General features: G+C 35.7%; 8 protein-coding genes across 13 annotated transcripts; 5 read left to right on the plus strand and 3 right to left on the minus strand.

Annotated features, from left to right (window-relative positions):
• Positions 1–3,963: 3,963 nt before the first annotated feature.
• LOC126773124 (regulator of nonsense transcripts 1) lies at positions 3,964–11,552 on the plus strand. Its single transcript, XM_050493746.1, has 10 exons — positions 3,964–4,314; positions 4,405–4,592; positions 4,782–4,982; positions 5,963–6,033; positions 6,109–6,176; positions 6,341–6,456; positions 6,855–7,064; positions 7,151–7,321; positions 8,385–8,544; positions 8,793–11,552. The coding sequence occupies exons 1-10, from the start codon at positions 4,135–4,137 to the stop codon at positions 10,527–10,529; spliced, it is 3,102 nt and encodes a 1,033-aa protein (XP_050349703.1). The 5' UTR covers positions 3,964–4,134; the 3' UTR covers positions 10,530–11,552.
• A 752-nt stretch (positions 11,553–12,304) lies between these two features.
• On the minus strand, positions 12,305–19,884 carry LOC126773129 (arrestin domain-containing protein 17). 2 transcript variants are annotated; one of them, XM_050493753.1, is made up of 9 exons: positions 19,684–19,884; positions 19,362–19,517; positions 19,066–19,277; positions 18,703–18,885; positions 18,243–18,431; positions 17,532–17,732; positions 17,338–17,404; positions 17,089–17,240; positions 12,305–16,357 (listed from the first exon to the last, which is right to left on the minus strand). In XM_050493753.1, the coding sequence occupies exons 1-8, from the start codon at positions 19,796–19,798 to the stop codon at positions 17,092–17,094; spliced, it is 1,272 nt and encodes a 423-aa protein (XP_050349710.1). In that variant the 5' UTR covers positions 19,799–19,884; the 3' UTR covers positions 12,305–16,357; positions 17,089–17,091. The 2 variants fall into 2 exon arrangements, with proteins under 2 accessions (XP_050349710.1, XP_050349709.1); XM_050493752.1 differs by lacking the exon at positions 12,305–16,357 and having other exon boundaries at positions 16,616–17,240.
• A 386-nt stretch (positions 19,885–20,270) lies between these two features.
• Positions 20,271–22,206, plus strand: LOC126773136 (uncharacterized). 2 transcript variants are annotated; one of them, XM_050493762.1, is made up of 6 exons: positions 20,271–20,454; positions 20,640–20,681; positions 20,755–20,908; positions 20,986–21,086; positions 21,218–21,341; positions 21,832–22,206. In XM_050493762.1, exons 1-6 carry the CDS (start codon positions 20,440–20,442, stop codon positions 21,927–21,929), a joined length of 534 nt encoding a protein of 177 aa, XP_050349719.1. In that variant the 5' UTR covers positions 20,271–20,439; the 3' UTR covers positions 21,930–22,206. The 2 variants fall into 2 exon arrangements, with proteins under 2 accessions (XP_050349719.1, XP_050349718.1); XM_050493761.1 differs by having other exon boundaries at positions 20,271–20,681.
• A 445-nt stretch (positions 22,207–22,651) lies between these two features.
• On the minus strand, positions 22,652–26,993 carry LOC126773125 (integrator complex subunit 3 homolog). Its single transcript, XM_050493747.1, has 5 exons — positions 26,786–26,993; positions 24,016–26,616; positions 23,798–23,923; positions 23,435–23,563; positions 22,652–23,341 (listed from the first exon to the last, which is right to left on the minus strand). Exons 1-5 carry the CDS (start codon positions 26,858–26,860, stop codon positions 23,276–23,278), a joined length of 2,997 nt encoding a protein of 998 aa, XP_050349704.1. The 5' UTR covers positions 26,861–26,993; the 3' UTR covers positions 22,652–23,275.
• Positions 26,994–28,258: 1,265 nt separating this feature from the next.
• Positions 28,259–39,936, plus strand: LOC126773127 (heterogeneous nuclear ribonucleoprotein M-like). 4 transcript variants are annotated; one of them, XR_007669718.1, is made up of 13 exons: positions 28,259–28,410; positions 28,565–28,768; positions 28,846–29,008; positions 29,257–29,386; positions 29,784–29,901; positions 30,004–30,150; positions 30,235–30,576; positions 30,712–31,102; positions 31,188–31,261; positions 38,453–38,570; positions 38,931–39,077; positions 39,401–39,466; positions 39,835–39,936. XR_007669718.1 is itself a non-coding variant. In XM_050493749.1 (10 exons), the coding sequence occupies exons 2-9, from the start codon at positions 28,586–28,588 to the stop codon at positions 31,241–31,243; spliced, it is 1,530 nt and encodes a 509-aa protein (XP_050349706.1). In that variant the 5' UTR covers positions 28,259–28,410; positions 28,565–28,585; the 3' UTR covers positions 31,244–31,261; positions 36,726–37,142. The 4 variants fall into 4 exon arrangements, 3 of the variants coding, with proteins under 3 accessions (XP_050349706.1, XP_050349707.1, XP_050349708.1); XM_050493749.1 differs by lacking the exons at positions 38,453–38,570; positions 38,931–39,077; positions 39,401–39,466; positions 39,835–39,936 and adding an exon at positions 36,726–37,142; XM_050493750.1 differs by lacking the exons at positions 38,453–38,570; positions 38,931–39,077; positions 39,401–39,466; positions 39,835–39,936 and adding an exon at positions 36,726–37,142 and having other exon boundaries at positions 28,263–28,410; positions 28,576–28,768.
• LOC126773465 (sodium channel protein Nach-like) lies at positions 39,501–51,780 on the minus strand. The gene is made up of 11 exons (XM_050494416.1): positions 51,707–51,780; positions 49,844–49,957; positions 46,423–46,501; positions 45,398–45,516; positions 45,217–45,331; positions 44,816–44,985; positions 44,386–44,491; positions 41,836–41,987; positions 41,119–41,243; positions 39,739–40,032; positions 39,501–39,665 (listed from the first exon to the last, which is right to left on the minus strand). Exons 1-11 carry the CDS (start codon positions 51,778–51,780, stop codon positions 39,508–39,510), a joined length of 1,506 nt encoding a protein of 501 aa, XP_050350373.1. The 3' UTR covers positions 39,501–39,507.
• Positions 51,781–57,203: 5,423 nt separating this feature from the next.
• Positions 57,204–57,773, plus strand: LOC126773466 (uncharacterized). The gene has a single exon (XM_050494417.1). The coding sequence runs from the start codon at positions 57,204–57,206 to the stop codon at positions 57,771–57,773; it is 570 nt and encodes a 189-aa protein (XP_050350374.1).
• Positions 57,774–67,754: 9,981 nt separating this feature from the next.
• LOC126773132 (uncharacterized) lies at positions 67,755–70,147 on the plus strand. The gene is made up of 6 exons (XM_050493757.1): positions 67,755–68,208; positions 68,659–68,965; positions 69,087–69,183; positions 69,258–69,368; positions 69,452–69,625; positions 70,056–70,147. Exons 1-6 carry the CDS (start codon positions 67,755–67,757, stop codon positions 70,107–70,109), a joined length of 1,197 nt encoding a protein of 398 aa, XP_050349714.1. The 3' UTR covers positions 70,110–70,147.
• Positions 70,148–70,783: the final 636 nt, after the last annotated feature.

Below are 70,783 nucleotides of genomic sequence, written 5' to 3' on the forward strand. Positions count from 1 at the left end.
GAAATTATTCTATTTTGTTATTTTTGCCGTTGTCCATACCTGATACGACATTGAATACACTGTTTCTTAAAATACTATTTATTATCCAACCAGCGAAGTCAAACAACGTCGGGTGCGCGCCTACTTAGATGGGTAGAAATTTGTTAAACAATAATTACGACCGTTTTAATATTTAAAACTTAAACCTGTTAATTAAAAAAAACTTTTGTCAGTAGGTTATTGTACAATATATTAAATTAAAAATTTATTATGTACTCTTTATTTATATTATATTTACGTCTCTCTTTATCTTTATTTTATAGAAATATGCAATTTTATTTATTTGTTGTACATCATTGTTTATTCGTCCAAAAAAATAAACAAATTTAAAAATCCTCCATGAGAACATTAATTTATACAATTTCATTAAAATCGTTTCGCCACGCACCGTTTTACGTATTTTTTTTATTTGGCTGCAACGGAATAACATGGGATGGGCAGCATTTGGCAATCTTCGTCAAGTCCTCACGTCTTCTATACCGCAATGTTTGAAGACGAAAGTCTTCAACCAATGCGTCTTACCTGCCATGACATACTGTGCCGAAACGTGGACACTAACTGCGGGACTAGTCCACAAATTCAAAGTCGCTCAGCGTGCTATGGAGCGAGCTATGCTCGGAGTATCTTTGAAGGATAAGATCAGAAGTGAGATTATCCGGAAAATAACCGGAGTCACCGACGTAGCTTGCAAAATTAGCAGGCTGAAGTGGCAGTGGGCTGGTCACGTATGTTGTAGGACCGATGGCCGTTGGAGCAGACGAGTCCTAGAGTAGAGACCGCGGATCGGCAAACGCAGCGTAGGCGCCCTCCAGCCAGGTGGACCGATGACCTTAAGAAGGTGGCGGGCACCAACTGGATGCGGAAGGCGGAGGATCGGGATCTTTGGCGCACCTTGGGTGAAGCCTAGTTCCAGCAGTGGATTACGAAAGGCTGTGGATTGATTTTTGATTGGAATAACATGTACGTTACTTGAATATCTAAGAAATAAATACGGTAAAATGGTATAATTTATAGTTTTTATGTTATGGTTATATCTGACAAACCTTGACTGTGTTATCAATATTTATTAATTGTACAAAATTTGTTGCATTTAAGAACATGAGAAACATTAATAAAACATAACTAATAACAGTTTTTTTATATTACATTAATACAAAAATATTAAAAGAGAGAATATACAAAACATAAGTGAAATTATTAAAAAAAACTAGCAAATTCAATAAGACAGAGACAAGAGAGACTATAACATTATACTTTATAACATTACAATTCCGCTGTATTTTCGCGTCTTTTCTTGATTTTATTTATATTTCGGTTAGTATAAAAAAAAACTTTCATACATTTATTACACATTACCATAGCAAACTAATTCAAAGCTTTTTATACATATACATATATTATCAACAGTCCAGAGGGTGGATCTACCAGTTATCTGTCCGATAGCTGGTTGGAATCACTACGGGTACGCGACCCCGGACTGCTCTAGCTACTAGTGGCACATTCCTGTATCTTCCGTGATCACAGTATCCTCCCCCCTCTCCTTGATACGCTGTTTCCCAAAATTATCCCAGCGTCACGCCAAAGAAGAAGGAAAACTAATATTAAACCCGGAGCGGTGCCTCCGTTTAGGCGTAAGCCAGTCACCTGCGGCCAAACCAGCACCACACGTATTGACTCGTCATTCCTGCGGATCCTGCTGGGGAGGAGGAGAGGGTGGCATGGGTACTGGGCAAGCCCGTGTTGCCATAAAGTCGCCTGCCTAGGCGTAGCAGCATCCACGGAGAGGACACTTCGCTCACCTGTCTTGCAGGTGGAAAACAACACGGAGAGTGGCTTGCTTAAATCATCTGACAAAGATGCAGAGGCCTATATATATATATTATCAACAAAAACAAGTAGATATTCACGTGATGAGCATTTTAATGTAAGTACCTTAGTAGTAAAATTTGTCGTTTTTGTAAGTTTTTAGTTTGAGGATCAAACAATTAATTTTTACAGGCTAGTTATAGGTATTCGTTTAATATAAACGTAATTCAGAATGTTCGTAATACGGCCTTGATACGTTGAATACCGATAGTGTTGTCATAAAAGTTTGTATCGATGAAAAAATACATTTCAGTGTTAATCTTAAGTTTATTGTTAATCTTGAAGATAATTTGTGGACAACGCCGTATCGCCAATGGTATACGTTGAAAAAATCCTTAACGACTGTGACAGACGACAGCACTGTAGACGCCTTATACACCAGCCGCGCTAATGTCTCTGAAATCACAAGTGCTTATTAACCAAAGTCAGATTGAGGCCAACCAAATTTAGTAAAACTCAACCCCAATACGCCACAAGTTTGCGCTGTGACTTCTAAAATGTCACCTTTTGTCATATCCTTTTGAGAATACCACCTCGCTGCCAATCCAGTATCGGTACGTTAGGTTCCGCGGTCTATTGAAAGGTAAAGCCAAATTAGCCTCTAGAAGCTTTGTTTGCTCAACAAGGTAAGATAGTACTTCATGTCAGCTCCTCGCCTAAAATTCTACAAGGTGAAAATTCAGCCCCACATAGAGGCTTGCTCTTATCTCTGGGCGAGAGAGATGGCACTTTGCATCTTCTATCGCATCTTTTATGCTCTGAGGAACTGTTTTAATTAATCCCAGGCGCTGAATTTCTTCATCGGACATCGCGTCGAAATTCTAAATTCTATTCATACCATCTCGATGTCTAGAAATCCACTACTACAACGCTATTTTTAAAGCATTTCCTGTTTCGCACAGCCACTCTACGAAACTATATTTCACGGCGACTTTTTCGAACCGTTATGACATAGAAACCTTCAAGAAAAGAACCTACTCATTGCTTAAAGGCCGGCAACGCTGTTGGCCGCACCTGCAAGTACTTCGGTGTTGCAGGTGTCCTTGGACAGTGGTAATCACTTTCCATCAGGTGAGCCTCCTGCTTGTTTGCCTACCTTTTATATAAAAAAAAATTTCCTCCAGTAACATTTATTTCATTACAAGTAGGCTCCTCACATCGCTATGTGACCAATCCCTTAGTATGTTTGCATCCTTCACATTTGAGATTGTTAATTTTATTTGCACTTTCATCACAAGCAAGCTTACAATAATAGCCGCGGCTCTGTATCGTAACTATCGCGCCCCGAATTGTGTATGTAAAATTAAAATATAGGAAATGTATATTATGTTCTATATCGATATCATCTTCTATCGAAAGCGGAAATCACTAGTATCTGTACGTGAAGAGTACGAAGTTATTGCCGATCACAGTTATGATCAATCTGCATTAACAAATATTAAAATAAACTATAATAATAAGCTCACTAATATATTTCGCATGATTTGTGAAAGAATCCGCAACCATAAGATCGACTTTCGATAGATTATTTGTTAGTCTACGTGAAAATAAAGCTCTTATTTTAGCATAAAATAATATATTAATAATTGTTCTAATATTATTATAAGTGAAAGAACGTATTTTATATTAACATCAAATCATAAAGAGGGATAAAATAAATACAAAATTATCAACATGCGTATCGCAAAAGAGTCGCCCGCAATAACAAATGGGCGACGTGACGTCACAAGCAAAACTAGGACGGAGCGGAAATTATACGAGAGCGCCCAAATTGATCTGTTCATAAAAAAAGAGTTTACATGATATAATCATAATTTTTTCACACATGTTATACTAATCATTTAAAGATTATTTTAGTATATAAAATAACATTTTTTTAAATTTCATCTTCCTAATTATAAATAAATTCCCTCGAAGTGAGATCAAAAAAGAAAACTTGTCTATGGATTGTGTTTTCCTTGCAGGTTATTGGTAGCAACAGTTAATACCGAATTTTAATTGGTTCTTCTACACTTTATGTTTTGATTTGCCAATGACTAAAGAGATTGTAAACGGAAACAAACCATGTGCTAAGTGCTAACATGGCGATTTTTCTTGCTCATCAACATCATTCATAGCAAATCGTTCTAATAATGTTCGGTTGTTATGGGATTGGCATTTGATGTCCAGTATTTTATACTTTTTGACCTATTTTCATCGTTTTATACATCATAAAATTGACGTGTAAGCATGAGTGTCGACGCGTATGGTCCAAGTTCTCAAACGTTGACATTTTTAGACACAGAGGAAGCAGATCTTATCGGTGCTGATACCCAAGGATCGGAATTTGAATTTACTGATTTCACTCTTCCGTCGCAAAGCCAAACACAAGCATCCCAACACGATCATGGACTAACATCATCCAACCAAGTGAGTGAACTTTTACTCTTAGCATTTGCATAACCTAATTTAAACAACTCGTATGCATATTGTTAATATAATTGCTGCTTCGATTTGTAGGTGAATGGCCTTGGACGGACAGATCTTAACTCGAAACTTTCAAGTGTAGGGAATACTATAGCGGAATTGCAATTTGAGGAAGAGGATGAAGCACTGTACAGTAGCAAGGAACTACCAGATCATGCATGCAAATATTGTGGTATTCACGACCCTGCAACCGTTGTTATGTGCAATATATGTAACAAATGGTAAGACCGACTGATATTTAACTTGTTTAAGTGAAATGGGTTTTACCAATAACAATACATTTTAGAGAAAAATACTGTTCAATCATTGTTTTAATTGTATCTGTTTTTCGGCGGATTATTCCGTATTCGTCTACGATAAATAATAGTACTTAATTAATTAACTTTGCTTCGTAATAAATCTTATTCTAGGTTTTGTAATGGACGAGGTAATACCTCTGGATCACACATAATTAACCATCTAGTAAGAGCGAAACACAAGGAAGCAGCGTTGCACCGTGATGGACCTCTCGGAGAAACATTACTGGAATGCTATTCATGTGGTGCTCGGAATGTTTTTGTTCTTGGCTTTATACCTGCCAAGGCTGATTCAGTTGTCGTACTTCTGTGTCGGTAAGTGAATTATCAATTAAATGTAACCAATTTATAATAAATAAACATATTAATACTACAATAAAGAAAAATATTATATATAATATATACATAAAAACAACATAACATTATAATTAAAAAAGTGATGTAACTTTTATTATATCATAGAAATAATACAAAATATGCATTTATGATAAGTGAACTGAATATGACAAATATTATTACACATTACAGTTGCGGTTATTATTTCCTTTTGTTTTTTTTAATTATTTATGAATGGTGAAATAATGCACTTTAACTAGTTACTCAATTTTCTTCAGTTTCTTGCAGGTTCTTAGTAGAATCTTAATTCAGAATTGGTTGTATTTATACATTTCATATAATCCTGTAAAATGATGATTTTAAAGTGTTAGCCTTCTTGAATAAAGTGTATTTTGATTCCATTCCATTCCATTGAATATGAAATCATACAATTCCCAGCCAATAAACCCATTCATGATCTGTCAATAAAACCATTATTTACAAATAAGCTATTTTCCCCGATCTCTTTCCCTTAAATTCAGACAGGTAAATAAATAAATTATATATATTTTTTATCTTATAGGCAAAGGCATATTCCAGCAAATGTTTTTAAACCTAAATTTAAAAAGTGTTGTTAAAGTTGAACCGAAGTTAGTTTCATAAGGCATTAGATGTATTATTTACTTGTAATAATTAGACAGCAATAAATGCATTCAATTTAGGCTTAAGTGTTCACTCACAGTCAAATTTACTTTGGGTTTGGCATAAAAACAATTAGATTTAATTTTCTTTTTGTTATAATGAATATGATTTAATTATTTTTACTACTTACATTTAATATGTATTAAAATAAAATGACTAAATTTATAACCAAATTTTTAGTCACTGGTATTTCTTTATTTTGTTCTTAGATTAAAAATATACTTTAAACATATTTCTCTTTATAGTATTATAATATTCATTATTCTGTGTGATTTCAGTCAACCCTGTGCCGCGCAAAGTTCTCTTAAAGATATGAATTGGGATCAAGAACAATGGAAACCATTAATTTGTAAGTTTTAATATTATAGATAATGCTTACATAAGTCATGCATATATATTAACCTGTATTAATCATTTTTTTCAGCTGATCGTGCATTTCTATCGTGGCTTGTGAAAGTACCATCAGAAGCAGAACAAATGAGAGCCCGTCAAGTGAGTATACACATATATTTTAGTAAATTTAAACCTACTTTGTGATCATAATAATAGATTGAGTATTTAGCATTTGATTATTACATGATATTTTACACTCGTCTGATTAAAGGGGACATACTTATATTGAAGAGAAACATATTGTATGATATTTATTTGTACAGGTAACACCTCAGCAAATAGGACGCCTCGAAGAACTTTGGCGTGACAATGTCGATGCTACTTTCCAAGATTTAGAAAAGCCTGGAGTAGATGAGGAACCGCATCAGGTTCTGTTAAGGTATAACATTTTTTGAATATAATAAAACTATAAATACTAAGCTGAGATGGCCCAGTGGTAAGAACGCGTGAATCTTAACCGATGATCGTGGGTACAAACCCGGGCAAGCACCACCGAATTTTCATGTGCTTAATTTGTGATTATAATTCATCTCGTGCTATATGGTGAAGAAAAACATCGTAAGGAAACCTGCATGTGTCTAATTTCATTGAAATTCTGCCACATGTGTATTCCACCAACCCGCATTGGAGCAGCGTGATGGAATAAGCTCCCATGGAGGCCTTAGCCCAGCAGTGGAATATTCACAGGCTGTTACTTTACTTTACTATAAATGCTTCTTGTGTTGGGTGTTGTGTCGTTTCAAGATAATTATTACCTTGATGTGGCTGTGTTCTCAGATATGAAGATGGATATCAATATCAGAATATCTTCGGTCCACTTGTAAAATTAGAAGCTGATTATGATAAGAGACTCAAGGAATCACAAACACAAGAAGGAATAGAGGTTCGTTGGGATGTTGGTCTCAATAAAAAAACAATTGCATACTTTACGCTAGCCAAGACCGATAGCGACATGAAGCTCATGCATGGAGACGAACTGAGACTGAGGTACTACCATAATAAAATATACATTTTTAAAACTAATTTTGTTAATAAAATGAGTTGAGCATATTTTAGTTACATTTTATTTATAGATATGTTGGTGAGCTCCACAAAGCCTGGTCAGGTGTTGGTCATGTGATCAAAGTGCCTGATAATTATGGAGACGATGTTGGTCTGGAGCTGAAAAGTGGAGCTGGAGCTCCTCTTGACTGTACTTCGAATTTTGTAGTTGATTTTATCTGGAAAAGTACATCTTTTGACAGGTACTTAACCTTTCAATTTTTATTTCATATATATCAGCCATAATTAATATTTTTATTGTATCCGGTGTTATTGTACTGAGTGACATGACTTTACAACAATGAACCAATTTTTTTTAAAATGATACTAATTTTAAAGAACATTTTAAACCATTGCACATGACAAAAAACCAGTCGAAAAAAATTACAACTAGTAATAAGCAAGTATCAATTGTATGTGTGTAGCGATAACTACTACGCCAACTAGAATTACGACTTCATGACCTCCGCAACCCGAGTTTGCACTCAAAACATACTGTACCGGCTCAAGATAAAATTAATTACGAAATAATGTCATAATTCAAAAAGAGATCAACCCCATAAATTCTCTATATCGCCTCGCGTTCCCGGGTAAATATGTCTACGAATAAAACAGAACTGGATAAAAAAGAAAAAATATAATTATTTGTTATCAATGGGTGCCCTATGCCCCGATGATCGATTGACTAGTTAATCGTGAAAGCGTAACAAACAAACAAAACTCACTTGTGCTTTTATAATATTAGTTAGATTATGATAGGTTTTAAAGGATTTTTTTAGATTCAATAGTTATATATTTCTCTGTGAAAAGTCGTGTTTTTTCAAGAAAGACATTTTTTTTTTTTTTTTATAGAATAGGAAGGCGGACGAGCATATGGGCCACCTGATGGTAAGTGGTCACCAACGCTCTTAGACATTAGCATTGTAAGAAATGTCAACCATCACTTACATATCCAATGCGCCACCAACCTTGGGAACTAAGATTTTATGTCCCTTGTGCCTGTAATTACACTGGCTCACTCACCCTTCAAACCGGAACACAACAATATCAAGTATTGCTGTTTTGCGGTAGAATATCTGATGAGTGGGTGGTACCTACCCAGACGAGCTTGCACAAAGCCCTACCACCACTAAGACATAATTAAACTTAAAAAGCAAAATATTATCTATATACAAATATTGAGAAAAATAGTTAGAGATACACAAAATATATCTATAAGTAACTAAAAGTAATGAAAAGTATTGACTTAACCATAAATTTTTCCAGGATGCAGTTGGCTCTCCGCAAGTTTGCAGTGGACGATTCGTCGGTTTCCGGCTACATATACCGCCGCCTGTTAGGGCACGAAGTGGAGGAAGTCCTGTTTCGCGTTCATCTGCCGAAACACTTTAGTGCGCCGAACCTACCTGACCTGAACAGGTCTCAGGTATGATAATCATTTTACTTTCTTGTAGTATGCACATATAGAACTGGTCCCTCCTATTATCTCCCATTGCCTCGGTAGTCTAGTCGTTAATTTATAAGGCTGCAGAACCCCAGGTTCTGGGTTAGAACCTTGGGTAGGGTGGGAAACTTCTCAGTAGCATATTATACCTATTATTATATTACATAAGCGGCATTGCAAAGAGCTACTTATACATTTTAATGTTTTCATTATTATTATTTTCTTTTCAGGTATATGCTGTCAAACATGCTCTTCAACGTCCTCTTTCCTTGATCCAAGGCCCTCCGGGAACAGGCAAAACCGTCACTTCGGCGACCATTGTGTATCAACTCGTTCGGCAAAACGGCGGCCCAGTACTGGTTTGTGCGCCGTCTAATACTGCTGTAGACCAACTCACTGAGAAAATACATAGAACTGGACTTAAAGTAGTCCGTCTTTGCGCAAAATCTAGAGAAGCAATGGAGTCTTCTGTGTCCTTCTTGGCACTGCACGAACAGGCACGTGCCTTGGGTTCGGCCGACAGCGAGTTACGCAAGTTGACGAGGTTGAAAGAAGAAGCTGGCGAGTTATCTGCCGCCGATGAGAGACGCTATCGAGCCCTTCGTCGAGCTGCAGAGAGACGACTCTTGGATGCTGCTGACGTGGTTTGCACCACATGTGTCGGGGCAGGCGATCCGAGAGTAGCTCGAATGCGTTTCCAATCAATCCTCATAGACGAAGGCATGCAGTCTACTGAGCCCGAATGTATGGTACCGGTGGTGCTGGGAGCGAGGCAACTGATTCTTGTCGGCGATCATTGTCAGTTGGGGCCCGTCGTAATGTGCAAGAAAGCCGCCAAGGCGGGCCTGAGCCAGAGTCTGTTCGAGCGACTTGTGGTCCTTGGCATTCGTCCTTTTAGGTTAGAGGTACAGTATCGTATGCATCCTGAACTGTCACGGTTTCCGTCGGATTTCTTTTACGAAGGTTCTCTTCAGAATGGAGTGAGTGCAGAAGAAAGACGTTTACACAAAATCGATTTTCCTTGGCCGCGACCAGATAGACCGATGTTCTTTTATGTCACTCAAGGACAGGAGGAGATAGCCGGCTCGGGAACGTCTTACTTAAATCGGACGGAAGCGGCCAACGTAGAAAAGCTTACGACCCGCTTTTTAAAAGCCGGCGTCCGGCCCGAACAGATCGGTATCATAACGCCGTACGAGGGACAGCGATCGTATCTCGTGCAACATATGCAGTACCAGGGCAGCTTGCACGCCAAACTCTACCAGGAGATCGAAGTGGCCAGCGTGGACGCCTTTCAGGGCCGAGAAAAAGACATCATCATCATGTCCTGCGTCCGCTCGAACGAACACCAGGGCATAGGGTTCCTGAGCGACCCGCGTCGACTGAACGTCGCCCTGACGCGGGCCAAGTACGGCCTCATCGTAGTCGGCAACCCGAAGGTCCTCAGCAAGCAGCCCCTTTGGAACCACCTGCTCGCCTTCTACAAGGAGCGCCGCGTGCTCACCGAGGGCCCGCTGTCGAACCTCAAGGAGTCCGCCATCCAGTTCGCCAAGCCCAAGAAGCTGGTGAACGCGCACAACCCCGGCTCGCACTTCATGTCCACGTCGATGTTCGACGCGCGCGAGGCCATGGTGCCGGGCTCGGTGTACGACCGCGCGCGGCCGCCGCGCGACCCGCTGGCCGCCGTGCGCCCCGAGCGCGCCGAGCGCGCGCCCGTGCCGAGCGCCGCCTTCCCCGCGCCGCGCCTGCGCCCGCCCGCCGAGCCGCCGCGCGCGCGCCGCCGCCCGCCGCGCCTGTCGCAGGAGCCGCTGTCGCAGCAGCCGCCGCTGTCGCTGTCGCAGGGCGCCTCGCAGCCCGACTTCAGCCAGGAGTCGGCCGCGCCCGACTGCCCGTCGCAGCCCGACGGCCTTCTGTCGCAGGACTCCACGTACCAGGGCGGCTTCCGCGCGCGCGCCGGCCAGTACTGAGAGCCGACCTCGCTCCTCCGGGGTGGACGACACGCTGCCGACGAGAGCCGGCCGACTCGGGCGGGGACGCCGCGCTCGGCCTCACGCGGCCGGGCGGACCGCGCGGGAAACGCCTTTCCGGTAGATTCGATTCTAACGCGCGAGGAAATTTTATAATAAATTTACAGGAATAGAAATAGAGATGTTTGATCAAATAATTCGGGAATATACACGTTGACACATAGATCATAGTATCGGAACTGCTCCGACTGCGGCGGCGGCTACGATTCGCTCCTACATGCCGACGACCTTTCGGCACTAAATTTGTTTAAACTTGTGATTCGACAATCGTACATCGTTACCGTTTCAAATCCAAAGTACGGAATCATCATCATTCGCCCTTCAGTAGTTAACTTCTTTATTTTAAAAACTAAAACATACAAAGAAAAGGATAGCATGATAGAACTTTACTCAATTAGGGCAATCTTAACACGGTTTTGTTTCCATTATTCATTACCTTTGGTATAAGCAATCATTAAAATCAATGCTCTGTCTTAGACAATATCCAGCAATAAATGCTTGTTGTTTTTCCTTCATAAACTAAGATGTTATTGTTACTACAAAAACAGAATATATTGTACATCATTGAAACTGTTTACACTCGAGAGTACCGAATAACTAAATAAATGTGTTAACAATATCATACATACAGTCATTAGTCGTAAACCGAAACGTCAAGGCCTATTGTTATGATTTAATGTCTGATTTTTTTATTTAAAAATCTTTTATTATTGAAGTTCATATTTTACATCTTGAACTAAAACAAACAAGATTATTTTGATGTTACTTTATTTACATGTTTGCACAATTGATAATAAAATGAACTAATCACAGATTAAAATTAACATTCTACATAAGTTATGATGTTCAGAAATTTTACCTCATTTTATTTAGTATAATATATTTACCGAATACATATGTAGAAAATATAAATAAGTTTTTAAATGTTGACATTTTTTGTCGACCAAACTATTGCTGAAATAAAATTTTACTCTCACTTGATGGGGTTACAAAATTGTTTTTTTTTTATTAATATTTTATAGATAAGTGAACACAACTCGTGATGATGGAATTATGTTACAAATGATAATGCTCAATGTTTTATTACTTTGTGAAGGAAAATCAATAAAGACATCCATTAAAAATATTTCTCTTATTTACCTCTACAATCTTCTTACATACTTTGTGTGTGACACACACTACATCAACCAGATGAACGCTTTCGACTGGGGAATACCCTAAACACAGTAAACGTTACATAACAGTCTAGCCAATGACATATATTTATTGTCATAGAAAATTTACTTTAAAAAGACAATACGACAGTAAGACACGATAAGAAAACGCTCCGCTTACTGACTAATTCTTTTATATAATTTATTTAAAACTCAATTTGTGTAGAAAATTCTTTCGTAGTGAGTTTATATACTCTTTGTTCGCCGCGATGATACTCTATTGCACAATTACTATACATAACCAATGTCTGACATGCGTTGCCATAAAGCGGCTTTGTATGTATTTTTTTATAATCTATACAATTTCAAGGCGCCCCACCTATTGTACGTTAACCAACAACTGGGTTTGTAACTGTACGATAAAAGGTATAATGACAGTATTAAAGAATTAAAAAATAAATGATTTTAGAGAAGAAACTATTTTAAAAGGATTCTAAAAATGATCCCATTTTACTATGCACAATAAGATTAATAAGATTTTTAATAAAATAAAAGTATAAAATTCTGCAATTGGCCATTTTATTTGAAACACCAATCAGAGCGAATGACGTCACGCCTCTGTATCAATAACCGTTTCTCTTGAACAGTTGTTGTGTTTACGCGTTTCAAAATTATTTTGCATCATTTAATTAATTGAGTCGTTGATTATTCGCATTTTTGTGAAGAAAACAAAACATTCAAGATCTATCAATGATGGAGGTTTTGTTAAGGCAAATTCCTCTAATTTGCCCATGATTGGTTGATATTTAGAGAGTTTCTTTCATCAAATAAAGACTTTTGCTCATCTGAATTTCGAAATGTGAAATCTTCCTTGTAAGTACATTTTTATTTATCTTTAGTGTTATCAAAGGTTTTTTTCTATTAGCTATATAGTATAACTCGCATATGAAGAGCCCTAATATTTTTACCAGTGAGAACTTTTAAGACAATATTTCATTTAGCTCCACTAGTACTAATTTGTGAATTTATATGTTTACGAATACTTCTATAAATCTAAATATATCAAATATATAATAAATCTCTGCCTCAATTTGCAATTTCTTCAAAATGTTCTGTAAACATACTTTCTTTTATTGCTTTTCACATTCTTTAAGAATCATCATCTTTCGGTGCTTATATATGGTCGTTCTGTTTTTGTAGATTGTTCTTCGATCTGGTTGGCATTCGAATGTATTTTTACACAGAGGGACCGCACACCACTTGTAAACTTTGGAATTCATTTTTAACCTTAGCAAATACGCAATATTTTCTGCCTTTCCTCGTTGAGTATAGACATAATACAACATTTACTGTCGTTTATTGAGGCGTGACGTCACGTGTAGGCACCATGACACCCGCGGGTGTTTTCGAGCGAAATTCAAAATAGGTAATTGAAAATGCAATTATTTGCGTAAATAGTTAGTTTATTAATGAAATAATATTATTTTCAGTAATAGTAGACCTACATTATAGAAGGTTATTTCAAAACAATCATCATGCCTATTATCGTACAAGTACGATAATATTATAACTACGTACGATGGTACACTAATATCGTACGTAGATTGTAATTACAGGCATAAGGGACATAACTTCTTAGTTCCCAAGGTTGGTGGCGTATTGGTAATGTAAGCGATGGTTAACATTTCTTACAATGCCAATGTCTATGGGCGTTGGTGACCATTTACCATCAGGTGGCCCATATGCTCGCCCGCCTATTCTATAATAATAAAAAAATATATTGTACGATATTTTCCATTATAATGAAAAATTTAATAATTACACTAACCAATAACAATTACAATTGTTTTTACTGTCAGCGCCGTCTATTGGCTCATTTCTTTTTTAGGGCAGCCGTTTCAAGACGCAATCCTTTCATTGGTTGCTACCGTCTGCTAATCAGCGATCGATATCAATATCTTGGTTGGATGCCGAGTGTTGGCAGTTACTATCTTTTTGAATTGATAAAATTTATATATTTAATGAATCTATACGTACATATATTTTTATAAAATACAAAATAAAAATAACAAAATACATTAAATATTGTTCATATATTAAATAGTGTTATATATATACAATAATACAACAATAACAGCCTGTTAATGTCCCACTGCTGGGCTAAGGCCTCCTCTCCCTTTTTAGGAGAAGGCCACCACGCTGCTCCAATGCGGGTTGGTAGAATACACATGTGGCAGAATTTCAATGAATTTAGACACATGCAGGTTTCCTCACCGTTGTTTACCTTCACCGTCAAGCACGAGATGAATTAAACACAAATTAAGCACATATATATAAATATGTTTTTTTGAAACTAAAGCAGCATATTGAGATTTTTTTATGTAATAATATCTTGGGACATTAGTCACACACGGTCATCTGATCCCAAATTAAGCAGAGCCTGTACTATGGAAACCAGACAACTGATATACTACATACGCTACTTTACTTTTTTAAATACATTCTTATATAGATATTTACACCCAGACTCAGGACTAACAGATATGTTCATTCTCACAAATGTCTGTCCTGGGTGGGAATCGAACCCACAAGCTTCGGCGTAAAAGGCAAGTATCTACCAACCATACCAACCGGCTCGTCAAATGTATTATAATCATTATCCTGTGCGTTAATTTGAATCTATATACAATAATTTTACGGCTCTTGTACGATAACTGCCTGGCTTTAGGTTGTGAACACTGACCAGCAACGTCAACTATGCCAGAAGGTAAGAACCCCGTGCCGGATGAACGATATGCGAACTCACTGTATACAAACAAAAATAAGTATCCGAATAAAAAAACCCATTATATATTGTTATTATTACATTATATATTTTATAACCGATTAATAAGTATTGTAAAATGCTAATACTGAGGCCGTAGACATATAACTTTATAAAATTGAGATTTTCAGCGTAACGAATTAAACAGACAATTACTAACAGTCTGCATTTTAAAATAAAAATTTAATTAACACGTATTAATACATTGCAAAACCAGATAATATAGAAAATAATATAGCTTCTCGAAACGAATAAAGAACGTTCGAGGCACATTTTTATGTGTGTATATACCCTATTCCAATCAATGAAAAAATAAATAAAACAAATATTCGATTTACGTATTCCATGCGATTTGCTAATAGTTCTGCTGTATTACGCACTATAAACAGTTCTCGATAAATTTACTTTTATTTATAATAAAACACTATTTCATTTAACTAGTTAGAAACACTTTAATTTTAAATTCAAAATCCATAGTGAATATCACATTATTCAAGATGTCAAAATTGTTTATTTGTCTTTACCGCTGTGATTGGAATAGGCTGCAGGTACATTACAAAAGATCAAACCTTGTCTGGACTTAGGTTCATGTCGGTCTACTCTCACAATGAAAAGCATGACTATTAAAGAATAAGTCTTAACATCTATCTTGGTTAACAAAATATGCTTAATTATAAAATATAACGTGAACACATCAACAATATGGACGTAAACAGTAATATTACTCTCATAATTTAAATACAGATTAATAATATATCTATATACCACAATATAAAAGCACATCGAAATAGTACATTAATATTACTATATAATTATCTTTGTATTTTATACCAATAAAGTATAAATACACGTGACACTGACTTGTGAACTGTGCGTTTCCATAAATTTTTATCATTGGTTGAAATAAATTAGGGGCTGAATTAAAAAACTTTATGATAAGAATAATTTAACATGCGATTGATTTTGTTTTTAATAGAAAAAGAGGCAGTACGACGTCATTAGATAAATACTACACATTTAAAGCGTTACAATTGACAAAAGCCCTGGACGTTTTTTTTTTTTCCTTTATATTCATTAATAAAATAAAATAAGAATATCACCACCACCAAATAAACGAGTGTCTAAAAACTTATTATTCGAGAGTACATGTTGTTTAAGTAAAATATAAAATGAAAACACAGTGGTGTGTTAATAGAACACCCAAAATAAAATATCTCAATAATGATTTAACAGCTAATATTACAAGTAATTTATTTGATTTTTTTTTGTAAATATCTATAAAATGAGATTACACCTTGAAGATTCACATTGTATAAAGCAGTTTCGCCCACAATTGCTTTTACATCGATAGTTTATATTTTAATTGAAATTTATAATTGTATTCACATTTTTAATATAAATTAAAATAATCTTATTATCAAGAAATGCTCGGTCGTTAGTGAGACCGGAACAAAGCAAATGTTGTCTATTGGTATTGCTCTATGTGCAGTTACGTAATGCTGTCTTGTTCTTTCTTATGTCAAGTCAGTGTCGACAGCAGCGTTCACAACCGTACGGTAATTATTGTACAAGTACGATAATTTCCATTATGATGTAAAATTTTATAAGTACACGAACCAATAACAATTGTTTTTACTATCAGCGCCATCTATTGGCTCATTTCTTTCTTAGGAACAATGGCAACCGCTTCATATCTTGGTTTGATGCGGAGTGTTGGCAGCTACAATATGGGATCAAAACGAAAAAAAATATGCGGACGATCTTTTTTTTTAGTGTACTGCTGATTTCAACTGTAATTACAAATTATTTCAAATATATTGTTGTGATTTTGTATAATAATATTGTATTTTATAATCATTATTTTGTTGTACGATAATTTTAAGGGGCCTGGTACGATAACTGGCTGGCTGTAGGTTGCGAACTCTGGTTGACGGAGACATCAGAGTCGAACTGAACAGCCGCTAAACAACGCTTATAAGTAAGTAATAACAATATGAACACTTACGGCATTCACAAGTATGGAAAACTATGGAAAAGAAAAAACAATGTAAGATGTGATCTGTCTTTTTTGCGCAAAAATATTCGCTTTTCGTACAGAATATAAAGCGTCATGCAATTTCAGTAAGAATAGAATAAGATACATTTCGTATTATTAATTGGAGTACTGTCGGAAAATTTATTTTCGACAGCTTTGTTCATCGCTTTCGTAGGTGGCAGTTTTATAAGAAATTTTTTTAACAATCCTATTCTTCGAGAAATCGCATTTCGAATTAGTAATGAAAGCACTAAGTTTTTTTTCACCTTACAATATTTTGTTTCAATTTTTATTTGTTACAATTGAAATATTTTAGTTCTATTAAAATATTTTTACGATAAAATGTATTTTTTATATCACTTGGTGTAACTGTTGTCGCCCTGTTCTAGGATGGAATTTAATTAGATATATTGACAGGAGATAGAGATTAACGAAATTCATTCGAATAAAAAAAAAATCAAACCGTCCATCGCATCGCATCATTACATTTTACTGCGGGAGGGGTGGGGGTTGCACGGCCGCATACGTGGGGTAGTACGGCGCGAACTGTGCCGGTCCAGTTATGCCCATATTGTTGCTTTCGCCGCGGTCCTGAATCGTGCGCGCCTGGTATGAAGACACTTTGTAAACCGGGTCCGCTGTAATATGAATGAATCGAATCAAGTATAACTTTCATACATAATGTATAAAATAGATTTATAATTTTTTGATATTGTATACAAATGTGGAGCTTACTGAGCGTGGGGTACAGGGACTGGTAGGGCGGGAGCGCCCAGCCGCCAGCCAGCGCGTCGCCCGCCACCTGCGCACACCGACACGTTATGTCGTTACTATTTCATAAAGGGTTTTTTACTAGTTGCTAAGCTTAATACACACCAAGAACAAATTAAGCTTAATTAAGAACAAGTTAAGCTGCAATAATAACTCACAATTCCAGGTTGTGCAGGTTGTCCGGGCGCCACGGGCAGCACGGCGGGCTGGCTGGGGGAAGGGAGGCCGTCACTGGGCATCATCGGTGCCGACGGCTGGGGGACCGCTTGACCGACCATCCCCACCAGCGGGACTGTACCGATAGTTATGTACTTGCGATCTTTCATATTTATGTGTGTCGTCGGTACGACACACTCCACCTGGAAAACGAAAACATGGGAGTCTTTATTTGGAACAAGCCAGTCCTCTGGTCGCGTTGGAAATTATTAATATATAACATAAATAAAAAGATATCAATATAGAGCAACATACAGCAAATAGGATATGTACAATGTGATTTAACTTGTATGCAATATTGAGAACAAAATATAAGTGATATAATGACGACAATGTCCTACTCGACCGATCAAGGCGACGGCTACGGCGACTGTTCTAAACTACGGCACCGGTTATGTAGTGAAGCTTAATTACTATTTATCGCCCCTCGCGTGGGTTAAGCCCGCCAGTGAGGCGATCTCACTATCTACTGCCTTATAATCTAATCAAACAGTAGACAAAGTCAAGATAGTTAACATAATACACACATATAACTGTGTCTGCACATATTTTATTAACACAGTACATGTGCTACACATTTTTGTAACTAAAAAGTATCTCAGAAAATTCATCAATTTATTAAGCTAATGGTAAATATGAGATAAAACCGCTACCTTTAGATCATAGTCCAAGTCAATTATATTGCAATTGACCAAATTCGAAGGCGGTATCGGGGGCACCTCCATGGAGATATTCCAGTGTTTCGTCGAACCCGCCGGGGCCGGGCCTTCTTGGATCGTCAAAATAACATCCTTAGTCTTCTTGGTCACTGTAGACGGAGATGTTGCCCTGTACGTCACCACCTAGGGCATCATTTTAACCAAAATTTAAAGTCAAATTAACCAAGTGGGATTACACATTTTTGATCTCATCCTCATTGTCATATTATCGTACATACAATGATGATTGATCATATTAATGGATTAAAAGAAATACACCGTTACTTAACTTTGTATTGACCGGCAACATGGGAAAATAACGTTAATAGTATGGCATTGGTTTAGTTAAGTCTCTACAAGATGACATAATATGCAATAAAACAGATTAAATGTAATAAGCATGTACATAACTTACTTTTCGTAAGAAAACCTTAACAAGATGCAACTGCACATTGCTCTTGTTTTCAATGTCTATTGTAATTGGGATCACTTGTCCTGGACAGTACCCCGACACTGGGGCCCGCACGTCCACAGAGAGTGGTGGAGATGCGCAACAGAAACAACAGAATGTTTTTTCTATTTGGAAATGTATTGGCTCCTAAAAATATATGTAAATAATCACTTATCTATAAAATAGTCGATTATTCAAATGGTAAGCTGCTCAACGTCTCTTGTTCAAATACTTTATAAAATTGCAAATCAATCAATATGTTAGTATAATCAATATGTTTAGTTTATTAAATTAAAATATCACAACAGAAAAAATATAATATCTTACCCTATAGGATGGATTTAGATTTAAATCCAGAGCGTTGATGACAGTAAAAGCCATTTTAGTTTCCTGATCAAACTTCCAGGGCCTATCTAGTGTTACTTTCACCGTGTATCTGACAAAGCCATACTGGCCTTCGAAGGAGGAGGGCAAGACGGGTGGTAAAGCACATGTGAAGTTATATACCTGCTTGCCCGCAGGGATCTCAATCTCGTTACCTGTTCAATAATTGGAAATACTGAGAACACAGCTTTATCGAAATGAACATCCTCTATCTACTTCTAAGCTCTGAGTTTCTTTACCTGAGCTGCTTCCCAATAAATAATATGATATTTGAAAATATTCCTCATTTCCTGTGTGAAGAGTATCAGAGGACTGTGTCTTGCCTTCTGCATCTTCTTCTTGTTTACTTTCACTCCATTCCGTATGAGCCTCGCCTTTAAACTTTACGTGTACTCCTAGTAACAAACAATACTAACAGTTTATTCCATGCTATTAATAAAATTATAGAAGTGATCTCAGATTACACTGATCAAATGTAATCGCGGTACAGAATCATTTTTTTAGCAAACTATGAGTCATTCTTCAAAGGCAATCATTATTTTTAAATAGGCTCATACTCACCTCTAACTTTTTTAGGACTGTCAAAAACATATTCTATCCTTCCGTTAACAGTTTGGCCCGCATAGTATGTATTAAACTGATTATCTAAATATATAGCAGCTTCTTTGATACCCATTATGAATATTAGTAAACAATATTCTTAAATTGATAAAATAGGTAGTGCCTAAAACTATCACTGTAAAATGTCACTATTGGGCTATCGCTACTTACTGCGTTATTGACTTTGACAATTTGACATATATAACATATATATTTTTTATATTAAAAATATAGAATAATCATAGAGCATTACACGGTGAAATATGTGTGATAGAAATAAATGCATCTTTAAAAAAAACTTTTAGTAACTGTTTGAAAACATTAACATAGTAAAATACAATTTTTACAACAACATCGTTTTATTTATTTAACATATTTGTTTTTAATTTTTGCTTACACCCACATATTATTGTAATTTACCAGTACCGTATGATATATTACACTCAATTCAAATATAAAATGATATATTTTTGTGAAAAAGTGTGGGTTTTCAAACTGAATATAATTGATTTTTGACAGAAGATATTTACTATAGCTGACACTTGACAGCTGATACCTGAGTCTCGATCTTGACTTCGTGAGACGCTGCATTTTTATTTTATCATCACACGAAGACTTAAAGTTACTTTTTATTTAATTAAAAACATGTTACGTATGAATGTGTAGTATCATAGAAAGTCTGAATGTATAGATATTAATGAACTTTGTTTAAAATGGATGAATCAAAAAGAGGTACCCAATCCGTAAATATTGAAGAACTAAAGACTAAAGGGAACGAATGTGTTAAAGATGGGAAATATATTGAAGCTGTTTTACATTACACTCAAGCAATTAAAATGGATCCAATGAATTACATCTTATACAGTAATAGATCGTTTGCGTTTTTGAAGTTAGATCAACATTATTTATCCCTACAGGACGCCAACGAAACTGTGAGATTACAGCCCCAGTGGGCAAAGGTAACGAAATCTATTTACAATATAAAAGGAAAAAGTTTTAAATAATATTTAATTATGATAAAATTTATTATAGGGTTATTTTCGACGAGCAGAAGTTGAAGCTGCCAGTGGATTATATGATGAAGCAATTCTTTCATACACTAGAGCTTTGCAGTTGGAACCTCATAATCCAAAATTAATGGAATCTATTAAAAATATAACGGATATGCAAAAAAATAAATTAAAAGGCAAACAACTTTTGCTTTATTGTAAACTTAACAGTTATATGTAAATATAAAAATTTATACCTAACATTTTATTATAGGTAACCAAAACACTATCTGGATCTGCACATGTATTGGATTTATTATTGGCATTAGTATTGTAGTATTAGACTACTCCTTGACAACAAACCCTACATTATCAGTAAGTTCAATTGTATTGTATCTAAGAGCATTAATAGTAAGTCAAAGCTAGATTTCAACAAAGATTGTATTGACCTATATTTATCAGTGTTCCATGTTTTTGTATTACAATCTTGTTGTTTTTCATTTCAGCAACCTCTTAGTATGGTGGCATTTTCAATAGCTTTGGCAGGCCTAGGTTGGACTATTGGGAAGACTTCTACATTAATGAGTGCATGGAGTGCTGGAAAATCCTTGCAACCACCACCTGATTTAGGTTTGTAGTCAATTTGTAATTATTACTAATAGGTAACACTTATAGAAAATAAACTTTTTTAGTGACTGTAGATTTAATTTAATATACATAAATATATTTTACATGTAACATCAAGCCACAACTTATGGGGGTGGGGTTGTATATGTAGGTATAATGCGTGTGAATGCAAGTAGAGCAATTAATTTTTTAATATAATTAGTCAGAAATTGGCAGATTTGGATGTGTTCTTCTGCAACTTGTGGTTGTATTACAGCCAATAATAATTACATACTATCTTTAATAGACATTAAAATATTAAATTACACAATTGATTGAATTGGTGCAAATTTTATATAAATGTATAACAAGTCAATATTACAGTAATTACATGTTATTTATGATATGATTTGATAGAAATGAGAAATATTTAAATAAGATATAACAATAAAAATATATAAGTTTATTCCGTCTATTGTTAGATATTTACTGTATTTTTTTTGTATTATTTCAGTTTCAAATGACACCAATGAAAAAGACGCCGTTCCAGAAAAGAAAACTAAATACAGTAAAGCTCAAGCGAGGCAAAGGTATAAACAGGGAAAAAATTAGTTGAAATTATTCAAAATTGTACTTTTTTATAGTGGTTTTGGTATATAATATATTGTGGTGTGGAATAGGGTAAGAAATTAAGATGTTTTGACTAGATTTTCTATCACATTAGATATATTATAAAGATGTCTGATTAAGTAAAATTATACAAAATACTTTTACTGCATTTAAATTTCTACACATAATATTAAGGTACCCATTAAAAAAACCAGGACAAACTTATTCATTATTTGTTGAATTTGAATGCGTTGTATTATTAAAAAATATTGTGACTTAAGATTGTGTTTTTGTTACAATAGTCTTGTAGATTGGTTTTTTTCCTAAATAGTTCGAAATGAAAGAGATTGGCATAAGAAATCCCTCAGCTACTGCTGTCGCCTTTTCCTCATTTTAAATGAGACTCGATGGAGATGATTTATTTAAACTTTGCACTACAATTATATAGAATAATGTACAGCCTCTAACAATGTAGCAATGATAAACATATATGAAACAATTTTTATTTAGGTCAGATGATTATAAAAATCTTTGTACATAAAAAGATATAACAATGACATAAAGTTAATGTCATCTACTATTCAATAAAACTCCTTTTTACTAATTAAAGTAAATTTTACAATATCTACATCATTGATCAGTATTACCATTGATATATTTTTTTCATTCATTCATATTTAACTTTAAGGAGTACATTAGTAAATACTGCGATTGTAAGGATCATTTATTAAATGAAAGTTTGTTTAGGGGCAATACTTTATTGATCCTAGTGTAAAATGTATTTAGAAAATTGCATCAATACAATATATCTTTTGAATATAATTCTTGGTCACATACCTTATAATTAAAATAAGTCCAACATAGATAGTATGTGTGGCTAAACAAAGTATAACAATAGTGTATTTATTTATACTATTACTACAGAATTTACAAAGGAAATACTTAAAATAATGTTGTCCATCACCAGATTTCTTTATAGTTGTGCATTTATTTCAATGATAGATCACTGAGTGTACCAATTGAAGTTGATATTTTTTGGACATCTTTCATTTTTTCCAAACATTCGATAAACTAATAAAATTATGTACCTACACTTTATTAACATAACACTTAATTGTGGCAAATTATAATTTCAAAAATAACAGTAATATTACATAGTAATATTATGTAGTTTACATAAAATTATCTAATCGAAATAATACGACAGTAGTAAGGTACTATTCTTAGAATCGCATCCCTGGGAAACATAAGGTAACAAACATTTATATGTATTAATCATATTTATATTTATTGTATTGTTGAGTTGCACTTTGGTGTTTAAAATTACCATACTTTTTCGATGAGATATGTCAATCGCTATCTGATATAGCCTTCTTTCGACGTTTCGCTTGTTTCGGTTTAACGATTTCCTCTTCCTGAAATCACAATTAAAATGATGATCACATGTTGTTCATAACTAACTTAAAAACATAGCTGATCAGTTAGTAAAACGTAATGACTCGACTCACCTCACTATCTTCATTTGATGAATGTAAGTTAGGGTTCATTGGCAACGAATTTGAAACAAGTTTTCTGGCTCTTCTGGAAATCGGAAGTTCATCCTCCCATGCTAATAAAAATAGTTCATTATATTGTCTCTGTAAAAAATCATAATATTTTATACTTTTTGTACATTTTCTTATTTATATTGAGGAATAGTTTGTTATGCTACTATTATTACTACAGTTTAAATGATTATTTATTAATGTCATAATGATTATTATTTAGAGCATTAAATAGATTTTAGTATTTAGAATTACTATATTTTAATAGTTTATTCATCTAATGATGATCCTTTTAACAATAATTTACCTTTTATGATAACAACTTACCTTTAAACTATCACTACTATTGGACTGTGACTGCTGTAAGGCTTTTTGCAAACATTCCATGTTAAAAATTGACATATCATCTTGATCAACACAGCATATTCTTATTTGCTCTAAATGACCTAAAACCTAAAAGGAAAATAGCAAATTTATATATTTAGTTAGATAGCTTATCAGTAGTGGCTAGTCTACAGTCAATTAGGTATAAATGATAAACTCACTAGTTCTGCAGACGGTGGTGCATTGGGTGGAATGTTGTGTTTTCCAGGACGTTTTCTCTTATTGGGACTGGTGCCTGGATACCTTGTGCTTAACAGTACTGCTAACAGATCTGCAACCTTGTCTTCGTAGTCCTGACACCAGTACATCACAGTTGAGACAACAAATGTGTCCTCTTCATCAATAGCTCTGCAAAACATTTGTCTGAGAACATCTCCAGTGGGACGTTCCTGCTTCAACATTAAAAGTACTGATGTCAATGCTTCAGCATGATCCTTATATGATAATTTAGGAATAATAGGTAATACATCTTCTACTGATATTTCATGAGCCGTTAAAAGTTGCCATAGGCAATACTGTTCAAATGTCTCCCAACTCAAACTTGTAGAAAGCATTGTTGTTATATCGTCTGATTTGAACATCATTAAATTTCCCTGTAATGTGAGGCACACAAGACGCTGCAACTGTCCTGCATCTAATGTAGAAACAATAATGTGCAATAGTCTGATGTGGTTTTGAACTTGATCTTTAAATTCTCTATAAACATCTGGTATTAACCACACAAGCACATTAGCATCACTCTCTTGACACTTTTCAAAATCATCCGCCAAGCTCTCAGCAATTTTTAACTCTAAAAAACTACAATAATCTTTATATACATCAGCTTTAAATTTGACATTCCTTTTTTTAACTGGATCACGTTCAGCCCGTCTTTCTCTTTCAAAACAAACTTTTAAATAAAATAATAAACAATAACCCACATTCTGAACAGAACTCTGCACATAAATTTCCTTTAATGTCTCTAAGATCAATTTACGTTTCACCTCAGTCACTTCACTGCTATGCAGACAGTTAAACAATGAAAATATAGGGGAGTTCAGTGTCTGTTCTAGTTCCGATGGAGATGGATTGCGTGTTATTCGTAAAGGCGATGCGTCCTGTAAGGTCGCCGCAAATAAGTCAGCGAGAGCGATCGGCGTTGGCATGGGAGTAGTACAGGCATTGAGCAGCGCTGTTGCCGCAGAAGACGATCGATCATCTAATAATGTTTCGGCAAATGGTCGTAATATAAGTGGCAAAGCAGCTGCTAATTCAGGTCTTTCACGCGCTCGTACTTCAGATAATGGTAAATCATCGTCATCAGTGTCCTCTGCTATATTTGGTTGAGGTTCATCTTCATCGTCAGAGAACGCTGGTTCATCCGGACCTCCTCGTGGTAAATCCTCATTTCCGTCTTCTCGAATACCAGATACACCCTCTCCATTTCCATTACTACAAAATTCTTTGAAAGTGTCTCTTACTGTTGTGCGTAATTCTCTGTCTAATTTAGGTGAATCAAATAAAGGCTGCAAATTTGGTAACACTCTTTTTTCAATTATTTGTTGTAAAGAATTAAATATCCCTTGCTTAACTTTGTCAGCAAAAGCAGGGTAAAAGTTGGGAATGATACGACAAAGAAAGTCCAGTAATGTTGCTGTAACTGCAGGGTGTGATCTCATTGAATGATGCATTACAAGTATAGCTGGTTCGATGTTCATAATATTGTCTTTTTCAGGGTCATAGAAAAGCCAATCATAAAATAAAGCCAATTTGGCATTTGATGCAGCAACATTTGATGTGCAGGTAGTTAAGAGCCATCCAATCACAGCCCATCTTGGAATGATATCTGAACAAAGTAGTTCATTAGTTGGATGTATGACACCGACTATGAAGCGAATCATATCACTCCTTAGTGTTTGAGATTCTGGTGTAGCTAAATATTGCCTTTGAAACCACTCTTGGTACTTTTTATGATGACCAAATCTAACTTGAGACGTCAAGAAGACTAACTTACGTTCCATTTCAGGTGTTAATCTGGATTGTAAATATCTCCTCGAAGTCCGAATTTGCAAGAGTTGCATGACATTTGTGAATGTAGGTGATAACGTTTTTGGGTTTATCAAAATGTCTTGCCATAGTTGGTTAAATTCAGGAATACGAGCAACATTTTGTAATAATCTCACTAAGTCTCTACCAAGCGTTAAAACTTCATTAAAGTGCTCTCGAATGAGCGCAATAACAAAATTGACTTCCCTTTGCCTTAGCGTCATTAACTGTGGTATATTATGGTCTTCTATCAATCTTAAATATGTATATACAACCATACACACAAGTACAGGATACTTATCCAGCCACATTCGATTGTCAATAAAAATATCTAAAAGAGATTCCACTAAGAAAATGTTTTTAGGAGTAACATCTCCACCAGAAGCATAACGCATTAAGTTCCAACAAACACTATCAACACCATTCACTGCATTTCTTATCATTTCTTTCAAAAGCCATAGCAATTGATTACGAGTAGTATCTTGGAATTTTAAATACCTCTCTAAAATCAAATTAGATAAGTTATTAAGTACACATGTTAGCCCATCTCGCGTGACGAGGGTTAGGTCCCGGTAACACTTTGTCGCATTGTGCGGTTCTGTGAGTATGGACATGAGCATACCAAGTGACACGTCTTCATGATTTTTACATACAGCATTGTTAAGGGCGTCGTGAGCTTCTTTTTCACTGCAGTCCGCCACGAGTGATTGAAAAAAGTTATAAGCCCTTTCATATCTCTGAAAGTAAAATTAAAATAAACAAGTTTATAAAACCCTCAAAGTATTTTATAAATTGAAATTTCGCGCCATAGACTGCAGCGCCGCCAACGATACAAAAAGAAAAATATGATTTTACATGGCCGACTAAATGATTCTTTGTTGGAAACTATCAAATTGTGCACAATACCTCTTCTATTTCATCCTTGTTTTCTATAGCGGTGCACACAAAAAGTCTAGGCGAATTAGCTTTTGTCTGTTCCATTACTGGTATTTTTTTACTATTTAATTAAATAAAAATATAACAGAGATCGCCTGCATGGCTGTCGTAGACGAAAAATATACATAAGCAATACAATCACAGATAATATAATGTATAAGTACTTCGTAAATGTGTGTATGCGTGCAATGACTGTCTTGAGTCTTGACTCCCGCTGTTTACTTTTAGGGTTGCAACTTGCAGTAAGCAATTTATTCGAATAATTCTGAGAAAATATTATAATCACTATCTTTTTAATTTTTATGATGTCATAAAATTTAAAAGTTATTGATGCGATATTGAGAATTATTTTAAATGAAAAAACAAACACTACGGCGTTACAATTAGAAGTATTTTACCCATATATAAAAATGTGAAACGTTTTTATAAGTGTATTATTATTTGTCACTATTGAACTTTTTGGAATGTCATATAATATTTATATATTTTTCTTATTAAAATAATTTTGTAGCACTACTAATTATGGATGTAATAGCTATTAATATATGTTTATATTTAATACCTGTATAAAACATCACACTTTGGGCAAGTCATCTGGGTAGGTAAGCCATTTATGGCTTTTCGAAGTTTCATTTCATAATTCAAACATCGAAATCGATGAGAAATCAACTATTTAAGGATATTTGGCTAAGGCGGTGAAAAAAATATATAATACGCCAAGTGAGATCTTCATCTTAAATAATTATATACTCCTTGATCATCCCAATTAACGAGTATTTGCGTTCCAGTTACAACTCTATCAGTAATATATGGCTTTGTATGCATTAAGACTTTTCATACAGCTTTTTGAGAATTTGATTCTTCTCGCTTTTATAGCAGTTCTGCAGATTTTTTTTATATGACAGACTTGTGTATGATTATGTATTACTGGTATCATACACAAGTAATGTTCTAAACTGTAAACGAGGGCTGGGACTCCTTCGAGTCGAGTTAATCTAATCAGCTTGTCAGGTTCACCGGTATCGGTATTCTCGTGAGGCTCTAGCCAGGCATCGAGATGTGAGTCTATTGAGTTAATTGCATACTGAGAACATGGTCAATTTTCTATTTGGGTTAAAACAAACGTCAATTATGCTAGTGCTGCTCAAAACTATATTCTTGTACTAAATTTACAAAACGGGAGGTCTTTCCGTGCTAAAACGAGAAACGTAATCTTTTTTAAGATTTTCACAAAATGTAATCACCATGCGTACGAAGCCAAACATTTTTTTACATTATATTTTCTCATATAATAAGTTTTTTTTTTCATTGGATCATACAAACAAAACTAAACATTATCCACCTCCTTCATAATTCATGCAGTAAATTAATATCGTTACCAAAATCTTCAAGTTGTATTTTTAATCTGTATTTTTTTTATATAATGAAATCATGTTTCTAATTAGTTTATAGCTAGAACTAGACGCCATTTTGTTTAAAATTACGGAACTCGAGTTGTAGATGCCCGTTGGACAGTTAAAGATTTACTATGATTTGTGAAAACATTAGTGTTTGAGTGTTCTTACCGTTAGCAATTTAATTAATTGTAAAAGAAGGTAAAGGTAATTTTGTTCTTGTCAGAAGTTGTAATACGTGATTTAGCACTGTATTAACCGGCATGATGTTTACCGGCTTCATTGTCAGTTTTACACTTCATATTAATATTAGGTACCAAATATATCAAATAAGACGTTTTTTATTTTTTGTTAGTTATTATATAGAAAATCACAAATGGACAATCAAAGAGAAAAGGATCGAGATCGCTCAAGACGGGGTGATAGACCGTCAAGATTTTCGGACGCTCCGAGAGACCGATCCAACGATCGAGACAGGTCAGAAGGAAAACGTTTGTTTGTATCCAATATTCCATACGAGTTTCGCTGGACGGAATTGAAGGATTTGTTCAAAGAAAAGGTTTGTTCGAGTGCATCATGAAATTACAATAAGCGTTATACTAATAATCTATATTTTAATATTTATTAAATTTCCAGGTTGGAGATGTGGCGTATGTCGAGCTATTTAATGACGAGAATGGAAAGCCAAGGGGATGTGGTGTAGTTGAGTTTATTAATTCTGAAGCTATGAAGAAGGCTCTGTTTGTAATGCACAGATATGAACTTAATGGCAGAAAACTTGTATTGAAGGAGGAAACTGGTATTTATTTCACTTTATGATATCTTTCTTATTATTATATATATTGTTATTATTTTACTAGTTTTTTGCGAGCTGGTCTGTGTAAATTTTTTTTAGAAACCCAATAATCTGTATTGTCCTGACCCTTGTCAACCTCCACATCTCGGGATCAACTAAATAACTAATGAGACAGTCAAATAAATAGACCAAAGAAAGGTTTTTTCTATTAATAATATTTTGTATATTCATTTTGTTTTATTTGTTGTCAGGTAGTGAAAGGAACAGATTAAATACTTCAAGATCAGGTGGTGGTGGCGGTGGTGGTGGAGGTGGTGGTGGCGGCGGCGGTGGAGGTGGCGGAGGAGGAGGAGGAAGGAATATGAGAGAAGATAAAGATGGGTATGATTTATTATAGTGTTTAGAGAGTTAATTTAAATATTCGATGTGATATATTAATAATTAATAAATATCTGTGATATTATGCACTAAAAGCATTTCTTGATTAATACATCTTTATTTATAATACAACACTATTTCACTTAATTCAAGATATCTAATATATATAATAATAATATATAATTTCTAATAACCAATGATAATGTGTCAATTCAATATTAAAGTGCTAAAACTCTGAAGCCACAAACATATTGTTGCTAGTCAAGGATTTTTCTTCAAATTAGGCGGGCATGTGTAGACACGGCATCACCATCAATTAGAACTTTTGATGTGAAACTTTAAAACTATATCTTGTAAGAATAAATTATAAGTGATTGATATTATTAATTTAATACTTCAGTTGGGGCCAAAACAAACCTAGGGAACCTGAAAATTACAACACATATGGTCTCAGCTTGCAGTTTTTGGAATCCATAAATGTGCAACCTCCACTAGTAAAGAAAGTATTTGTTGCAAATGTAAGTATCTATAATAATATTTAATGTTACAGAGATGGTATTAAATATATATTTTATCTAAATATCTTATAGAATAAGATTTAAATGTGCGTAATGTTGTAGCTGGACTACAAAGCAGACCGAGCAAAAATAAAGGAGGTGTTTAAAATGGCGGGAAAAGTACGCAATATAGATTTGGCTGTGGATAAGGATGGCAACAGTCGGGGATTTGCAGTTATTGAATATGATCATCCCGTTGAAGCTGTACAGGTAAGAATATTATTTTATTATTGACATTTGCTTAAATAAATTCTTTTTTGGTGTAAATTATCAGTACATTTCAATCTGTTTTAGGCTATTTCAATGTTCGACAAACAAATGCTATACGATCGCAGGATGACTGTTCGTATGGATAGGGGTGTGTCGGACAAGTCTGATCTCAGACTACCTGATGGACTAAAGAGTATCGGTGTGGGGCTCGGACCGAATGGAGAGCCACTAAGGGACGTTGCCAGAAATTTACCACAAAATTCAGCGCCAAATAACTTGAATATGGCAAATCCTGGCTCAACTATGGGCGGTGGAGTTTTAGGAGCCGTACCTACCACTAATGTCGCACTAAATGGTCTAGGAACCGGTCTATCTGCCAATCAATTGGGTACAAATGCGACACTAGGTGGAAGCCTAGGATTGCAGGTGAGATTGTAACTTTAAAAAAAAGATTGAAAGAAAAAGACAAAATAGATGACAAAATTTTATCTGTTCGCACAACTTTTTGTTTCTATTTTTAACGAGCGAAACGACACAAAAACCGAGGGAGACAATTTTTAGGCCCTAGGTCTCACCGGGCTGGGAGCCCTGCAGAACCAGCTCCTCCAGCAGGGCCTGACGGCCAGCGACCTGGCGACGGTGCTGAGCCAGGCGCAGGCCGGCAACTCGGGCGGCATGGCGCTGGGCGGCGCCGAGCTGGGCGGCGCGCACCCCGCGGCGCTGGCGGCCGGCGCGCACCCCGCGGCGCGCGCGCCCGCCTTCGCCCGCGACGGCGCCGCGCGCGACAAGCCGTCCGACATGGTCATCATCACCAACCTGCCGCCCACCGTCACGTGGCAGCTCATCCGCGAGAAGTTCAGCGAGTGCGGCGACGTCAAGTTCGCCGAGATGACGGCGCCCGACACCGCCATCGTGCGCTTCCACAAGGACTGGGACGCCGAGCGCGCCGTCAGTATCCTTTGAGCGCGCCCCCGTGCCCCCGTAGTCGCTCCGAGACGGAGACTGACCTCGACTCGTTTCCTTAACGTTGCACTCAGAAATGTTCGACAGGACCCGCATCGACGGTCGGACTATTGACGTTCGGTTCTTCTGAGACCCGCCTCCCGATCGGGTGAGTACAGTTTTCGGTTCCAGCAAAGTATCCTCAAACCGATGATAGCTTTCTGAGTTGTCAGACGAGACGGTAAATCACACGTGCCCGTCTGGAGCGGGAGATGATGTCTTTGTGGTTTTGCAGTTGCCCGTGACGTTAGGCTCGAGATCTGATTTAAAAAGTTGTCGTGTCTATGTTATCTATCATTAGGATACATTTTTGCCAAAAAATATTAACTGTAGTCGATCGAGCGAGACCAATAATATACAGTTAATTTGTGATCGTCGACTACTGAGTAGATTTTAATGTGAGAAAGCAGTAAAGATTCTTATCATCTAACACTATTCTCTGAATATCATTAATATAATATAGAAAGATCGAATCTGCTACAAAACAATTTGCCGGTAGAATTTGTATCTGAGTATCGATAAAAATTATTTATAATGCCCGATCGACTATTTTTCGACAAAACTGAAGTCAATTTATCAGTGTTATTCTCGACCGCCTGAAGCCGAAGTTTGGACAAAAATTTAAAGAAGAAGTTCTAACTAAAAATAGCTAAGTATTCTCCTATATGAAATAACAAAGTCGCTGTTGCTAATAAGTTAACTTTGACGTTAACGGCGTTACGTACTTCTAGCAATAATCGGAATTCCGTTACCGTCCGCCACCACGCTACAAGTCACTCTACCGCTAAACAGCAATACTTGGTATAGGCATGATGACAGTATTAAAGAATTAAAAATAAATGATTTTAGAGAATAAAGTATTTTAAAAGGATTCTAAAAACGATCCCATATTAATACACACATTGAGATTAATAAGATTTTTAATAAAATAAAAGTATAAAATTCTGCAATTGGCCATTTTATTTGAAACACCAATCAGAGCGAATGACGTCACGCCTCTATATCTATAACCGTTTCTCTTGAACAGTTGTTGTGTTTACGCGTTTCAAAATTATTTTGCGTCATTTAATTAGTTGAGTCGTTGATTATTCGCATTTTTGTGAAGGAAATAAAACATCCAAGATCTATCAACGATGGAACAAGGTTTTGTTAAGGCAAATTCCTCTAATTTGCCCAGGAGTTGTTGATGTTGGGAGAGTTTCTTTCATCAAATAAAGACTTGCTCATCTGAATTTCGAAATGTGAAGGCACTTGCGTTCATAACTGAAGAGACCAATGCGAGATAGGATTGAAGCCCGCTCATGACGCCTAGTGCAGTTTTGTTTTAATAATTCAAACCAAGCATCGTCATGCATTGACTGCCTTTTTTTTTTTCTTTTTTTTTTTTCGAGGAGGAAAGGCATTTACGCCTCCCGCCCGGAAGGCAGAAGGCCACCGTCCTACCCACTTAAACCTCTTCGTTTCCGTCCGTAAGTGAAATGTGTTCAGTCGGCGTTCTTATTTTGCGTACGTTGTCCACGTTTCTGCTCCATACAACAGTGTGCTTGGGACAGATGATTGGTAAACAAGCATTTTCGTTTTTACCGTAAGGTGTCTGTTATCCCAAGCCCTTGTACAGAGCCTCCCGAACGTAGAGGCTGCTTTGCCGATGCGGGAGTCGATCTCTGCATCAAGCGAGAGATTCGTTGCTCATGACCAAGGTCATGAGCGACGAAATAGAATATATGAAAAACCCTAATATTTTTACCAGTAAGAACTTTTAAGACAATATTTCATTTAGCTCCAATATTTTTTTTTTTTATATTTGCCGGGAGGGCAAATGACTCTACTCCATCTGAAGGTAAGTGGTAGTAGAGTCCAAACGCGACGACGGCCAGTACAGACGGGAAAAACGTTCTGCACTAGCCGCCTTCGCCTTGCCGGCCCGCAAGATGCCTCTTCACGCCTCGTTTGAAGGAACCCGGGTTGTAAGAGGGGGGGGAACACGTGAGCTGGTAATGAATTCCATTTTTTGGAAGTGCGACAAAGAAAGGAGTTGCCAAATTTCTTTGTTCGCGATGGAATTGATGTCACAGTTAGGCGGTGACATCGAGAACCAGCTCGCGTGGACTTAAGAAGGAAGGGGGAAGCAGGAATTAGAGAGAATAATTCCTCAGAGCACTCGCCGTGATACAGTCGATAGAAAGCGCTCAGTGCTGCTATCTCACGACGCAATTGTAAAGGTTCAAGGGTGTTTGTGACCTTTACGTCGCCAATAATGCGCACTGCACGTCGCTGCAACCGGTCCAAGGCCTCCAGTAGGTACTTAGCGGAGCTATCCCAAAGGTGCGAGCAATATTCCACGCAAGACCGTACCTGTGTTTTGTACAGCAGGCACAGTTGTTGTGGCGTGAAAAAACGCCGCATCTTGTTCCAGAACTTCGAGTTTCCGTGAAGCTGTTTTTATAACAGCCTCGATGTAATCCCTTGGACTAAGGTCGCAGCGAACGTCAATCCCCAGCACGATTTTGCTTTGTATCACCAGCGGAGTACCACAGAGGGAGGGAAGAGGGGGAAAATGCTGACTTTTTCGCTGTAAGAGCGCATACCTGTGTTTTCTTGGCATTAAACTCAACTAGATTATTAGAGCCCCATTTGGCGATGAGCTCTAATGTCCTATCGAGTTCAATGACAAGATCCTTCCGCCTCTCCTTAATTTCCGCTCGCCCAGCCACTGCGCGTCCGTGGTATCCACCATGCACTGTACTATCGTCTGCATAGCAATGTATGCAGACGATAGTACAGTGCATGGTGCATATCTCCCAAGAGAGAGCATATCATTGATATGCAAAAAAAAGAGTGTGGGAGATAGCACAGATCCCTAGGGGACCCCAGCATTCACTACATAGAATTGTGAAGCGCAACCATCAACTAAAATACGAAGGCTACGCTTGTGTAGGAAGCTGGCAATCCAGGTGCATAGCTGAGCAGGCAGACCATATGCCGGCAGCTTGGAGAGAAGACTTCTGTGCCAGACCCTGTCGAAAGCCTTGGAGATATCGAGGCTGACAGCCAACGATTCTCCATGCTTGTCGATAGCTTCACCCCAGAGGTGTGTTACGTACGCTAGAAGATCACCTGTGGACCGTTTTGGTCGAAACCCGTACTGACGATCATTAATTAGACAGTGATCTTCTAGGTAATGAATAGTTTATAATTAATAATTTTGGTCGAAACCCGTACTGACGATCATTAATACTGACTACTATATCTATACTAGTACTGAATTTGTGAATTTATATGTTTACGAATACTTCTATAAATTTAAATATATCAAATATATAATAAATCTCTGCCTCAATATGCAATTTCTTCAAAATGTTCTGTGACCATACTTTCTTTTAATTGCTTTTCACATTCTTTCTCTGGTTGGCATTCGAATGTATTTTTACACAGAGGGACCGCACACCACTTGTTAACTTTAGAATTTATTTTTAACCTTAGCAAATACGCAATATTTTCTGCCTTTCTTCGTTGAGTATAGACATAATACAACATTTACTGTCGTTTATTGAGGCGTGACGTCACGTGCAGGCACCATGACACTATATATATATATATATATAATTATATATATAATTGCATTTTCATTTAAAATAATTTTATTTCAATAATAAACTAACTGTTTACGCAACATATATATATAAAAATAAAATTATTTTCAGTAATAGTAGACGTGTACCTACATTATAGAAGGTTATTTCAAAATCAGTCATCATGCCTATTGTTGTGTTCCGGTTTGAAGGGTTGGTGAGCCGGTGTAGCTACTGGCACGAGGGACATAACATATTCGTTCCCAAGGTTGGTGGCACATTGGCGATGTAAGAAATGGTTAATATTTCTTATATCGCCAATATCTGACGGGCGGTGGTGACCAATTAACATCCGGTGGCCTATTTGCACGGCCGCCTACCTTTAACATAAAAAAACTCATTCGTAACAAATTAATTAATTAATTGTTAATTTTGAAGTTACCGATACCTTCGGCTTCAGCATTTCGGTCAAAGTCAAAGCCACAACTTCGGCATTATTTCTTCAGTCTCGTCAATAACTGTCTCGATGGGCATCAAACAACAGCTTTGTTAATTGCGTATGTTTCTTCCTTTATCTTCGGATTGCTTTTATAGACAAACTCCAACTTCTAAATCTCATATAATTTAACACTTTGTATGCATTCATTTTTCATTGCAATTAATCTGAATTTGATAGCACGATGATTGGTTTCTTTGGTATTCTTAAAATAGCAGTGCATAGCTAGCAGTACTGATAGAAAAATTGTTTTGTGTTCTCAATCAATGTGAAGTCAATAATTAATCGTCATTTTTATAATTTTAAAAATATAGTAAAACTTGCGTCAATATAGAATTCTAACCCGCAACTCGGGTGTCAAGGCCCGGCAACGACTAGTACTGCTGTTAACCTTTGAGGTCGGTCGGTCTAAATTTAATTTTTAAAGTTCTTTTGATATTTGCAACGTAGTTATTCTGAATATAGGAAGGTATACTGTCTGCCAAGCGGTGTAGCTTTTTTTCAATATTAATAATTGTTTGTTTTTACGTAGGATATACTCTGAATACACTGGTCTACAATATGCAAACTTTTTTGCCACACGAAAACACCAAAATTTGAATCTTCTATGGTCACCCAGTAATAATATATTAATAAAACAAAATTGACACGTCTGGTTTCTTTGTGGCATCAATACATTTATTTTAATAAAAAGTATAACAAATGTTTCTTTTAGACAATTATTTCCTTTAAAATAAATACAAAAATAAGATTCGTTGGTGTTTCTTGTGGGCTCTTTAAGTATCCTGAAGCAATCAGCTACATATCCGGACTCGCGTTTTCCGTTTTGATAATGTTTCTCTATTGAGAAAATGTACTGATGAAATCTCTCGCGTCGTTCGTCACTTATAAATAACCAAGTTTACTGGACAGAAATCCAGATAAAATGGGAAGACCAATATGAACATTTAGTTTCTGTTCAAAGTTCTTACCCTTCGCAAGTTCCCGTGTTTGTCGGCCAACAAATATTCCCTCTTTAATTTTTTCGACGTTTAGTTTAGGGAATGTTATCTTCATAAACGAAATACCGCTACCATCTTTATTCATAGCTTTCATTAAATTTTTCATGAGCTCGGTCTCATATGCAACTGTGGTAAAAATATGTTAACGCTCTTCTATTAATGGTGTTTATTTTCTTCCTTAATCTGCACATCCACACACAACGAAAACTGTCAGGGTTCTTAAACAGTCGTGGCAAATTGATAATCTAACAACCTTCAATAAATATAAATCAGTCGAAAACGGTTGTTATCTAGTTGATGACAACAAGAGCTAAAGTGAATATATGTATAGCTGTCACAGAAACTGGAAGTGACTGGAAAAAAGTAATATCATTTTTGTAACGAGGCAACGGCAACGCGAACAGCAGAAATCATAACAGAGTTCGTGTGGCAAAACAGTGTCCACCACTTCCCAGTGACGTTGTTAAAGAGTGGTGGGAAAATAAATTGTTTTTGTGTTTTCAGGGATGTGATAGTGAAGTTGGTCTCTTGGTCGAAAACCGGTTTCCATCATCGTCTTAGTACATCCGCTGCGTAACGTTCGGGCCGCTCCCTCTAGACACATATTTGTAATTAGGCTAGTTTAGAATAAGTCATGTCTTGTTTAACACGAGAATCTAATGAATGGGTTACAACTGCACGGCAAATTACACGGCACTAAACATCCATTGTCTCTCGACTCGGCTGCCGCTGGCTCGGCCCCGTCTGCGGCGCAGGCAGTGGGCGCACTCGGGGACGCTATCCCGAGACAGCAAACGATTGTTTCTTTCCTGGCGAACAGCATGTAACCTCGATTATACATTTCTTATTGACTTGTAACTGTTTTTGTGAAATTGTACATTCATTTGAACTTCAATAAAATAATATAGCTTACACTTTGAATTTTTGGTCCTTGTTATTTTCGTCCAAGAGGAATATGATTTCGAATAAGATTGAATGAAAGATTTTGATCTGCATATTCGGTAAGTGACTTACTCTCTTGTATCTTTGACACTGTCTATCAGTTAATTGTACGCGGTTTTTAGAGCGCGTTTGTAGTGACGTCAATAAACAAGTACAATAAAACTGTAAATCACCATCTACGGCAATATACTTTCACGTATCACCAATATGTCTAAACTCGTTTTAGCGTTTAACTCGTGTCTGTCTGATTGGTACGTATCCAGTTATTCCACGCACGCGGAGATTTGATATAAAAATACGTACTTGTTATATTTTCCTTCCTTTAATGACTATTCAAAAATCGTTGTGCGATGAACGCAAGTCTCGGTCGTGAAGGTAAATTGTAGTTGTATAGTTGTGAATACAACACGTGACAAATAACATAAACTGACCATTTGATCGCAGGACTTCAGCGTAAAAAAGTCGAGTTTGATCGATCGATCCTGCATTTGGGTAAGACTGACACATTTCGATAGTTTGTGTTAATGTTTTTATTGTTTTTGAAGGTGTGTGTTGTTAAGGGATGGCTAATTCTGACGAGGTTGACGCGTGTCGTTGTGAGAAGATACAATCTGTGCTCGAACGAGTCGCTCCAGCTCGGAAGAATTAAGAATTACGAAACTATAATTTTCAAGAGCGTCCAAACGTAAATGTATTGATTCGATATTTTAGCAACGTTAACATTGATTTGTTGACCGGGTGTCACGAGAGGCGCTTTAATATCAAGTCTAATGAATGCATCATTTGATATTTAGTTTGATTTTGCGTGAGTCTAAGGCTCTGGTGCATCGTCGACCGTCCCAACGTTTTGAAAATATTTCGAAGATGGAATAACGCTCCTTTGCGCTTCGTTGAGCTCCGTTGTCGACTCGTCTCGACAAAACTTTTAGTTTGAATGGTAAGTGTCCCAACTCTCAATCATGGAATTTGGAGATTTAATTTTGATTCACTGGGTATGCATGGATGTCACGCGTATATTGTTTATTCTCTTGGCAAAAATGTCGGGTACCAACTTGTTTATAGTTTACACCTTCAAAAATTACGGGTTGATTGGTCTGCGACACTCGTATTCCTCTCACCGGTTCATATCGATGCGATTTGGAAATATTTGCTAATTTTAAGTTCTCTTTTTTCAGAAAATAGTTCTTTCTATTGGTGCTTTGATATACCAGAAATATATGTCTAGATTATTATTAAAATTTACAACAGCGCTTCTGGAATACATTTTAAAATTCTCCAATATTTTTCAGATGAACGGATATTCTAAAAAACGGTTTCTAATGTTTTAAAACCGTAAAGTTGAAATGAATGGGATGTTGGCACAGAGAGAATGAAAGTTCTTAAACTTCTGCCGACTTACTATACCAGGTAAATTGTTGTCATTATACTTATTAGAATATCAAGCACGTCTTTCTTATTCTTGTTAGTAGTATGTCAAAACTATAAAAAAGTACTACAAAATGTCTCATGTGAACTCATCTTGATATCTTTCAAAAGATAACAGAGTTAACTTGATTTTATCATCATTGCATCTATAATAACAAAACCACGTCATTAAAACGTCATCGAACCCATGCTTTGTATAAAACAAAATCTGATAGTCGACATTCGGCTTTTAGCATTTTCTTCTTGTATTAAAAATTTTAACTAAAGTTTTGTTATACGTAACAATTTTACACATAAATAAACAATTATTTTAAAGTTTATTTAAAATAAAAAACCTTGCAGCCCGGATTTTTCATGACGAGTTTCGACGAGACATTGTAAATTACAACGTACGCTTTTCTTCGATGCGAAATTGTCATTATGATTGCAAATTGGAGCACTAAGTGACAATTATACGATTATAATAAAACATAACCTCGCCTAACCATGGTAAGTTTATACTACACTTTGTGATAAAAAGTCAACAATTAGTCCATGCATACATACGCATGACTCCATTAATCATTCGTATTAAACAAAATCTTTGATTTAGGTAGTTAGAAATTGGTTAGTCATATTACTTTCCCAATCGACCTTATCATACTGAAGATCAGGTTTTTAATGCGATATTCTGATTATAAGCTAATTCAAAAGGAATAACATTTTTATGCTTTCAACTTACGTTATGTTCATGCATCGTTTGGAATGTACTAATATGTTGATATGCAACTATTGATCTGTGATTGCTGTGGCTAATTTATTTTTATTTTTAGGTGCTTACAAAATATTAAAAGAAGAGGCAGAAGAAGCGATTACTCCAATCCATTAAATTAATAAACGTGTGTTATTAAATTATAATAAATTAAGTTTATTTTTACATTTACTTTGACTTATTAAAAGTTTTCAATTCACAAATTTTAAAATGTCCAAGTGCTTTCACGATCGTATAGAAGATAATTTTAAGAATTACTACCAGGAACTCCATGATGGATATAATAGAGCAGCCGATACATAAGTTAACGACGCCTCCGCTTCTCACTAAAACAAGACAACTTTATGTATTCAAATATCGTCCGTCGCGAATTTCTCTTACAAAAGAAAAATAACTTACACAAGATGTCATAAGAGCTGAAGATGACATCTCTCACGACTCTGACTTTTGGGAATGATGTGATTTTTATTATTAATTTGTTGAATCCCGTTTTAGGTTCAAAATCCTCTGTATCTTTATAGTAGAGGTCGAACGCGCAGGAGCTGAGGCAGCCACACTCGCGAGCCGAGCGCGCCAGCTCTTCGTCGTTGTGGAACTTTCTTAATGTTTCGTTTGAACTTTTTAGACCAATTATTTCTTTTTTATAGTGCAAAATACACTTCAGCTCCGTTATGTAGCATATACGTTCATGATCTGTGAAACAAGTTATAATTGAAATCATCAAATATCTAATAGTGACATTATTGAAATTGTGATAAAATGTGATAACACTAACGCACAATTATTACACTAGTTCAAAAATCAGAGTCGCACATGTATGCACTGTTTACAATAAATTATTTATTAAAACTTGGCTACTTATTATTTCATATTATGTCAATGCAAATTGTCACATTCTTGTTGGTACTGTAATAGTCATAATATATTTATAGGTATATAAAAAAGTCCCGACTAACTGATTTTATCAACAGCAATATAATGGAAACTTAAAATTTGGGTAAAAACAATATATATTTGTAATGTAGACGCGAACTTAGACAAGATTTTGAGGATTTTTAGCACTAAACTGGTCCTTTTTTCTTTCTTTAACTTTATTTAATGGACCTGTTTAATGTAAAAAAAATTTCAACGCTTTAAAAGATTGTTAAAATTTTATATATCTCAAATTTTATATATCAAAAGAACGCACGTCTCACTTCAAATGTGTCTTACCAAATGTTTTTACATAAAATTATTTGATTGTAATAAATTGAAACTCAGAAAACGTGTAAAGTGTTCTTAAGCCGTTAAGCTGGACTACGGATACAAGGCTTAGCTCCCTCCGCTCAGCGCGCAAAAAATAGTTTTAATGAAATTGAAGTAAAATATATTGAGAAGCTACTTCAATGATTTATCTTTATGTTAGAATGAATCTTAGTTATAAATTGTGCGAATAGCGCATATCTGTAGAAATATAATGATATCGGCTGCATTACCTCAGACCTGAATAACGACATTATAATTAAAATAACTAGAATACCATTTCTAGATGAGTTAACTTTTACGTTATAATAAACTATTGGACTTTATTATTTTTATTACGTTTATTACTTAATTTTACTATTTAGTAGGGTATATACCAAAAACGGTGAAACTGACTTATTTGTAAACAAAAATTTACCCGATTTGCATTTTTTAATAAAAAAAATGACTCATCCTGCGTCTATTTAGGAAAATAATTTGCATAAATCCTATCTAAGTGCCCATTTATGTTACTTAAATTTCGTGCCGTTAATATACCTAGTGGCTTGTAGAAATGCGGCACGCAGCCGCAAAGTTTCAGGATCATCTTGATTCTACATTCTAACATGCAATGACTGTATGAATAAATAGGATATCTTTTGCTTATAGGCTCATTAATGAATCTGCAATAAAAAAAATATTAGTTAGTAAAATTCCCACAGCTCAGCAAATGCATCGTATATGCATAGCATGAGGACGAATTTTATTCGACTTATTTACACAATATTATGACTTCTCGCTTGTAATCGCGTCTCGCACTAGCTCGCTCACCATTCCTACCTTTTTAATAAACAAAACACTTCTCGGTCATAATATAAGACGCCATTTTTTAGCGTTAACTCTTGAGTCTCCGAGATTGCTTAGTGATCGTTCAAAAACTTCGACAACGTTTCGACGGCTTGTCAAAACTGTAACCTGGCTACCATTTACATGGAGTTAGCGATTAATATTGTAGAAACGATTACATTCCATTCTATCACTTTGAATGATTGTCAACTTGTCTACGACTTTTCTATTAGTTTCTTTGACCATGTGACTTAACGTTGAGATGACGTCATGCTCATACATTTGATTAGTTTTCTATTAGCGGTTACGATTGTAGAATGTCAACTTGGCTAAGGCAACTGAACACTGCAACACAAATGTTGCTTTGCGGTAAAATAACCTATCGGAGCGGGTAACGTTGCGGATTATATTAATCCAGGCGGATACTACCTGCATTTTCGTAGATAAAGTGATTTATAATGCAGTGAGTCCGATATCCTGCTACTCCAAACAGACAAGCCAAATGAGATTATCCCCTCCACGTCGAAACCGAACGAGGATGTTGTACTCGTCGTTACTTCGTCGGGGCTGTGGATGAAAACCTGCAAATGATATCGAATATATACGAGCTTACTGTTCGGTATTTAATATACTTACAGTTTCAAATTAAATAATCAATAATAATCCTGACTAACACGCAAAGATGGCATGTGCATTTCAACCGAAGATAGCGAGGTCGCGAAATATCGTCGAGTTTTCATGTGCTTAATCTATTATAATAAATATAAATAATCTTAATTGTTTTATAAATAATCTTGTGCTCGGCTATATAGCAAACCATCGTGAGAAATCTCGAATAAAGTTCTGTCACATGTACACGGATTATGGTCGTAGGGACTTTAACTTTTTAGTATTAGTGTTATACTACTTGAGACTGGTAATAGTTTATTTCAAGTTTTTTAACGGGGATTCAAACATCACACGATGAGTAACAATATGTATATTAATCGTGAAGGCGTCAAATCGAGGCGTGAAGAGGCATCTTGCGGGCCGGCAAGGCGGGGTGGCTAGTGTAGAACATTCTCCCCGACTCTACTGGCCGTCGTCGCGTTTGGACTCTACTACCACTTACCATCAGGTGGAGTAGAGTAGTTTGCCCTCCCGGCAAATATAAAAAAAAATTGGTCCCCGAAATCCGGAAGACGCGTGCCGAGGGCGGAGATGAGGTCTAGCCAACTAGCTTCCGCCGCCGCTTAAGACGCGTTCAGTTATTTTGTTTTATTGTAAAACTCGCGATACATTTGTTATTGTAGCAGTTGACATTTTTGCCGTAATATATATATATGTATTATATAATTATCTGCTTTCCAATCAAATTTGAATAAACTTTTTTGTTAAGTATGATTTGAAAAATAACATTTGATATTTAAAGGTTAAATTAAAAGTATTTGTATGTAAGCTGAACAAGTTCGGAATGAAGATTCGGCTGCTCAGGCGGCTTTTCACAACGGTTGACCCGTTGTATCTACTCTTCGTCCGCAGTGCAAGCTCCAAGGCAAAGGCCTATATGCATTGTCAGCCGAGGCCCACCCAGCAAAAATAATATGACTAACCGCTTCGGTGCTTCAAATGTCAAAGTGAAAGGAGCTTTGGATCTCTTTTTTTTACTTGAGTGCAAGCCGTCATTTTATATTTAAGACCAGATCTTTTAAATCATCATCAATCATCTTTTAAACAATTTAAGCATAGTTACTGGGTAATGATTACTTACTTGGATTAAGTATTATAATCGAAAAAGTCACCTAGTTATACGAGAAATTATAATACGATTTTTTTCGATGGAAATCCGACCTGAATATCTTTTGAAAATTGAATGTTTTGTTTTATTCCCTCCCTAAAACGACAATTTTCATTAAGGCACATTCACCTAGCTGAGTTTAAAACAATTCTTATAAAATATTATTTTATAGAATTTCTAACCATAAAATACGAACACACCAGTTATACATTTGGGAGTATTTACATATCTTTTTGTCATATCTTTGATTTGTGTTATGTAAAGACTAAAATAATTAAAAATTAATGTGAAAGTATAAGTAGTAACTTCTGATATTAATAAGAGTTTTGTTCACTAGATATCGCTACAGAGGGAATCTTAATGAGATATTTGGGCCCACCTTAATTGACGCTATAAACATAATATTCTACCGCCGCTATACTTACTTAGCATTGTTGTACTCCGGTTTGGAGAGCCAATGTAACAAGGGGCGTAACATCTTAGTTCTCAAGGGGATGCATTGCAAATCTAAAAAATGGTTATTATTTCTTACTTCACCAATGTCTAGGGACTGTGGTGAACATTTACAATCAGGTGGCGCGCTTGACTGGTATACGCCTACCAATTTAATAAAAAAATTAACATATTTTTTTTAACAATTCTTTATTTTTAATAGCATATCTCAAAAAGTAATTTAAAGCAAAATAATATGGTAATTGTATGTTAAAACATTAAAAATATATATATCTAATATCGGTTATAACGCTATAATACAATATATCTTATAATATTAAATAGGCGATTCTTGTATATATATTATTTAGCTAAGGATTTGCTGTTATTTTAAGTTTAAGTGTGTTTCTAAAAGAAATGTTCGAAACGCAAAATATTGTTTAATTTTTTAATAATGTTTATACGGTCAAATCTCGATCACTGCGCGAAAACTTGTTTTTTTTTGAGCTAAGTTAGTTCCTTGACTTGCCTCTAAGGAATCACTGTTAATAGATATGTCATAAAATAATCTTGAAATAAGCAAACTGTCACATTGTTTAGGTATAGAATAAATTTCAGCGAACGTTTTTCATAAAGCTATCAATAACTGCAATAGAATTTAAAAGAAAAAAACTCTAAGCTAAAGGCCTCCTCTCCTCAAAAAAAGGAGAGGAGGCCTTTAGCCCAGCAGTGGGACATTCACAGGCTGTTACGGACGGATACTCTCGCACCTTGTAAATATTTGAAAAATTCGTTATCTCAGTAACGAAATTCGCTTCAAATACAGAAAGCTCTATATTACTTTTCACGTAAGTTGGCGCTCCAGTATTCCAGTGGCTGTAATAGAAAAACAGAACAAAGTTACATGGGACTTGTTATACTTCGTTTTTGTTTCTTTTATGAACACATGTACCATTGCACACTTTCTAGCCAAACTCTGAATTTTAATACATTAGTCTGTAAAATATACGTCCTTCATTTTTCATTTATTTTAAATAGAAGATTAAATAGAAGGGGAAGGAATAACCTTTATAAAAAATGTACAACATTTCAATGTTTTTGTGTTAACTGGCCATGTTATCTACCATTTTAATATATATTATCTATTATTAAAGGGTTTATATCTACATTGAAATCAGCGCTAATACAAATAGTGCTTACTGAGGTTTGTCATATATCGCAACATTGGAATTAATCACGTGGCACATGCCCATTTCCGTCATGGCTGCATCCACAGTAATCGACCAGTTCGTATTAGTGGTCAGCCATGTGTTTTCAAATTTCCTGAACATTGAGGCCGCCAATGTCGCGTAATCTTTCGGATGAATTAGCTGTCAAATTGGAGAAGATGAATTTGGTTACCGATCGCTTGGACCGCGCACTTTTTGATTATTATTTTGGGAAAATTACAATAACTATCCATTACAATTAAATGATAAAATGTCTTGTTTTTGCTACATTTGTAACCCCTAAACATCTCAAGAGGAGAGGAGTACCTATAAGTATGCAAATTTTATTTAGTTATTCGGTATAATTTATTTCTTATCACCATTAAAACTTACCGGGATTACATCTTCCGGAGCATTTAAGTCCATATATTCCAAAGTGTCCAGCGCAGCTTGCGATATTGCCCATAAATATCCCTCCACGTGTAATCCCGTGTAATTATATGTTTGGCTGTAATTATTAGTTTTTGTAATTATTAATATATTCGTGTCATATGCATTTTCATTAAAAACTTACTTGATGTACGTGTGAAATTTTTTTACGTCTGGTTTGTAAAGCGGACAAAGCGTAACTGCAGGGTATGAAATATTCCAGTCGAAGTAGTTCATCTCGACGCTCATCACGGTTGGCGCCGCCTGGAAATAATTAATATTTTATTCATAAACACTCGGGTGTGTTCGATGAGATATCTCATCGGCGACATCTCAGGGAAGTTTCCTTATTCTCAAATTTTAGTTTTTGGTTTATGCCTAAGCGCCTTTTTTGCTCGCGGCAAGGAATTACCGTAAACAAAAAAAGACTAAAAATACCGCGAAAGTTTTAGATTTTTACCTAAAAATACTAAGTACGAATTTCTAAATACGCAATTACAAATTAAACAATTATATTTTAAAAATATAAAAACAATGAAGTCAACCCCAATATTTTCATCAAATGATGAATCATTTTTTTATTTTAGGTGATGAATTGTAATTTTTTGTGTTTTTTTAATGTCATAGGCAGGCGGACGAGCAAATGGGACACATGATGGTAAGTGGTCACCACCACCTTTAAACATTGGCGATGTAAGAAATAATAACAATTCCTTACATTTCCAATGCGTCAGTAACTTTGGGAACTGAGATGTCATGTCCCTTGTGCCTGTAGTTACACTGGCTCACTCACCCTTTGAACCGGAGCAACAATACTAAATACTGCTGCTTAGCGGCAGAATGTCTGATGGTTGTTAACCACCAAGATGGGCCTACACAAAGCCCTACCACCAGGACAACAACAATATAACAAATATGCTCACCTACGTTATATAAAGAACTTCAGTGCAAAATTTTATACCTACAGGCCTACCTGCTACCCGCTCAGGCTGTTTAGTCTTAGTAAGTCAGTGTTACAGTTTTATTAAGTATGTGTTTTTAAAACATCTTTTTACCTTCTGTTAAGTTAAATATATATAAAACACTTGCTTTTTAGAATTTTAGGTCATAGCCCTATTGTTATAATATAGGTTATTGTTATAATAAGTAAATATTATCCCGAAAACTTACGATAAATCTTCTATACTGCACATTTAGTAGCAGCGCCGCAAGTATCACGCATGCCACAAAGTTTCCTATCCAGAAAAGCCTGTGAATTAAAACTTTACTTGAATGAACAATGTTGGAAGAAAATAATTCAGTACATGAAACCTTAGTACGGTTTATATCGTTTTTTTTTATATGCCCCGGGATGGCAAATGACTCTACTCCACCTGATGGTAAGTGGTAGTAGACTCCAAACGCGACGACGGCCAGTACAGTCGGAATGAATGTTCTGTACTAGCCGTCCCCGCCTTGCCGGCCCGCAAGATGCCTCTTCACGCCTCGTTTGAAAGAACCCGGGTTGTAAGAGGAGGGGAACACGTGAGCTAGTAAGGAATTCCATTTTTTGGTAGTGCGACAAAGAAAGGAGTTGCCAAATTTCTTTGTGCGCGATGGAATTGATGTCACAGTTAGGCGGTGACATCGAGAACCAGCTCGCGTGGACTTAAGAAGGAAGGGGGAAGCAGGAATTAGAGAGAATAATTCCTCAGAGCACTCGCCGTGATACAGTCGATAGAAAGCGCTCAGTGCAATCTCACGACGCAATTGTAAAGGTTCAAGGGTGTTTGTGACCTTTACGTCGCCAATAATGCGTACGGCACGTCGCTGCAACCGGTCCAAGGCCTCAAGTAGGTACTTAGCGGAGCCATCCCAAAGGTGCGAGCAATATTCCACGCAAGACCGTACCTGTGTTTTGTACAGCAGGCACAGTTGTTGTGGCGTGAAAAAACGCCGCACCTTGTTCAGAACTCCGAGTTTCCGTGAAGCTGTTTTTATAATAGCCTCGATGTAATCCCTTAGACTAAGGTCGCAGCAACGTCCATCCCCAGCATGGCGATTTTGCTTTGTATCATCAGCGGTGTGCCACAGAGGTAGGGATGAGGGTAAAATGGTGACTTTTTCGTCGTGAGAGCGCATACCTGTGTTTTCTTGGCATTAAGCTCAACAAGATTATCAGAACCCCATTTGGCGATGAGCTCTAACGTCCTATCGAGTTCAATGACAAGATTTTCCCGCTTCTCCTCAGTTTCCGCCCGCCCAGCCACTGCACGTCCGTGGTATCCACCATGCACTGTACGATCATCTGCATAGCAATGTATGTTCCCAAGAGAGAGCATATCATTGATATGCAAAAGAAAGAGTGTGGGAGATAGCACAGATCCCTGGAGGACCCCAGCATTCACTACATAGAATTGTGAAGCGCAACCATCTACTAAAACACGAAGGCTACGCTTGTGTAGGAAGCTGGCAATCCAGGTGCATAGCTGAGCAGGCAGACCATATGCCGGTAGCTTGGAGAGAAGACTTCTGTGCCAGACCCTGTCGAAAGCCTTGGAGATATCGAGGCTGACAACCAACGATTCTCCATGCTTGTCGATAGCTTCACCCCAGAGGTGTGTTACGTACGCTAGAAGATCACCTGTGAACCGTTTTGGTCGAAACCCGTACTGACGATCATTAATTAGACAGTGATCTTTGAGACAGTGATGTAGCTGATTTCTGAGCGGTGGCAGCGAAGGTTGGCAGAAATTGTTTTGCACAGACTTGGTCAGACGCCAGAAGCTACGGGAGCCCCTAGGATGCGAAAAAAGGTCATGACCAATCTGTACAATGCGCTGTGCATCCGCTCTCGTGTATGCCTTCCTACAGAACTTGGAATTTTTATTGTAGTTTGCTTTCAGTGAGTCAATGTTAGATGCCCCGCTAATGCAGCCGTTGATCCACGCGCGATATGCCGCCTGCTTAGATGATACAGCGTCGGCACATTCACGAGTGAACCAACGGTTACGCGTACCCCTATTGATGAGATCTGAGCTAGGAATGTAGTATTCCATTCCTAACATGATCTCATCAGCAACAGCAGCGGCACTAGCTGTCGGGTCATTCCCACTGAAGCAACGTTCCTTCCAAGGGACTGACGCATAGTAATCGCGCATACCGTCCCAATCTGCCGACTTATAGTGCCAAACGCGACGTTTGCATACCGCTGATGGCGGCAGCTTGGCCTGTGGCACTTTGGTAGATATAAGGCCGTGATCGGAAAAACCAAGTGGAGCTTGAACCACAAACTGATATTCCACCGGGTGAGAAGTCAACAGAAGATCCAGTAGAGAAGGCGCTTGCCCATCAATGTCTGGGATCCTGGTGGGCTGATCAACCAGTTGGGTCAAGTCGTGTGTGAGAGCAAAAGCATGAGCAGTTCTTCCAGCATGGTCAGTTTTGAGGGATTTCAACCATGATTCATGGTGAGCATTAAAATCCCCCAAAAACACCAATTCCGCGTTAGGAAACTGCTCTTGCGCAGCATCTGCCACCCGACTAAGATGGTCAAATAATCGGCTTGTCTCCAAGTCACCATTGTGGGATCTGTAGAGGCACACGTAGACTCGACTCTGACGAACCAGGTCCACACGTACCACCAACATGGAGAAGGAAGGGTCCTCCAAGCAGCGCAATCGGTGACAACAAACATCCGCCCTGACGAACAAGCATACTCCGGCTTTCGCTTTAAAAGATTCTTCAAGCATGTAGCCGGGATAGTTAAGATAGCTGGTGTCGGCAGGGCGGAGTATTTGCGTCTCCGTGAGAAACAACATTTCTGGCCGTGCTGTCTCGAGATGGTGGTGGACAGCGTTGAGGTTAGCGTGGAGTCCTCGGATGTTAGAGAACTCGACCTCAAACAGCGTGGGTATGGTGGGGGTGTGCACCGCTGAAGGACCGTTATTTCTTAGTTGCGCTACCATTTCGGAAAATAAGGAAAAGAGACATGAAGCGAGCGACATGTTGCCACGATAGGGGTGGGCAAAGTATGGAGGCGTGTTTCCCCAAATGGTTGCCAAAAAGGAAAAACCTACTGATCCGCCGGACGGAAGGGCCCCCGAACCCCCCCGGAAGTGGCCGCCGGGACCCCACCTTCCGGTCACCAACCGGCACGACGGTCCACCCCGAGATTATGCGTGGCCTGGTGGGGCAGCCTCGCAAGCTGGTTAGGCACGCTCGGGCCCCTGTACTATGCCACGGGCGGCCAGCGGAACAGCCGTTTCTTCAGGTCTCCCTGTCCGGCAGGTCAATACAGTTTCCCCCGGCATTGGTTCAACAGCCGTCTACACTGGACCAACACCCATCGCGTCAATACTCGCTCGGGCACTGGCTGTACACGCTGGCTGACCTCGAAACGCGGCTGCAAGCCACTTCACGAGTTTTTCACCATGCGTACGGTGGTAACAAGCCAGGCGGATATTAGCATCCTACCACCAGATGAGTAGATGGTCGCTCAGATATCCCTTAGTCGCCTCTTACGACACCCATGGGAAAGAGAGGGGCAGTGAAATGTATTCTTTCTCCGTCACTGCACGGACAAAAATTTTAGTTTTATATTGTAACTTACTTTTCCAAACAATGTATACGCTGTTTTACTAAGTAGGACAGTCCGTGTGTCGTCGAAGTGGTTAATTCGTTTCGTATATATTTGACAAGGTTTTGTTTGTGTTTTGTAAGCGTCCTGTTGTAATTATAAAGTTTTCTTATATTTTTAAAACCTATTTTATTTTCTTTTACACGATGATGACGTTTTAACTTCATTTTTATTAATTGGACATATTCTTTACAGTGTTTACTCGGCAGGCCGTAAACTTTTACTACTTATGGGCAGCCTTGTAGATAAGTGATTTCAAAAGCTTTTATAAGCGGATCTGATAGAATTTAACTAATGGTATACATATTCAAGCGCTCAACAATGAATAAGTACTTATTCAATAACATGAATTTGTAATGATGTTGTAGACAATTTAGTTATTTAGGATAGTGTATCTGATGAAATTATACAAAAATGGTACGGAGTTTGTAGAGTTAAAAGTATAGATTTATATTTTATTAACTCTTTGTAACATTAATAATATTTTCTTTTTTTCTTTTGGGTGCATAAATAATTTATAGTATTATAAAAATGTAAATTGTCTGTTTGTAGAAACATCACGCGAAAACTATTAGACCGATTTTGTTGAAACTTCTTGTGCTTAAAATTTTTTGGTTAGACATAAAACTGGTATTATTATTTTATATAAAGGATTCGGTATCTTTTTCTAGTAGAGCATGAAGTGAAAATATAGACCGATTGATTATATTATTGGGAATATTTTTATGGAGAGATTATACGAAATTACAGCACACACTCTTAACACTCTTAGTTTTATATTTAGTTACTAAGTATGTGTTTTGTTTTATAAATTGTGAAATAACTTAAAATGCTCGCGTTAAACAAAAACATAACAGTTGTATATGACAATCAAGATTATGAACTGGGAACAATCATCTTTTAGCAATGAATATTCATGACTAGTGTGTAAATAGACCTTAATAGTGTATGATAACTTCGGATTTTACGCTTATGCCTCGACTATGTCTGGGTGTGTAGGCTTGCCGTCATATCGGATTATGAGATTTAGGGACTAGAGAGTGCACCGATGTTTACGCACACTTTTGTACACTATAGTACATAGCATATAATATTATAGTGCTTTCTATATTAAAGTTAAAAAAAAGGAGATCAATTATATCTCTCTGTCTAGACTAGATGCTTCTAGTCTAGAGAGAGAGATATAATTGATCTCCTTTTAGTATTATTACACCTGACTTACTTACTTTAATTATATAACGGAAGTGTAACAGCTATTTACTCCATGTAACCTAATTCATGACAAAGCCCTTTGTATAAAATAAACGAACTAAGAATATACTCATTACTCGTTGACGTATTTATTTATAATATTACAATCTAATGGAATATCGATATCTCTATTGAGCAGTAATGATGCCTGATTTGATGTATTACGTTAACGATAAACAAAATAAGCGTTGTGTTATTTTGATTGCTCCTGACTTTTTTCATCATGTCATCGTCAAGTGTTCATGTTCATCAAAATATAAATGAATATGAATTAAAAGTAAAGAATTCTTACGAATCGATGTTGATGACAACTAAAACGGAATTTGATTTTGAAAACTAAATTTTCTTAGCTTTCTTATTAAGGTAAGCCTCAATATAGGCCTCCTGCTTTTGCGTATTTTACTTTACCTTATTTTATTATATCCGCGAATCAAATCCATTGAGAAAGAAAAAATTTAAGCACACTGTATTACTAAATCGCTGGTAATTAGGCTAATAAAAATAAATAACATTAATAAGAATAAAATTCTAATTAGATATAGTCAATTTGTTCTTATCATTAATAATATGATTTTACAAATTGACTTTACGATTATTTCAACATCGGGGTCGTTGTAGTGCATCATAGGGTAGTGATATTTGAATATTGAATGTGCCATTTAAGGGAATTTTGTGGAAAGCACTTTTAAATAAATTTGTAGTTGACAAAAAGAAACACCACATAGTTAAGTATTTTATATATGTTGAAAAATCGGAAAAAAGTTATAATATTTTGTCCAATACCTAGGTGTTCTGATGTGTTTGTACATAATTCAAGCATTTAATACAAAAAGCGATGATTTGGAAACTTATACCCGGACAGTCGTCGATGCTCAAAGGAGACTTTAACGAAAGATAGCGCTGGAGATATAATAGCGAATAAATATATGAGCAAGCCCAGGTGCACTGTATTAGTTTACTTTTATAATGCGGTGTGAAGGAAATTAGAAATGACCCCAGAGAGTTCAGATTCAGGATCAACAGCTTTATTAGCTTCACCCTCAATTTACTATTAGGAACTACAGGTATGTTTTCAATTTATGGTTTAAACTAACCCTTAGTTTAAACATACAAAGCACATAACGGTAGGCATGCGTAGGGCTCTGTGCAATCGACATCTGGGTAGGTATCACCCACTCATCAGATATTGTACCGCCAAACCGCACTACTTAGTATTGTTGTTTTCCGGTTTGAAGGATGAATGAGCCAGTATAACTACAGGCACAAGGGACATGACATCTTAATTCTCAAGGTTGGTTTTGTATTGGCGAGGCAAGAAATGGTATATATTTTTTGCGGTGCCAATATCTGGGCAGAATAATCGCACCGTTACCATGGCCGGTACCGTGGCCAGGAATAGTGTGATTACCGGGAATTGGGGGCCGTGAATTTTTGACCGCAGTGGCTGGAAATCTTTCACTAATAGCGCTGCTGCCCGCTATCAAGAATTACATTTTCGGATTCCAGCATTTATATTTCATTTATTTGTGTGGTTATACCGCCACGATTTCGGTCGCCAGAGCCTCGTTCGTTGATTAGCAGGATGTACCACGAGCAGGTGAGGTTGACGGTAGAGAGCCTAGGTTGTTATCGGTTCCCCTTATACCCCATGGGACGGGATGGTTGGCGTTCAATGGGGGAGGCTTTCGTCCAGCAGTGGACGGCAAAAGGCTGAAAAAAAAATATCTGGGCGGTGGTGACTACCTACAATCAGATTGTCCATTTATCTTTCTATAAAAAGTATAAGTAAGAAACTAATATGTTAGGTCCCTTGTGTCTGTAACAGGCAGAAGGAATATAAAATCTTAGTTTCCAAGGTTGGTGGCACGTTGACGATGTAAGGATGAAAGAAGGATGTTAATGTCCCATGCATCGCCAGTATCAATGGTCGATGGCGACTGCCCTTCCGCCTTCCCATCTTATAAAAAAAACAAACTACTTCTTATCTGAAATTTATCGCAACTAAATCCTCAGAGTACCTGCAGTTTTTTCTTGAGACCGTTTAAGACATATTATTTAAAAGTATAAATGTATTATGTAATAAAAATAATTAACCATTTGTTAGTGTGTTCAATCTTTTCAACGATTATCTTCAAGACTCAAGTTCGTTATAAGATTGTAGTTTTCGACTTTACCTTACATCTGATAGGTGATCACAGACTATTCTATCAGTAATCTCCGAAACAAAGTTGCTATCTCGCGTTTTGTTGAATTAGTAAGAGGGTACAGACAAATGGCTAGTAAGAAACACGGAACGATCTCCGACTCGCTCTGAAAGCGATAGTGCCCCGCTAGTTACGATAATAAATAGGGGCTTAACGTTTCCAAATGGCCGATTAGGGCATTCTTGACTACAACACGGGCTTTCTGATAAAGTTTGCGTTTGTTTGCAACGAGTCTCATGGGTTTTATAGGTAACAAATAGGTTGGTCTCTCGTTAAGTCACATTTTCATGTTTACGACGAATACAGTTCAAAACGATAAATATGTGAATGCAAATATGAGATATCTAGTATATTGTAAAATATTACGTTATATCTAAGGCCCGTCGCTACAGCATACCTGAAAACAATCTTTGAAGGGTTTCTTCAATCCCAATTAGATTACCCGACTATGTCGTAGTAGTAGGTATTTGTTTTGGAACGAGGTCTAATGCTATGGTTTAAATACGACTATTATTCGAGGTGAATTGAATTTTCTCTTTTCCTTGTTTTTGGATAGTGAAGGATTCGAATGTTATTTTCTAATTTATTTTGATTGATTTTCTTAATAAGTTCGTCGTATCTTGAGTTTTTATTAATATTTACGAAACTTTTACTTATATACAATATACATACTGTATTAGTCTGTAATGCTGTAAAATAAAAAATTAAAAAATGTAAAATAATGTTTTCAATCTACGAAGATGTTTTCAGTCTCCTCAAATATTGCGAGTTAAACAGCCTGCGCATAGATGAACTAGAAGCCCAAATAGTATATATATATATATATATATATATATATATATATATAATATATACATAGTTATATATATATATATATATATATATATATATATTTAAATTATGAGGTAGTTAATAAGCATCGGTAGTTTAAAATAAAAAAAGTGTTATTTTTGGTTTAACTCTTTGGATAACTTGCAAATAGCCATATTAACTTTAAACAGGCAGTTATTTTGAAATCACTGACATACTACAATTTTATTTATTTGTATAGAGTGTTATCAAATATTAGGACACTAACTGCGGGACTAGTCCACAAATTCAAAGTCGCTCAGCGGGCTATGGAGCGAGCTATGCTCGGAGTATCTTTGAAGGATAAGATCAGAAATGAAATTATCCGGAAAAGAACCGGAGTTACCGACATAGCTTGCAAAATTAGTAGGCTGAAGTGGCAGTGGGCTGGTCACGTATGTCGTAGGACCGATGGCCGTTGTAGCAGACGAGTCCTAGAGTGGAGACCGCGAATCGGCATTGTATTGAGTATGAAAACAAAGTAAAATTATAACAGAGGTCTGTGTTGATTTTTAAACGGTGAAAGTTATGTACATATTTAACGTATGTAGATTTAATTTAAATGTTATTTGATTAATAAAATGCAATTCTATTATTTTTATTTTTTTTTTAAATATGTTGTATTCTTTTTCATACTAATATAATATTAAATATCATGTTTTATGGCGAGCTATAGAAATATATTGACTCTAATAGGTAATATTTAACAATTTTTGTCACGATTTGTTGACGGGATAAAACTGATAATTTTTTTTAAATTTCCTTCGTTTATCATATAACACATTCAGAGTTATCTGCTACAAAGCGTTTGGTTGGTCTATGATCATGCTTTGGCATGAAGCTGAAAGGCATAACTTATCTCCATTGGAGTTATTTCGATCAAAGAGCCGTTTAGGACAATTTGCATTCTTGACTACAACCTGCAACTTTAACTACACATAAAAAACCATTGATTGGAATAATAAGGTTTTCTACTGTTAGGGATGCGGTGTAAGGCATCGGCAAACGACGTTACCCTAATATTGTATTAAAAACACACGTCTAATATTTTTGAAGATGTAAAACCATATTTTCTGGAAAGTATATTTTGCTCAAGAAAATGGTGCGTTCTTTCACTGAAAGGCAGCGAGCATTCGGAAATGGCAAACTTTGAACTAATTTAACTTTAAAATAGCTTTTCCCAGTTCCACCAGTATGTTGACAAACAAATATCTGATTTTCTTGAAATAAATTCATACGTTACAGTTACGTAGAGCTACTTACATGAATACACTAAAGTGTTTTAATCGTATTTATTTTAATTTATAGAAAAGCTTTGAGTTCTATCTTATATATAATTCTAACAAATATGGTGTTTAAAAATAAATAAAACAATCGATAAATGGTGGACTATTTGTAAGTGTCACCTAAATTATTATGTAATCATACACATGTGTGCAATATGCAACGATGCGATGCCCTAAACTCGACGGTCACATGAGGTAAATAACATTAGCTATTATGGCTCGGCATTTTGCGTTATATCATTATCACACTATTGGACAAAACCTCCTCTTCCTATTGGCCAACATGACCTTGGCATAATTGGCGACCTTTGGTAACTATTTAACACGTAATACTGCAATAAGTCTCTATGCATGAACCTTATGAAAGCACATAATAACTTGTACAAGATCACTTTTTGTCTCAAATGCCTTATCACTAATAATTTCTTTTATTTTAGTATTTTTTGTAATACTATTTTTTTTTCTTTTTTCTTTCTTGTTATGTTTAAGGACTTATCGTTTTATTCGTTGTTGCTGTATAGTATGTATTTATATTATATACTTGTAATATTGTATGTTGATAATATAATTTATTTATTGATATATAACATGAGTATTTTATATTTATTTATTAGTTTGTTTTAATTAAAGATTAATATTATTTTATTTATACCACCACCTACCTCATATCCTATCAGTTATTACTTACACCGTTGGTTGCCTGGAAGAGATCGCTATGTAGCGATAAGGTCGCCATAATTGTACTTTTATTTAGGCTGTATACATGTTTTGTATTTTTCTTTTTGTGGTGTACAATAAAGTATAAAGTAAAGTAAGTAAGTAAAGTAATAAGAAATATGTACTATTTTTACTAGTGAATTTTTTGTAACAATTTTGTTTTCAATTTAAGAAACTGAACACGTTTCTACTGATACCAATCGAGATCTCTTAAATCGACGCTAATATTACTCTCCAGCGTAATTTTCTTAACAAAATTGTAGGGTAGCTGAACCTTGCGGCCGACTCGAAGTAATCTATCAACGGGTTGCTGACGTAACGTACAACGATACGGTTTAACGGGAACGGGAACATAAAAAGGGAAAAAAGTTAACAGAAATAGAATATAATTTACATTTTACAACAATAATTTCCTCTTCCCTCTCGGACCGCTTACTGAGTGCATGTGTTTTATGGCTTGTTTGTGATTAAAATTGTTTGTTAAAGTTACAATTAAAAACAATAAATCCGTGCTATAAAATAGGAGTGCATAACCAATAAGAAGGTATACGTTCATCGCGGCGCCTGGTACTTTGCGCCTAGTACAATCCGCTTCGTGGCTATTATAAGGCCCCGCCTACCTCTTGCGAAATCCTGCTGCCCTGGTACTTTAAATACGATCACTTTTAATTATTTATTAAAAATAAAGTTGGGGTGACACTTTGTCAAGGGCATATATAGAAAAATGTCAATTGAACACCCCTCCGAAAATACCTACTCCTATGTTACAGCATTCTCAATCATCTCCGGATATAACCGGAGATTCCAATGTACCCATGAGGTCACAGAGACTAAAGCGTAAACAGGGAGATGACTTGGAATATTTTCTGAGTAAATTTGAAAATATGTTCACTACATGGACAGCCGCACAGGACGCGAAGTATGAATCACTACTAAGTACCGTCAACACAATCAGAGATCAGAACTCACAAATTTCATCGTCAATTGAGTTCATGAGTAACAAATATGAAGAGCTGAAAATTAAATATGACACTCTTGCAAGAAAATCTAGAAGACAAAGCACAAATTAGAAATTTGGTGGAAAAAATAGAAAAACTAGAAAGAAGAAGTCGTGCTACTTGTATAGAAATTAGAAATATTCCGAGTGTGAAAACCGAAAAAACGCAGGAATTACAAGATATTGTTAAATCACTTGGCGATGTGCTCAAAGTCGAGATTGACCCTTATGAAATACGAAACATCCACAGGGGATTTTCAAAAAATGAGAAATATAAACCATTAATTGTGGAATTTTCGTCGGTAATCATTAAGGACAAAATATTGAGCTCGGCAAAACGTTTCACTAAGGACAATAATGGCGACAGACTGAACACCAAGCATCTGAGCCTCGATGGACCTCAAAAAACAGTTTATGTGTTGAATTTCCTTACACCAAGCATGAAAAGACTCTATTTCCTTGCAAGAGATTTTGCTGCGAAAAACAAGTACAAGTTCTGCTGGGCTACTCCAGGTAATATATTGTTACGTAAGAAAGAAAATGAGCCCTCAATTCGGTTAAAAAACGAACAAGACCTCAAGCGCTTGGAAACTACATAAGCGACTCGAGCTTATTATTACTGTATTATTTTCTCTTAGTTATTATTCTATTGTTTGTATACACATTGCACACTCACACATATACATCACAAACTCAGTACTCATTTTTCTTTTTTAACTCAATTGTAAGAAGCGCTCAATCAATTATAAAACTTCATAGTATAATAAATGTTTATATAGCGAATTTACTAATGCTCATACCCACCTCACTTAATCTTATGCAACGAAAGCAAGAAAAGTATGTGACTGATTTAACATTTTTCATAAGTCCTCCATACTGCATTTCTAATATTCGATTTGAATATAATGGCAGAATTAAATAATATAAATAACATTGATAACTTTGAACTAACAGACTTAAAATGTTGTGATCCGGAATATTGTTATACCATAATTTTGAACCCTAATGCTAATCTTAAAATATTGCAACAGAACATCAGAAGCGTAAATAAAAACTTTGACAGCTTAAATGTCCTACTATCGAGATTCAATTTCAACATTGACATAATTATTTTATCTGAATGCTGGCTTTCTAACGTCATTAATCTCCCCAACGTTCCGGGATACACGTGTTTTAGCACTTCAGTAAACTACAATCAAAACGATGAGGTCATTGTTATTTTGAATAATAATATAGATTTTAAAGTAGAAGAACCTAACATGCAGGAGGCTAATTGCCTCACAATAAAAATAAATAAAGACACGGTGATAATTGCCATATACAGACCTCCTAGTTTCCGCCTCCTAAATAATTTCATTGAATCTCTCCACAACTTGCTCGTGCAGCTCTCATCATACAAAAACATAATATTAATGGGAGACATCAATATTAATATTGCTGACTTAAATCAGGATACTTCGAATTATCTTGAAGTCCTGTCATTTTTTGGCTTAATCCCGGCATATTACACACCTACTAGAGTCAATAGTTGCTTAGACCATATAATCTTTAAAACAAAACTATCATCTTTTACCTTCATCTTAAAAACAGCAATAACCGATCACGAACCAATTCTTTTATGGATGAATAAAAATACCAATAGTATTTATAAAAAAATAAAATACTCACATAAATTAAATTTTGACAAATTAAAAGATGATTGTAAAAATTTAGATTTTAGTGAGATATATAATATAACAATCCAGATCAGTGCATGAACATATTTATTAACTTTATACAAAACATTATTTTGAAAAACACAATTACCAATAGACTTCCTCGAAGTAAAATAATTAAAAAACCCTGGATCACCATAGGTTTGCTGAAATGCATAAGAACTAGGCATAGAATGCACTACAAATTAAAGAAAGAGGTAAATAATGAGACTCTAAGAATTACATACAAACGTTACAGGAATTTTTGTAATCAAATTTTAAAAAAATGTAAGAGGGACTACGAAAGAAATGAAATTAAAGCCGCTGGAAATAATAACAAAAAAATATGGAACGTAATAAAAAATATTAATAACTTAAATAAAACTACAAACCAACCTTTTGAACTCCTTAATATAAATAAAACACCCCTGGAATCAGTAAACTCAGTAAACAAATACTTTGCAAGCATAGGTGCTGATCTGGCCTCAAAAATAACCTCAAACCTACCAACCACCTCCATTAATACCTTTGGAACATCATCTATACAAAACTCATTCGTTCTCTTAAGCACTACAAAAGATGAAATATGTAGACATATAATCGACCTAAAATAACCTAAAAAAACTGTAGTCCTGGCTGGGATGGCATAACGTCCAAGGTACTCAAGTGTCTAATTGAATTTATTGTGACTCCGCTCACCTACATTTTTAATAGATGTTTATCCGAAGGTATATTTCCTGTTTCTCTCAAGAAATCCATAGTTATACCCATCTTTAAAGCCGGAGACAGAAACCTTGTATCAAATTACCGTCCAATCTCGATATTACCATCCCTCTCGAAAATAATTGAAAAAATTATAAATAATAGACTTGTTAAATATTTGGAAGATAAAAATTTAATCGCAGATACACAATATGGCTTTAGGAAAGGAAAATCAACCTCGGATGCAGATCATTCTCTTGCGGATTTCATAGTAGACAAATTAGAAAGTAAAGAAAAATGCCTAACTATTTTTATTGATCTTCAAAAGGCATTCGATACAGTCTCTTTGAATAAAATGATCGAGAAGCTAGACAGTTTAAGCATTAGAGATAGACAACTACAACTTTTACAAAATTATCTGCTAGGTCGCTCCCAGCAGGTTAAAATAGGTGACGTTATCAGCAATGAGAGATTTGTCACTTATGGAATTCCGCAGGGTAGGATTTTAGGCCCAACTCTATTTCTTTGCTATATAAATGAACTTTGTAACCTAAAGCTAAGAAAGTGTAAAATAATATCATATGCAGATGATACCACACTTACATTTCACGGTAAAACATGGAATGAAGTATTTGAATTTGCACAAGAATGTTTTAATACGGTTAATCACTGGATGGCTTATAATACCCTCACTCTGAATCCAAGTAAAACTCAATACATAGTTTTTTCAATACGCAACACACCTAATAATACAATATCACACCAATTAGTAGCTCATTCGTGTAATCTAGCAGATCATACCAAATGTACCTGTCCCATTATTAATAAAATAGATCAAACTAAATACTTAGGTATAACAATTGACAAAAATCTTAATTTTAAAGGGCATCTAAAACAATTAAGTCAAAAACTCAGAAAACTTACATATGTTTTCAAAAATATGAGACATATCGCTGACTGGACCCTCATCAGGACTGTTAATATATCATTATGTCAATCTTTAATAGCATACTGTATAACTGTATGGGGTGGTTCTAACAAAACGCACATAATTGAAGTTGAAAGAGCTCAAAGAATGATACTTAAAGTAGCTCTCTCTAAGCCACGCATATTTCCTACTGTAGACCTATATAGGGAAGCAAATGTTCTAGCAGTCAGAAAACTTTACATTTTGATCATCATTTAAAAAAAAAACACTCTAGGATTAATACCTCACTTATTGATATAGCTGACTCTAGAAGATCTTATGAAGTATGTAAATCTGTAATGGTCAAAACATTTTTTGCCCAAAAATTCTTTGATTTTAAAGCAGCCAGGCTTTACAATAAATTAAATAAATTAAATAACTTTATTTCAAATTTACTAAAATTCGCATGTAAGAGGAAATTAACTGACTGGCATTTAAAACTGGACTATGAAGAGACAGAAAAATTATTAAATTAATACATTAATAATAAACAAGCAATTGTAGTAAAAAAAATAATCTACACACCATATATACACAAGACACACAGGCACAAAACACACACACACACACACACACACACACACACACACACATACACATGCACTCACACGCACATATTCACAAGCATACATTATCTTTTTATTTCTATTAGCATAAGTATAATTTATTACTAGATAATATATTGTAAAAGCTTTAGTGTTTCTCCTGTTTTCTATAAAATTAAACAAATAAATAGTTCCTTACTCAAGAGGGGGAGCCAGGAGACCCTTAGCACAGGGCAACCTAGTTTGGGCTCCTGTATCCCACATATAACTGTATTTATATATATTATAAAAAAAGAAAATGTAAACATTATTGTCTGTGGGAGAGAATAAAAAATAAATTTAAATTTAATTTGTAATGGTTATTGTATAATATTACCATCGTATTCACTTGTAAAAGATCACTTTTTGACTCAAATGCCTTATCACCAATAATTTATTTTATTTTAGTATTTTTTGTATCTCATTTTTTTTATTTTTTCTTTCTTGTTTTGTTTGAGGACTTATCGTTTTATTCGTTGTTGCTGTGTGGTGACGGCGACGAATATCACCACCCCATCTCATCTCGTAGGGGCCGTAGAAGTCGACCCAAGGGATTATACACCAGAGAACGGGCAGCAGCGTCTTTTTGAGTATTATGACTAACTTACTGCCATCGCCAACCCGTCTGCTAAGCGTGGCGATTGTGGAATATCCCCCAATGATTCGCGCAACTAAACCACGGCCCCTAATCCCCGGCAGCCCTGCTATTCCTAGCTTTGGTAACAGCTGTGGTAACGGCGGGGCAGGGGGTGCTAAGAATCCCCGGCAAGGTTCTCGAGTGGTGACCACGAACCGGAAGACGCAGCGTGGGCAGGCCCCCTACAAGGTGGACCGACGACTTAGAACGAGTCGCAGGAAGCCGTTGGATGCGGCCAGCGCAAGACCGGCCAACGTGGATATCCTTGGGGGAAGCCTTTGTCCAGCAGTGGACGTCTTTCGGCTGATGTGATGATGATGATGATGATTCACTTACTGCTTACTTATAAAACTTTGTCTAACACTGATTTCGCTCTTTATGTCATGACATTTGTAATTAGAAGACAAGCATTATTTAAATGAACATAGGGATGTTACTGCTTGTTACTGTTAACTGCCTTTATTGGTAAAACCGTCAATGTTTTACTGCTTCATTGGTTTCGTGGTTAGCTTATAACTGATGCTGTGAATGAGTCGGCCCAATAGAAAAAAAATGATTGGGTTGTTCTTTAAGCCCGTCGTTTGAAGGTTGTTTTTTATACAAAAGGTAAGGTAAGTTTAAGGCATATGAGCTGATGGTAAGGGGTCACCATCGTCTTCCATCGCCAAAGCGCCATCGTTGGCAACTAAGATGTTATGTCCTTGTTCTTGTAGTTGCAGTCTCGTTAAAATTAGTATTTATTTAAATTAATTAATATAAAATAATTATCTTCAGATGTATAACGAAGTCCATGATGACATGCAAATTAATTTTTAGTTCATACGATATCTCAAATTTTCAATATCGAAAACATCTGAACGAAATCCTTGGTTTTAATTAAATGCCTTGTTAATTAACCGCAGAACCGACGTGTTCACAAACCGCTCCGAAACTTTTCCAATTATCATTTGAGTAATATTAAAACGTTTATAAATAATACATTGTTCGATAGTTCATAAAGTTTTCTTGAATTAGATAATTATACGTTCAATGTGAGTTTTTTTTATTTCGTATTACATATATAATATTACATAAATATAAATTTATGCGACTCAAATACTGAGATACAAAAGCATATTATACCTTATTTGTGAATAATAATAATAATAATATCCTGGGACATTTTTCACACACGGCCATCTGATCCCAAATTAAGCTTGTACAAAGCTTGTGCTATGGAAACCAGACAACTGATATACTACATATACTATTTTTTTTTTTTGTAAATACATAATTATATAGATAATTACACCCAGACTCAGGACAAACATACATGTTCATGCACACAAATGTCTGTCCTGGGTGGGAATCGAACCCATAACCTTCGGCGTGAAAGGCAAGTGTTCTACCAACCACGCCAACCGGCTCGTCGTGAATAATATTTAAAAATATCAATAATAAGTATAGTTACATTTTCTTACTTGAATATAAAACTATTATAAATCCATGTGCAATATCCCCTGGGTAACTTATATCGTATTGTGTACTGTGCACTATTTATGTTATATTTGTTAAATATTTAAAAATGCCAACATTAATTCTCAAGTCCTTACTGGAACATTTTAGTATTTGAAGTTAACCAGGAATATGTCGGGATAAGTAACAATAGCTGGCGCGAGTCCAAAATATAGTGACCGTTTGCAATATCGAGACAGCTTTGATGCAGTTTAATAGAGGTAAATGTCGCGTTAAATTGAACACCACCTCGAGCGGCATTCCATAAGTCACTGATGATTTTTATGTTATATAAGTTGGTTTCGATCTTATTACTGAATAAATACGATTGCAACACTAGCATGTAAATACGCAATTTGATTTTGGTGTTCCAAATTCAAATCTTTATGCAGTGTGGAAGCATTGCACTTACTTATTGATTGATTTCTTAGACCTCAGAAAAACTGGCGAAAAGAACTCAGCGCAATATTTTTTTCCATTTGTTGTACTTTAAAGTAGTGATTTTAATATACGTTTACTTATATTATATTCGGTATAAAGTATCGTAACACCCTGTAAATGTTCCACGGTTGGGAGGAGTATCTTCTGCTTTTGGGGATAAAGTTTGTAGCTTGTAGTTGGTGGTTTCCTAAATTATTAACACTTTGTTTATATACATATAAAAATAAAGCAGGGCCCGAATTTGAACCTGCAATTATCGGTGAAGATTCACGCTTTGTAACTGTGGGCAATCTTGCCTCTTTAGTAAAATACCAAACCTGTCCCGACTTCGTACGAGTAAAATAGGATCCTATTATTAAAAAAAAAATATTTAAATCATATTATATTTCTAAAACTACTTGTTTGAATTGGAGGATTATGTTTTGGAGACAAAAATATATTTTATAAAGTTTTTGTGTATCTGTTAAAGTGTTGCCATGGTTCGCTTTAAAAGCGCCTGTACCGATAAAAAATTACATGTTAAGCTATATTATATATATAAAATGAGTAGGCATTAATTAACATTAATATATTAACATATTTATTCCATTAATAGCATTATAAGGTTAACAATATATACCATAAACATAAATAATAAATTATAATAATATTTAAAATAATTAATTATCTCAATGTGTCAATCGTGTTAGAATTTTCGTAATTTTCGAAAAAACTAACAAAAATGTCAAAGTTTACCTCCTCTATTATTGAACGTCTTTATTATATTTATTTTTGTTAAATGGTGAGTTTTATTTTTAGACAACATGATATTTTATTTAATATTTTAAGCTCCTCGGTCTAGAGTAATCTAATATAATTTAAGTATTTCAATTTTTTTATTAATAGAAGACCGAATCTTATGTATGTAGATACTAATCCTTTTAAGCATAGTAATTGAAAAGAGCGTCGTGTGAGTATCGAAGCGTATTTTTCCTTTTGAATGGGCATCGATGTTGCGCTCAGGGATATATCTATATGTATGTAGCTGTAATTACAATGTTTTACGCACATAGAACATCGACTACTTTAAAAATTATGTGGAGTTTGTACTGAGTCGAACAGATTTCCCAGTTTAATTAGTGTAAAATGCAAATTTTAATTTAACATAAATATGTCCCACCTTAACGCTTTATGAGATTGTCATGTCCTTTATCCAAAGGTTACGAAGAGATCGCTCTCTTAGTGATGCCATTTGTACAAACCGAATACATTTGGGTTTTGTTTGCAGTTTTATTTTATTTTATAAATTTACATTTTCCTTTCTATGTTTTATTTGAATCTCAAATGAGATAAAACAAATGTTCAACTTGTATGTAGGCGCACGTGTTAACGCACTTTAGGAAAATTTGTTTGAAATAATGGGCCTTGTAAGGTATAGGGTATAAAGTTTTCCTTTCAAAGTGAGAAGTAATGCTGGGTTCGTCGAAAAACAATTCTCGTACGTGACCCTCGCCGCAGATCCTTTGGGAGTCTCTCATTGATATATTGCTGCAGGTGTATATTGGAAAAAGATGTTAGGCTTCCTTTCTCAAACAGACTTTATAAATCTATACTCACGACTCGCTGGGACCGGGTTTTGTTTTTTACTTTTAGTTTACGTCTACACTTTTCTATATAGTGTAAGACTAAGTCAGATTGTAATATATGGTATTAGATGTGATACGAATTATTATTAAATATTACTGGAGAGTATCTGTCATTTTTATATTAATCAATAATAATCTATATTTTTAATCTGGCAACAAGAACATTGACAGATACTCTTTATGGCGGGAAACTGATAGACTTTGAATTCTTTTTGCGAGCATTGCGGATTGCATGTTGAGATCTAGCTTTTAAAGCTATTTAAATTATTAGGAAGCAGCGGTAGTCTGGCGTGGAGACTGTTGGAATGAAACGCAACAATTCGATCCTCGACTTTTCGGAGTTGTATGTCGGTAACGATTAATGATTTTTCACTGGTATTAATAAAAGAATAAATCGTAATTAAACTTGCACGAATGAGAGTTCTCGAAGATTTTGCATCAGCAAAATTTCTACTGCCCCAAACCCGCTGGGCCCAGTGTCGTGGAAAATGTTAGCGAACCAGAAAAAAAGATATTAAAAAGAGATTAATACAAAATGAGTAACATGGGGTCCAACAAAAATTTACGTAAACTTTAATTGTTACAAATTTTTGTTGAGTCAACCAATTTTGATCGAAAATATATTAACGAATTAACACGACATTGAATGATTTCGAATACTCTGTGTAGTAATTTAAGGGGTCTAAAACACCTAGTGTTGAAGTTACCCCCAGTGATTAACAAATGGGTTATCCATTTTCAGCATAAATGTATTCACGATACCGTTAGAAAATCCGCACATCCTAGCCACTATAGACGCTGCTCTCTTTTTAATGACGACATAGAAGTCATCCACGGGCTTCAGCAAACATCAGTGATGCACTAAAAAAGCACGGCAATCCCAACAGTATCCTAAATGCATCGTTATACTGTACGCGCAGAGTATTGAAGGTCCTCTGCGTATACTTTAGCCATTAGCTGTGTGTATGAGTTTTGGCAGTACGTTTTAGAAAGAGTAATTTTTACGTCATTCGTGCAACGTGACCTGCGAGCTATAATACCACATCGTACCGCCAAGGTCCTGCGCTCTCTTTCCATGTCAGCATCATCAGATAAATCCATGTGACCCAGGTATTTAAGCCCGTAGTTCGAATGTTGTGGTTGTTTTTTATAGAATAGTCACCACCACGCTTAGACATTGACCTGCATGTGTTGAATGAAAATTTGCTATAACCATAAATGTGTAACCAAAAACCCGCATTGGAGCAGGGTGGTGGAACAAGCTCTAAACGTTCTCAATCAGAGGAGGACGTTAATCTAGCAGTCGGACATTTACATTTATTTTATTATTACATTTATAACATACGAATTCGTTTTATGATTTAATATTCTCATGCATGAAAGTAATTTAATTAAAGTTTTACTAGTTCTATTTATCTTAATAGCTTTTACAAATAGCCGAAAGCAAAATAATATAAATATGCTTTTTGTAACGCAATAATAGTTTTAAATTATTATTAAGCTGTGTGTGTGTGTGTGTGTGTGTGTGCAAACGCTGTATTTTTAAATTCACTTCTGTGAAAAACGGCAGTTTCTTAAGTAATGTAAATTAATTAATTTATAATTTTTAAAATAAAAAAATATAAGAACATAACAATTATCTTCCACCTAACTTCTAATTTTGAAATGTTTCTTATTCTTTTTTAAATATATTTTAATTTTAAGAATTTATCATATCTTATTTAATTTTAATTTTAATAATACATATATTTACGTGTCATTGTTTTTTTAAAAATATGATCAAAGGACTCGTAAACACAAATTTTGCAAACACATCATTTTCTGTGTATACTACTGGTGGTAGAGCTTTGTGCAAACTGGTCTGGGTAGGTACCACCCACTCATCAGATATTCTACCGCAAAATAGCAGTACTAGGTATTGTTGTGTTCCGGTTTGAAGGGTGAGTGAGCCAGTGTAATTACGGGCACAAGGGACATAACATCTTAGTTCCCAAGGTTGATTATTACAATGTATATGGGCGTTGGTGACCACTTACCATCAGGTGGCCCATATATTTGTCCGCCTTCCTATGCTATATATATAAAAAAATCCATTTTTTTTTTTATGTTTTCGATTATGGAGGTACTAAAAATTAATAAATAAAGGAACAGTGTTTTAACAGTGTCATGAAACATAACTAATTATTTATTAAGCAACATGAAAGCATCAACAGTAAATTACTCGTTATTTAATACCGCAACCTTCAAAGTTAGTCAAAGTTATCGTTATTCGACGAATTCATAAAAAATAATACTGAAAGAAGTTTTAAATAAAATGTTTTCGCTTCCAATTAGTAATTCCGTATTTGAAACATAATTATATCATTTTATAACATCTTGATTATTGTCCGTTAATAATCGCGACACTTTGGTACCGAAGTGTCCTGCTGCTCCAAAATGTCTGCAAGTACTGAGAGCCTATTAAAGAGCTTTTGTACTTACGTGTATTATGCTGGGAATGGAAATTTTTGGTTTGAAAATGTTCACCAGGAATCAATTGGTTATAAAATATATAGTTTAATTTCTTTTACTATATACATAACGATGATTCTCCTGGAGAACATGGCGGCTGTTTTCGGCAATTTTCCAGAGGTTGAGAAAAAGTCAGCTATAATGTTTTCTGCTATACACGATATTATTATTATCAAGATGTTTTCAATGTTTTACTATAAGAACTCTATAAAGATGTTAAACTATGAAATGTCTTTCGTAATGAAAGATATAGAAGAAGAGAGTATTATGAAAAAACAGAAGAGGAAAGTGCTGTGGGGCATTACGTTCTACGTCATAACGGTTTATCTGTCACTTACAGCTTATGGGGTGGAAAGTTTAAGGAAAGTGTTTGTCGAAGGCGAGTATTTTCATGTGAAACCGAAGTTACAAAGAAACAAATATTAAATCAAATTAATCGCTTTGTTAGTTTACTTCTCGGTGTTGTGAGAATATTTGAAATGACTAAACTTCCATGCAGCGAACATCGGACGTGCAGCTCATTTAACGGAGCTCTCTAGTCGTTACTTTTATCGTTTTTGTAAATCTCTATGAATAAATTATTTTTAATTTTCATATCGCATCTCGCTTTGTCTGTGTTAAGCTCATCAAAACTGGTGTTTTGATGAGCTTGGCTTTGAATGAATAAACCCGTACACAAGAAATGACTTTTTTCCAGACGTGGAAAATTTTATGCACTTTATAAATACTTTACATTATATTTTATAAGCTTTTTGACAACAGATAAAAAAAAAACACTTTCTCGTACCTTACATAAGCGCTGTATTGATTGTAATGTATTATTTCACAGGAACTCCTTTCTACACGGTCGTCACTTACTTTCCGACCTATTACGAGGACTCTCTCGCAGCGAGCGTGTTTCGAGTATTCTTCTATGTCACCTGGCTGTACATGATGCTGCCCATGATCGCAGCTGACTGTATGCCCATAATTCACGTCATTATTGTAACCTATAAATTTATGACTTTATGCCATTATTTTGAGAAAATAAGGATGAACTTCGAAAGGAATCTTTTAGTCATGAGTAATAAAAATGCTACTAAAATATTAAAAGAAGGATGCATAGAGGGCATTAAAATACATCAAAAACTTCAGTTGTGAGTATGATTCTACCTTTAAAATATTAATTTAGACTGACGGTCAGTCCGATGATGTGTAACTTATTATGTAACTATTGTCTAATGTATCCAAATATTATTTTTCATATTTAATATTTAGTATAGTGAAAGAAATACATCGCGTATTTGGTATCATCATGTCGCTACAAGTTTGCGAAAGTTCTGCAGTTGCTGTTTTGCTTTTGCTCCGGCTGGCGGTAAGAAACTTTCTTGAGCAAAGTAATGGAGTTGTTTACAGGAGCTTGAAATGTAATGTTTTGAAAACTTTCAGCTTTCTTCTCATCTAAATTTGACGAATGCTTTTATGACCTACACTTTTGTGGGCTCCCTGTTCTTTTTATTAGCATTGAATCTTTGGAACGCGGGAGAAATCACTTATCAGGTGAGATCTGGGTCAATTACGTGCCGGCAATTTCAGTTCAAATTTGTAGTTTTGATATATTTCATACATGTTTTGTTTCGTAGGCATCGCTACTGTCGAATTCGATGTTCTTTTGCGGCTGGCACTTGTGTGATATGGATAAGCAGTCACACAAAGACATAAGGCGCGTCGTTCTCGTCGGATGTGCGCAAGCGCAGAAACCGTTAATACTGAAAGCCTTTGGAATTCAAGATCTATCTTACACTACTTTTGTATCAGTAAATATTTTTACTTAAAATTTATAAAATATATATATATTTTAATTATTTATAGGCCAGAGTTTGACCGTTGACTTGCCTGCTGGAAAGCATTGACACGGTCTAAGATGTAGCACGCTTGCCTAGGAGAAACCTGATTACTCTGGATTAGAAAACACCAACGTTATTCCTTATGAGGAAATACAGACTCAGGCAAAGTATTCGAAGCGCTACGTACGTAGGCGGGGAATTGCTATGTACTTACGGCCCTTTGGTCGCGTTTGTTAAATGCATTCAATCAAATTATTAAAAAAAGTTCAATCCTTGCCCTAGCTTGTACTCGAGGTCTTCGATAAGGGTCACGTTTTTTAACCATAGGGCCGCCTCGCCTCACTCAGTAGTAAAACAAACACAAATCAGTGCAATACATTTCAGGTACCTTTTATTTCAGGTGGCAAGAATGACATATTCGATTTTCGCAGTGTTCTACCAGCGTCGGGAGTGACGACAGTGTTATTGGAAAAATACAAGTTACTAATGATTTATTTCGTGACACAATAACACTATGGATAAGATTATATTATTATTCACTCAGATATAATAAAATTTATTTGTTCTTACATGATTACTCATTTTGCTTATTAATGTATTTTTTTATACATAAAATATAAAGATATGCAAATCATCGTCGTACGCAGACCTTATTAATACAAAATATTGCTGTTAAGCGGTTGAATAACTAAGTGAGTGGTACCTGCTCAGATTGATTTGCATAAAGGTATAGCAAGGTTCAGTAGTGTATTTACAATTGGAGAGTTGAATTAAATGACGCAATACATTTTTCGCAAGTGTTCTGTCTGTTGCCATTTTCTCAATACTCTAGCTTTAGCTTAGTTTGCTTATAATGGTGCGTGCAGATTAGAGGCTTGCCAATCGCGGCTTATAAATGAGGCCGCTACGACCGCTACTGAGCTGTTTGGGTGTGAGAAACACTCAGCAGTCCGCGTGTGTTAACCTTTATGCATCAAACTACATCGTAAAAAATCTGCTAACGGCTGCGGTTTTAATTTACTACTACGATAAATTAAATATTTGATTTAAAGTATGGAAATATCTGCATTAAATAAATTGATACAGGCATATATATATAATAAACATGAATATTGTCTTTACCTGTAT

This window comes from Nymphalis io, chromosome 14 (genome assembly GCF_905147045.1).
Source record: "Nymphalis io chromosome 14, ilAglIoxx1.1, whole genome shotgun sequence".
NCBI classification, from domain to species: Eukaryota; Metazoa; Arthropoda; class Insecta; order Lepidoptera; family Nymphalidae; genus Nymphalis; species Nymphalis io.

Excerpts from the sequence above, each read along its gene's own strand:
- LOC126773132 (XM_050493757.1), top strand. The coding sequence starts at position 67,755 with ATGTCTGCAAGTACTGAGAGCCTATTAAAGAGCTTTTGTACTTACGTG. Across the intron at positions 69,184-69,257 it reads TGCTTTTGCTCCGGCTGGCG|CTTTCTTCTCATCTAAATTT; the intron begins GTAAGAAACTTT and ends GAAAACTTTCAG. Across the intron at positions 69,369-69,451 it reads CGGGAGAAATCACTTATCAG|GCATCGCTACTGTCGAATTC; the intron begins GTGAGATCTGGG and ends TTTGTTTCGTAG.
- LOC126773125 (XM_050493747.1), bottom strand. The coding sequence starts at position 26,860 with ATGGAACAGACAAAAGCTAATTCGCCTAGACTTTTTGTGTGCACCGCT. Across the intron at positions 23,564-23,797 it reads ATAGTAGTGATAGTTTAAAG|AGACAATATAATGAACTATT; the intron begins GTAAGTTGTTAT and ends GATTTTTTACAG. Across the intron at positions 23,342-23,434 it reads CATCAAATGAAGATAGTGAG|GAAGAGGAAATCGTTAAACC; the intron begins GTGAGTCGAGTC and ends TTGTGATTTCAG.
- LOC126773465 (XM_050494416.1), bottom strand. The coding sequence starts at position 51,780 with ATGGCACATTCAATATTCAAATATCACTACCCTATGATGCACTACAAC. Across the intron at positions 41,988-44,385 it reads ATTTTTCAAATATTTACAAG|GTTTTCATCCACAGCCCCGA; the intron begins GTGCGAGAGTAT and ends TATCATTTGCAG. Across the intron at positions 40,033-41,118 it reads GCATTTCTACAAGCCACTAG|ATCATGAACGTATATGCTAC; the intron begins GTATATTAACGG and ends CTTGTTTCACAG.
- LOC126773124 (XM_050493746.1), top strand. The coding sequence starts at position 4,135 with ATGAGTGTCGACGCGTATGGTCCAAGTTCTCAAACGTTGACATTTTTA. Across the intron at positions 6,177-6,340 it reads AACAAATGAGAGCCCGTCAA|GTAACACCTCAGCAAATAGG; the intron begins GTGAGTATACAC and ends TTATTTGTACAG. Across the intron at positions 8,545-8,792 it reads CTGACCTGAACAGGTCTCAG|GTATATGCTGTCAAACATGC; the intron begins GTATGATAATCA and ends TTTTCTTTTCAG.
- LOC126773127 (XM_050493749.1), top strand. The coding sequence starts at position 28,586 with ATGGACAATCAAAGAGAAAAGGATCGAGATCGCTCAAGACGGGGTGAT. Across the intron at positions 29,387-29,783 it reads ATGAGAGAAGATAAAGATGG|TTGGGGCCAAAACAAACCTA; the intron begins GTATGATTTATT and ends TTAATACTTCAG. Across the intron at positions 31,103-31,187 it reads GGACGCCGAGCGCGCCGTCA|AAATGTTCGACAGGACCCGC; the intron begins GTATCCTTTGAG and ends CGTTGCACTCAG.
- LOC126773466 (XM_050494417.1), top strand. The coding sequence starts at position 57,204 with ATGACACTCTTGCAAGAAAATCTAGAAGACAAAGCACAAATTAGAAAT.
- LOC126773136 (XM_050493761.1), top strand. The coding sequence starts at position 20,436 with ATGGATGAATCAAAAAGAGGTACCCAATCCGTAAATATTGAAGAACTA. Across the intron at positions 20,682-20,754 it reads TACAGCCCCAGTGGGCAAAG|GGTTATTTTCGACGAGCAGA; the intron begins GTAACGAAATCT and ends AATTTATTATAG. Across the intron at positions 20,909-20,985 it reads GCAAAAAAATAAATTAAAAG|GTAACCAAAACACTATCTGG; the intron begins GCAAACAACTTT and ends ATTTTATTATAG.
- LOC126773129 (XM_050493753.1), bottom strand. The coding sequence starts at position 19,798 with ATGGGTATCAAAGAAGCTGCTATATATTTAGATAATCAGTTTAATACA. Across the intron at positions 17,733-18,242 it reads ACTTGGACTATGATCTAAAG|GTGGAGTGTGTCGTACCGAC; the intron begins GTAGCGGTTTTA and ends TTCGTTTTCCAG. Across the intron at positions 17,241-17,337 it reads GTCCCTGTACCCCACGCTCA|CGGACCCGGTTTACAAAGTG; the intron begins GTAAGCTCCACA and ends TTCATATTACAG.